The sequence below is a fragment of the Aplidium turbinatum genome, chromosome 1 (assembly GCF_918807975.1).
Source record: "Aplidium turbinatum chromosome 1, kaAplTurb1.1, whole genome shotgun sequence".
Taxonomy (NCBI): domain Eukaryota; kingdom Metazoa; phylum Chordata; class Ascidiacea; order Aplousobranchia; family Polyclinidae; genus Aplidium; species Aplidium turbinatum.
Window position 1 is genome coordinate 42663407 of NC_137472.1, and position 72089 is coordinate 42735495.

The window sequence follows — 72089 nt, forward strand, 5'->3', positions numbered from 1 at the left end:
CGGAATGGCAAGACCAGGCGGACAAAATGTCGGTTTTTATAAGTTAATTGCGGCCATGGCCGTGATGGCCGCCTTCAGTTTCAAGGCCTGCATTAATTTATTGAGGGTGCAAGCTAATTCGTACCATAAACAATTTGTACCATCAGTTTGTACTTTGAAACGATCGAGAGAAAAAATGAAAAAAGCCGAAGTCACTGACCGCAGTTTCAGCAAGGTTAGGGTTTCGGAGTATCGGTTAGGCATCGGTAGTTAGGGTATCATATTGTTTAGGTATCGGTATCCGCAAACAAACAGAAAAGATCGAGAGAGTAAAATACAACATCGCTGATTGCAGTTTTCGTTTTTCCGCAGTTTCCGCAAATATTTTAAAATTTCTGGTAATGATCCTAAAAGTTTGCTGAAGTTGCTGTTTGCAGTTTCCGCAAACATTTGAAAAGGGTTAGGGTTAGTGTTGATCGGAGTTTCCGCAAACATTTAAAAAGGGTTAGGGTGTTTCCGCAAACAAACAAACTGAAAAGATCAAGAGAAAAAAATAAAACAAAGCCGAAGTCACTGATCGCAGTTTCCGTTTTTCCATAGTTTTCGCAAACATTTTAAAATTTCCAGTAATGATCCTAAGAGTTTGCCGAAGTGGCTGATCGCACATCGCAATTTTCACAAACATTTTAAAAGGGTTAGGGTTGATCGAAGTTTCCGCAAACATTTTAAAATTTCTGGTAATGATCCTAAGAGTTTTTGTTTCTTTGTGGAAAATTTTAAAATGTTTTTGGAAACTGCGATCAGCGACTTCGGCTTTTTTATTTTTTTTCTCTCGATCTTTTCAAGGTAAGAACTGACGGTACGAATTGTTCATCGTATGAACTAGGTTGCATTCATTTATTGATGACCAAGCAGCTGATGTCTGACGATAAGCAGGATGCAAGTGACATCACAATACACTTTGCGATGCAATAAATCATTATTGATGCGTGTCGAAGTTCCGATGGCGGCCATGTGCTTGTGAATTCAGTCGGACATGTTTGGCCGCCGGAAAAAACTGTTTCGAGGTCTGCTACCATTTTTAAAAGTCTCTGATTTTATTCGATTACATTTTAAAAATAAAAATTAATTTCTAGGCTAATTGTTTTTTATTTTCAGATATTTGCTAAAAAAGAAAAAGGTGGCAAAAATTTTGTTTCGACTTGAAAAAGTTCATTTCAAACAACCCTAATTTTTACCTACATTTAACTAGACAAAAAAATTAAACATCTGGCAACACTGCTTTCAAGGGACAGCATCGGCCTGGGACAACATCGGGGGGGACGTGTTCAGGTGACGACATCGATGGCATCCCCGGTTTACAGACAGTAGAGAGAGAAACTTTTTTTATTTGTCTGTTGCAAGAATAGTATACAAAACAATTATACACAACACAAATAAAATAGGCTAGCACCATAACAATCTAGATTCCCCAACTGACAGGAAGCAGCGAAAGACTATCAGTCATCGAATCAGCTGCTTCTTGTGTGTTTAATGTGACCAATGGTTCACCAAACTGTCGAATTTTTCGACGTAACAGGGTTCGATCGTAGCGCTGGTCCTCTGGCCAATGTCTAGTGCGAGTTCCCCGCGGACCAGTACGAATCGTTTCGCACTGGTCCGACTGTCCAGTGCGAAAATATTGTATTATGTTGTTTGATCGTTTAGAGTGCGTGGTTCTCGTTTGCGCTTCTATTCAAACAAGAAAACACGTGATCCGTGCGTGTTAAACCGTAAGAAAAAGGCAGCAACATCACGAGTTAAATCATAAGAAAAAAGCAATCGTAACATCACGTGACGATGTTGAATCGAAAGAAAAAGGGGAATCGCAACAACGCATGAGCTCTGGTAGCCTAGTAGGCTACAGTAGCCTACTCTCAAGAGATTTGATGCATAAAAATGTTAAGATTGTGCTAGAGTTTAGAGAGCATGTGAGTGATGAGGCATCAAATGAACTTAATAAATAGGTTAAATTAATAATGATTGTTGACTGTTATTATTGAATTAGGTACTGTTTTTGTTTTGTTTGTTTTATTATCTTTATCCTGCATTGCGGGAAAGCAGACTTGAGCGCTATGCGTCCGTGTGCGCCGACGTACACCTGACCCACGCTGCAGCTGACTGCAATGTCTGTTTCCGGTTGTCTATTCTACTTATGACTTGACTGTCTATTCTATGTCTATTCTACTCTACTATTCTATTCTGCTATTCTATACTACTCTATGTCTATTCTACTACTTATGACTGTCTATTCTACTACTATATGACTACTTATGACATTTTGTTGATGTATGTTTTATGTATGAAGTGTTGTAATCTTTGCAATGATGCCAGTTTTCGCTGGTGTGGTTTGCATTTTTGTCAACTTTTAAAACACTAACAACAAAATATGATGGCTGTACTGTTGTTGACAAGTAGTTGTTGTGTTGACAATCTAAGATAAAGTCTTGGCTATGTTTATTGTGTTGTTTTCGTCATGAACATCTTTTGTAATTGTGCGTTATTGATGCAAATAAAACAGTTAAACAAAAACTGCTGCTTGCGTAGACAACTTTTAAACATATTCAACCCAAAAGTGACAAAACATAATTGTTTCAAAATAATTGCTGAAAAGCATTTTTGCATAAAACAGAAAAGAAAGTTAAGTAAATATTGGCTTCTGGTGTTTTAGTTGAAATGTTAATTTTTTTCTTTAAATAAATTAAAACAAACATGATTTTTAATGAAAACACCACAGTATCAACTTATCAGATATGTTTAAAAAAGCGTTCTCCAATCGATGACACTCTACCCTGACTGGAACATTTACCTTTTAACTTGACACTGTCTGCTTTGCAAAGAGCTGAGGAGCAACGCATTCTGCGATAGATACAGCACTATATAAAAGCAAGCATTATTATTAAAAGGGTGACAAGAATCATTACATTGTAAGCACATGTTCCGTATGCCTGTATTTCAGAACGGTACATTTCTAGAGTCAGTACGGGCATTATGTTTGTGCAATGTGTTCTTTTTTTGTGAGCCACCACTGCCACAAATTTGACTTGAAAATGTCCTTAGCTAGGGTCTGCTACTATTCGGTGAGTCCGATTCGGTGAGTTCCTAACCTCTAAACCCTAACTCCTAACCCTAAAACGGCAATGATAATTAGGCTACGGTACCCGATAATTTAAAAAAAAATATTGAAAAAATTACCGAATAGGAATCGGACTCACCGAATCAGACTCACCAAATCGGACTCACCGAAACGAGCCATTCCGCCTTAGCTATGTAGTTTGGTTGGACTTATGGGTAATTCGAGGTAACTAATGCTGATTCATGGCACCGTGTAATTTGCACATTCTTCAATGATGAACTGATGCAGACTTGAGAATTGTCATTCAAATAGTGTAGAACCAAAACTTGTTTTTTGACATTGAGCCATTGACTTCAAATAACTGATCACTAGTGGTTAAGTATACTTTTGGTACAACAAAGCTTAATTTTATTTTTAAAACTAGCTAAAAGTACATGATCTATGATGTTTTCATTTCAGTTTTTTTATTTTACAGATTATATAATAGTTACAACTTCAATATGAATACTATACCAGGCTTGTGGAAGATTAGAGAAGTTGCTGATAAAGTGTACGTTGAATGTTTTAAATTATGAAATATATATAATTATGTTCGTTTATTACTGGTATCATAATTACCATATGTATTCAAAAATAAGTCTCATTTTTAACTCATGCATGTTGCATTGGTACAAGACTTTGCAAATAAACTTTCAATACAAAATTTTGCATCTTATATATTTTATGATATTTTACATGTTTTCTTCATTTTAGTCTATAGCCTACTGTATTACTATAGTACGTAGGCCTACCTCTTTCAAGGTCTTTTCAGGAATACTAAAATTTTTAAGCTTTTCTTTTAAATTTCCATCTTAAAAGAAAACTTTTCTACAAAATGACATAAAACTATATCTAATCCAAAAATAATAAAACAATGTGCTTCTAGTCTAAAGAAATAATTTTAAATTTATTCGTATGAAAATTTTTATGCAAAATATTTTGGGGGAGAATTGCCTATACAGTATAATGACATTACGTTGAAGTACTTGGTATGATAATGTTGAATTCTTGGTTATTTTTCTATGATGACTGCGGTTATTTCAAATTTATAAGTACCTGTAAGTACCTCCACAACAATGAAAAAACTTATCGCTTTCTGAAATCACACCATGAGAAACATAACCAACAAAATGCTGCTTAACCACATGAAAATTGGTTAAGAAAATAGAAGACCTATTGACTATGATGAAGCTACACCCAATTGCAGCAACAATTAATATAAAATTAGCCCAACGGGAATTCAGGAACTTTCCTGGTGGGCCAGTTGAACTTTTTAATGCCATAAGCATAAATTGTAACTTGTCATGGCTAAAAAAATTGCTTCAATGATACAAGTGGGCCGCTGTTGTTTCTATATTCCCGGGCTGGCTCAGTTTGCAAAACTACCTCTGAGTGGTGCCCAATCCTCCCCTATCAAATATCGGAATGGCCCGTTTCGGCGAGTCCGATTCGGCGAGTCCGATTCGACTAGTCCGATTCGACTAGTCCGATTCGGCGAGTTCCCTATTCGGCGAGAGCCTTTTTCGGCGAGTGCCCTATTCGGCGAGTTTTTGAAATTTTTAAAAAGAAATTATCGGGTACCGTAGCCTAATTACAATTGCCGTTTTTACATCGTTTTAACGTCGCTAAACGTTGAAATCGTGCAGAAAGGAATAAAAAGAAAATGTTTGAACTATTAAATTAAAATTCGTCATGTCAGTTCAGTTATTTTTATTGACCATCATATCAAAAACAATACACGTCAACATAGCAAAGGTAGAAGCGACAAAACGCAAACGTTAAAACGTGCTTGAATTCGTCATGTCAGTTCAGTTATTTTTATTTTTGACCATCATATCAAAAACAATACACGTCAACATAGCAAAGGTAGAAGCGACAAAACGCGAACGTTAAAACGTGCTTGAATTCGTCATGTCAGTTCAGTTGTTTTTATTTCTGATCATGATATCAAAAACAATTCACGTCAACATAGCAAAGGTGTAGAAAAAGGTAGAAGCGACAAAACGCGAACGTTAAAACGTGCTTGTGACCGAAGTAAGTTATTGAGTTGAAAGAAATTTGGCAACGTTGCATCACCTTCAGAAAAATTTAAGATATGAAGGAAAAATAAAACAAAGAAAATGTTAGAAAAAAAATAATGTTTATGTCTATAAGTTAGTACTTTTAAATAGGTAAAATCATAGGCGCCTAACTATTTTTTTGGCCGTGGGGGCGAAAGCGTGTTTCATCAGCAGCAACGTAAATTCAGCGAAATGTCACGCAGATGGATGACGTAATTATGTCGCCACACTAGGATTGCTTTTATTGCCACACTCGGAGTTATCGCTACGTTCGACCTGCCGTTAATTATTATAAACAAAGCTCGACCAAAACACATGCTATGCGTCTGCGTTGGCTAGCGGTTGATGGACTGCGACTCTTTAAGCTAAGCACAACATAAAGTTTAGCAACGAACTAGATTTATTAGCAGAAACAAGAGACGAAAAGGTTTACTAAAAGGTATACTGTAAATGGAATGAAAATACTAACTTGATCATATGCTTGAAAATATACCTGTTGAAAGCGAAATCATTCATGTTTACATCAACTCAACAGCACGTCACCTTTAATAAATTTAAAAGTTACTGACATCCGTAAACAGCCCTTGAAAAATAGTTACAGAGAGACGTTTGATTAAGTTTTCGACTTGACATTGCTCCCTTTTCATTACAATATCGCAACTTATGGCTGACCAGCTTTCAAGTTCCAATTCGCTGTAATAAATACGCCCGTTTTCGTGTTGCAGATGAAACAAAAGATGCGCATATTCCCCGCCTTTGATCGGGTTTCCATGGCAACAGACGTGTGTGCGCCATGCAGTTTGCGCGAGTCCGTTACTGCGTTGATTATGCCGCTTGTGCTACTGTGCGCAATGCGGTTTGTACCAGCCCTTGTTACGTTGGTTAGTGGTAACCTCGGGCCGAGACTTCAAGTTCATTTTCACAGCAACCGATTCACTGCGGCGACAATTCTCTGCAGAGGTTTCGACTTTTCAAAGCGACAGCGAGGCTGTTTGCAAGCGCATTAAGTTAAACGCACGCTGCGTCAACGTAGCAAATTATGTTGTTTTTGGGTGCATTCAACATCTGATGACATTGAATTGACGCAAAATGGTAGATTTTTGCTATGTCACAGGCAGCAAAATCAGTCATTTTTACATTGATTCAACGTCTGCAGACGTTAAATCAACGTAAAAATGACAGATTTTTTTTGTCTGGGGTGGGATTGTAGCATCGCTACTCGTTCTAGTGATTATTTACTGCAAAGCTGTTGCGGTTTGCATTTAAAAATGTTTTCCTGCTGCCGATCGCTAGTTCATCTATTGTTTTATGTATCAATGCCGCATAAAAAGTTGCTCCCACGCGGAAATATGCGTGGGGGCCTGGTCCCCACGGCTTAGGCGCCTATGGTTAAAATGATTAGTTTGGATCAACAAATGTGTGACCTACACTCCTACAGCTTAGATTGAAAGGAAATTATCGGGTAGGCTACCGTAGCCTAGTTATCCCGATCAGCAAAAATTTGTTCCAAGAACCCAGTTAGCCTAACAGTTAATTTTTACATTGTAGTAACAGAATGAAAAGGCTAACCAAGTGTGTGGCCTATCGTTTTAACGTCGCTAAACGTTGAAATCGTGTAGAAAAGGGTGTTTTGCTGACTAGGATACGTTGAAACTGAGAAACATTCACAGAAGCCCTACGATACGTTGCATTTTTAAGATAATGTATTCAGACGTTGAATCAATGTACAAATGAAATGTTATGCTAAATGGGTTCTTGGAACAAAGCGTAGGGCTTCTGTGAATGTTTCTCAGTTTCAAAGTATCCTAGTCAGCAAAAGCTCCCTTTTCTACACGATTTCAACGTTTAGCGACGTTAACACGATAGGCCACACATTTGTTTAGCCTTTTCATTCTGTTACTACAATGTAAAAATGAACTGTGTTCTTGGAACAAATTTTTGCTGGTCGGGATAACTAGGCTACGGTACCCGATAATTTCCTTTCAATCCAAGCTGTAGGCCACACATTTGTTGGTCCAAACTAATCATTTTAACTATTCAAAAGTACTAACTTATAGACATAAACATGATCTATTTTTTTTTTTTTGTAACATTTTCTAACTCAATAACTTACTTCGGTCACAAGCACGTTTTAACGTTCGCGTTTTGTCGCTTCTACCTTTTTCTACACCTTTGCTATGTTGACGTGTATTGTTTTTGATATCATGATCAGAAATAAAAACAACTGAACTGACATGACGAATTCAAGCACGTTTAAACGTTCGCGTTTTGTCGCTTCTACCTTTGCTATGTTGACGTGTATTGTTTTTGATATGATGGTCAGAAATAAAAACAACTGAACTGACATGAAGAATTTTAATTTAATAGTTCAAACATTTTCTTTTTATTCCTTTCTGCACGATTTCAACGTTTAGCGACGTTAAAACGATGTAAAAACGGCAATTATAATTAGGCTAAGGTACCCGATAATTTCCTTTCAAAAATTTCAAAAACTCGCCGAATAGGGCACTCGCCGAATAGTAGCAGACCCGGACAGCAGACCCGGACCCATCAAATATAGCTTAGAGCCTTAGAAGAACACCAACTTCATGGTGCATCTGTGTCCCATACTATCTGGTTAACTTGTAACCTAATAATTAATAGTCTTTGCTAAACTTATTTGACCTAACACATAACATGTATATTGTATCGGTTATCAATTTTTAAATGTTTTTTATTGATTGTAGGACAAATGTGGTGATGAATTATTCTGAAGTAGAGGCTCGGGTTCGTGAAGCAACTAACGATGAATCTTGGGGGCCATCTGGAACAATCATGCAGGAATTAGCTCGTGACACATTTATGTATGAATGCTTTCCAGAAGTGATGGGAATGCTGTGGAAGCGAATGCTTCACGAAGGCAGAAAAAACTGGCGAAGAATATATAAAGTATTTTTGTAGTTTTTTTCATGTTTGTTTGTTATGCTGAATGATTGATTCTTCAAGTAATTTAACAATAATTTTTTTCCATGTGATACCGGTAGTAGTTTACAATGATGGTTTCAATTTTAAATTTCAGAATTAATATAATTGATTACGATTTTTTAAAGTTTGTTTCTAACTTTTATAGTCACTTCTTCTGCTTGCTTATTTGGTGAGGAATGGGTCAGAGAGGGTTGTAACAAGCGCTCGTGAACATCTCTACGATCTTAAGTCTCTACAGGACTTTACTTTTCACGGTATTTTCTCATTAACAATGATACACAAAATTTGTTGATAAAACTAGACTTACATACCATGCAAATTTTCAACTCAATAATTTTAAATTCTTTATCCTTTGAAATTTGATAATTTTTAACGAGAAGACCTTGCTACAACTGGAAACAGCAGATTTAAAGGCATACTGACAACAGAATGAACAGTGAACAATTCTGGTCAATAATTGTACTTTGTTAACAACTGAAGCCATTTTGCGCTTCTAATTCATGGAGCTACAATAAGAAAAGTTTATTTTTTATTCTTAGATGAACAAGGCAAAGATCAAGGAGTCAATATTAGAAATAAAGTAAAAGATATTATTAGCTTGATTCAAGACAATGAACGTTTGCGGGAAGAACGAAAGCGAGCAAAGAAAAATCGTGACAAATATGTTGGATTGTCAAGTGACGATGCAAAATTTCAGTATGGGCGCTCAAGTAAGCTTCACTTGGATTCTATCCTCATATTATATTTGCAACAATGAATTTAAAGCAAATAGTTTGCAGCTAGAGCATTTGTGGTTGTTTATAATTATATCACTAGATTTAATGATCTGCGTATGTCAACCTCTGTGTGTATGGGCCTCATATTGCAATAGTTTTGAGCAGGCCATAAAAGTTTACAATTCATTCATCAAACATCTCATCAAAACTCTGCTTGTTTATTCAAATATGTTTAGCTTGTTTGGGCACTGATCAGTCTTGTTTCCTTACAATTAGCTTAGTTATAGCTTCTTTCTGTGTTGGAAAATATGAACCTTTAGAGGTGTAATCAACAAACACTGGGTCATGGCAGGGTATACATTGATGATCCACCTGCAAATGATTAGTTCAGAGATTTTGGAATGCCCTGTGACAAGTTGTAATGTTGAGAAAAAAGTAATTTACAAAGAAATGAAGCCCAAATTTTCTTAATTCAGCATCATGGACAGTTTTAGTCAATTTGCATGTAATTACAACAATATTTTTGTAGTAGCCTATATTTTTCAGTATTTTATATATATATATACTATGCAGTACGCAATGCATACAGTAACTTACTATGTATACAATACATTTTTTGAGATACATGTTTGAAATCAAAGTTTCAAATCAGTTTGTTTCAAACTATCAATCAAACATATGACTGAAATAAAGATGTTGAATTGTCAGCAGATTTTGCCCTGTTCTGTAATGTGAGCAACTGAGCATATCAAAAACCTTTTCGGATATCTTTGATTCAAGTTGATGTGCTCTAGTTTTTTAGTTAAGTTGGATATTGTCATGCTTTTGTTTTCAAAAGTTTTACTCAAATTGCAGCATTCTCAAATATAGATTGTAGAATGTTGTAGGCTAAAACCTAACGTACCATGCCCCAGTTTCCAGTTGAGTAACTTAACCACTATACATACAAATGACTTTTTTTTTATTAGAAAGCACTGCACAAAAATCCATGTCAGATTCATTGCAAGCTTTTTGCTTGCCTTGAAAGAAAGAAATTTAAATAAAAATAAAGGCAGCCCTGATCATATAACACACTTTTGAGCTTGTGTCAAGTTTTCACTGTGTATTCTTATAGCTGTAGCAATCGACTGAAAAAGATGATTGTGTTTTAGTGTGTACACGTACAGACAGTTTTTTCTTCAAATTTCCCTTCTAAGAACACCCTCATAAGGCTCATATTTTGTGCATGTTTTTTTGACAATAATTAGTTTTTTTAAGATATGCATTGATGCATAACAATTACAGATCCATACTGTGATTATCCAAGCTCAGATTTTAGGAGATTTTAGGACTTCTACCAATTTAAATCATTTTGAATCATCAATGTGAATATTGTCGCAGGGTTTAGCCCTCCTCCATCACCAGGTGATGTTGGACGTTCTCGAAAAGGTAAGGACAGGCATGCTAGCGTTCCTGCTCCTTTGTTTTTTGAAATATAGTAATTGTCAGACTGTTAATTTAGTTTGTTTGAATTTTGTAATTAGCTGCTTCTGTGGCAGACTTTTGCGTTGCTCGCATCATCATCATAATCCATCGTCGGTTTGTTCCCCACTAGTGGGGGTAGCCGATGTCTTCGTTTTCACTAAATCTTTTTGTACTGAATTCACGAATGCCTTTGAAAATAACCTCAATCAAAAGATGCAAATGCTGCTGATAAAAGACAGTAGTCAGATCAGTACAAGCATTGAGTTACTTAGACGGTTAGTAGATGTGACAATGTTAATCTCAAGACATCGTACAAACAAATTCAGTATGTAGTTGATATGATTTCAGGAGAAGCAATTAAGTTCAACTTCGCTGGTAATATTCAAACGTTTTATTTTAGAGAAGGTAGATGCTCAAGTTATGCTATATGTCTATATTGAGGAAAATTTTTTCAGGGCGTCTAGTTTGATGGAATTGAATAATAAATGTGTTTTTGCAAAGCTTTGTATCCATCGCAAATATGCGTTTCTCTAGATGCCTTACAAATCAGGTGGTGTCAGTGCAGCTTTGTACGTTAATATTCTGAATCCTTTAGTGCCAAGCAGAAATTACATTCAGTATCACGTTTAAAAACGTTCATGGTGATATCCTTGAGAAGGTGTATCAAACCTACGTTTACCACTGAGCTAATTAAATGAAATAGAATTGCTATTGGGGTCAGTACTTATTTCATAATTACCACTTACCAGTAATCAGTATAGAAGAGGCAGTTGTGAAGTTTTTTTTAGGATAACAACCACTTTTTCCCATTTGTTTAATTTTAAGAAAATTTTATTGCTTAATTCTTCTTCGTTGAGGTTGAGGTTCTACTCTTTTGGCTATTGATTGGTGATGTTTCTAAGACTACGTTCATCCAAAAGCAATCTGAGAGCAGCTAAACTTTAGTCTTATCATCCAAACATGTTAACTTTCCAATCCATTAGGAAGACGGAATATGGTGCAGTCGTTGGCGATATGATTTGCAGTGTGTTCCTCACACTCACAGCAAAAGATGCTATTCCACTAATGCTAGATGCCATGCTGGGAATAGCTAGTTTATGTTTTATGTAGAAATTACCACAGTCTTAATACTTCTATTTACTTCATAACTGACCTTTGTATATCAACTGTTTGTTGGGCAGTACCATTATTCCAGCTTTGTTGGATTCGTCAATTTTTGTTTTAATTTATAAATGAAAGATATTTAATTGATTGCGTGATCACCTTTGGTTTTTAACTTCAATACTTTTAAGATTTTTCGGTTTGTAGTTGCTCCTTGTTTTGAATAATTTTAATTTGAAAACACAGAATCTATTTTTCAGGTGAGAGTTATTATCAATCACTTTAATAATTTCCTTTGACTAATTATGATTCTTGAACAGCATGTTGAACTTTATTTTCTGTTAGTTGTGATGATAATTTATCAACCTTGGTCTTTGTCATTACTTACTGTAGCGCTTTTAGCTGTGTAGATACCACCACGGTAATAATCTAATTATTTTGATCATTTTTCTTTTTCATCAAGGCTAGAGTATGCCTACACAGTTGAGATATCAGCTTTAAAGCGGGTGTACTAAAAGAGCAAGGGGTCTTTTACAAAGAGATTGTAAAAGTTAATCAGTGTTATTATAGGCGCCGACTTTTATTTTTGCACGGGGTGGCGGATAGCACAATATAGAAACCTAAAAACTTTCAAACTGCATGTTTTTGTTTGATTTTTACTAAGCGTGTTTCGTAGATGCAATTGTCTTTTCACATCTGATTTGTAGCCCGATAATTTACAAAGCAACTTTAAAACAATGCACAGGAGGTATGTCGTGAATTTTATTGTTACGTTGCTGCTCTGACACTTAACATTTGGCAAAAGTATTTTTGCGCACAGCAGCTCTGTCAATCCAACTGTTAATCAACTGGTCAAGTTGTAACCGTGAAGCTTCAGCTTGATAAACATTTAAAATTAGGACGTGGTTCAATCGCTGTTGTGTCATGGTAGATCGCAAGTAGGTTTTTATGCGCCTGATTGCACTAAACGATCGCTCCGCCTCGCAGATGGTGGAAGGCAACGATACGTATATTTTCACAATGCAGACCACGTTTGGAAGCATTAATGAAATCAGGGGTCGATCTTAACTTTTTTTTTCACTAGCCCACCGGACTAGTTGCTCCCCGTTTTCACTAGCCCGCACGATTTTTCACTAGTCCGACCAGTTTACTGACTTTTCACTTGTCTGAGCGTTAGACACTTTGTAGTAACATTGAATCAGCATTTGATCACAATATATCAACAAAAAACATTAATTTCGCTAACTGCTGCTTCCTGGGATGCCGGCTTTTCCGTGCTGGCGTGCTCACTACTACCACGTGTCGTGTCTAGTGAGGTTGCGAGAAAAAAGTAGTCACGTGCTCAGTTGACCGACTTTGCACTTTCTTCGTGCAATCTCGCCTCTGTCAAGCAAAATTTTTGCAGTATTTCAGAGTGACGTCACCAATCGCCATTTTGTAAACCAAAACTTTTCACAGTGAACGGTGACACCGGCGAATATTTTCACTAGACAAATCGGACTAGTACTGCAACATTTCTACTAATCCGCGCAAATTTTTACTAGCCATTGGCTAGCGGACTACCGCTAAGATCGAACCCTGGAAATTGTTTCATTGCTTGCAAATAGATCAAGCAGTTGCGACAATCATATGGACTCTATGCTGCAGATTAAAATTTTTCAAAAATGATTTTTGAGGGAGGTAATGTAAAGATCATATTTTATTGATTAATAAATTCCATTGTAAACCTAACAAGTGTAACAATGACTTATGACAAATAACAAATAAAACGATCGCAACAACAACAAGGAAAAAAACTCGTAGCCACGTGTTGCGTAATCTTCACGTAGCTTGCTTGATGTTACGCGAGTATCATGCTTGTGACAAAAACAATCATTTTCTTCGCAATACTGTATTGGTTCACCTCTTGCTTTACGTTAACTTGAAGCGAAAACCAATGATCACAAAAAGATTTAAACGTCCGTTCAAATTACATTTATTTGCAGTAAGTAATGCAACCTAAACGGGGTGGCTGCCACCCCGCCACAGCGGTTACGTGGTGGCGTGGCCACCCCGTGACCCCGTAAGTCGGCGCCAGTGGACTACAGTGTTATGTAAAAACCTTATTAATTGTATATTGTATAATATATACCGGTACACAACAGTAAGTTATTTTCACTTTTTTTATAACACAACTTTGACTCAAGGAAGATGGGGGCTATTACCTAAACGGAGCATTATCTTTTTTTGGATCGTTATCACAGACAGGGCTGTAGATTTGTTGGATCTTGTGTTGTCTAGAGCTGGAGTCTGTAATAAAAAGCATGACTTCTACCTTAGTTTGGTAGGCCTATCAATTATAAAAACGAAAAACTAAGACACTTTGCTGTCTTCACTTTTTGGTCAGACTAAACTTTAATTGCTTTTCAAAATTGATACCTGTTTGTTTTTAGACGCTGTTTTTCTGTTTTTTTGCTACTGTCACCGAGAAAACGGAAAAACGATGTAAAATAAAGTCATTTTCTCATCTTTATGTCGTATCCAGACTTATGGCCCGTGGTTGAACATTTAGAAATATTAGATTAAGTTGACGGGAAGGCAAGGAAGCCACCTTCGGGCATGTCTTCAAGTGTCCTTCCAAAGACATAGCCACATGTTCTTGAGCTGTGTCGAACAGGCGCCTTTTCGATTGTCGTACCAGGGATCTCACCACTCGGCTGTGAAGCCGATTTTGTCGTTGAAAAGAAAGTAAATTCTACAACTAACGTAGCGGAAACATTGAAGATGTTTTGTAAGGGCATCCCAATTTACGCATGTTATCTTTAAAATGTATTTTGAGAATCACACAATAAAAGACGCCATTATATCGTGATTCGTGATGTAAAGTATTTGTTCACTTAATTGACTTTTTTAGCTTTACATTGGACAAAGTAGCATTTTTGGCTGTAATTTAAATGTAAATATGTTATTAATTTAACGTTGTTGTTAAGTTTAAAGGCTGGTTGTATGTTTGTGGTTTCACAACATACAACGATTTCACCGACACCATCACAAAGCAAGACAAACACGAGAAATTTCTCACATTTTAGCATGTCGTTGCTGTTGGCGCTGTAGATTGTTGCGTTTCTATTGCCCCTCTAATGTTTCAATTGAAAAGTTCTTTTTTTTTAGAAAGTGGCAAATAATTCAAAGAGGCATATAGGGCGTTACCGTCTTTTGAAAATTTATAAGCCATTGTTCTATTTCTAATCCAAACATCCTATATTGCCAACCATATTCTTTTGAAATTTAAAAAATTTTAAGTTACTTATTATTCTCCCGATTTTGAAATATGTTCTTACTATAAATCTTTAGCCTACTAAATATAAGTTGTTCATGTTTATTGAGCCATTTTTATTGTAAATTGTTTTGTAGTTCTTATAATATTTTCTTGCAGATTTCTTTATACTTTTAGTCTGGCTAGGATTTTTTGTAAATAAAGTGAAATATTGCACGCCCAGTAATCTTTTGTGGCAAACTGAACCTGAAGCACACGAGCTTTCAGAGATGTTTAACATTCACTGTTCTTCGGTTTTGTTTGTTTTCAACAGTCATTCAGATATGCTTCCTCGATTACATATGACTATTTTATTTGCTTCACTTCACCAATCCCTGTAGGTGTCTGACCATTTTTATTTGTTGAAATCTGTAGTTTATTTGCTCAAAAAATATGTGAAATCGTCATTGTTTAACAACGGGTTTATTTTTTTAATCGAGAAAGATACGCTTGCATGATCATTGATCTGCGAGTGTAGACTGTAGAGCCTAAAAAAAAACTACAACAATATAAATTATTTGGAATATATAACCAACTGAGGAATCATAATAAATTTGTTAATAAACGATGAATGCTAACTGATTTTATGATGTATATAAACATGGTTATTCCGTATGCTTACACAGGTCAATAATTGTTGCGGTAGGCTATAAACTTTGAAAACTGATATAGAGTAATTTTGGGGTGCTGCATCCGAATCTGCCTTCATACTTATTTATGGGTCCACATCTTTTAGGCGCAGACAGTTAGGCGCCGCCGCTGGGGTTCTTTTTCGGTCATTGACCGATTTTTTAGCAAAATGTCCGAAAAAAATATAGTCAATTCGGTCAAAATGTCCGAAAAATATATAGTCGAATCGGGTGTTGCAAGGTTGAGTTTCGCTGATGAACGTTGAAGAAAGTTTTCTCCGATAAAACACGACAACGTTTCTCAGCGAAACTTAATGTTGTAGCTCATAGGCGCCTAACTATTTTTTTGGCCGTGGGGGCGAAAGCGTGTTTCATCAGCAGCAACGTAAATTTAGAAAAATGTCACGCAGATGGATGACATAATTATGTCGTCACACTAGGATTGCTTTTATTGCCACACTCGGAGTTATCGCTACTTGCGACCTACCGTTAATTATTATAAACAAAACTCGACCACTTCGGTTAACCAAACACATGCGTCTGCGTAGGCTAGCGGTTGATGGACTGCGACTCTTTAAGCTAAGCACAACATAAAGTTTGGCAACAGATTAGATTTATTACCATGAAACAAGAGACGAAAAGGTTTACTAAAAAGTAAAAGGTATACTGTAAATGGAATGACAATGTCTTGAAAATGGAGTGCAAATACTAACTTGATTATACGCTTGAAAATGTAGGCTACCTGTTGAAAGTAAAATCATTCACGTTTACATCAATTCAACAGCACGTCACCTTGAATAAATTTAAAAGTTGCTGACATCCGTAAATAGCCCTTGAAAAATAGTTACGGAGAGACGTTTGATTAAGTTTTCGACTTGACATAGCTCCCTTTTCACTACAATATCGCAACTTATGACTGACCTGCTTTCAACTTTATGACTGACCTGTTTTCGTGTTGCAGATGAAACAAAAGATGCGCATATTCCCGCCTTTGATCAGGTTTCCATGGCAACGGTCGTGTGTGCGCCATGCAGTTTGCGCGAGTCCGTTGTTGCGTTGATTATGCCGCGTGTGCGCAATGCGGTTTGTACCAGCCCTTGTTGCGTTGGTTGGTGGTTACGTCGTGCCGAGACTTCAAGTTCATTTTCACAGCGAGCGATTCACTGCCGCAACAATTCTCTGCAGAGGTTTCGACTTTCGAAAGCAACATCGAGTCTGTTTGCAAGCGCATAAAGCTAAACGCACGCTCCGTCTACGTAGCAAATTATGTTGTTTTTGGGTGCATTCAACATCTGATGACATTGAATCGACACAAAATGGTAGATTTTTGCTATGTCGCAGGCAGCAAAATCAGTCATTTTTACATTGATTCAACATCTGCAGACGTTAAATCAATGTAAAAATGACAGATTTTGTCTGGTGTGGAATTGTAGCATCCTACTCGTTCTAGTGATTATATCGCGAAGCTGTTGCGGTTTGCATTCAAAAAATGTTGTCCTGCTGCCGATCGCTAGTTCATCTATTGTTTTATGTATCAATACAGCATAAAAAGTTGGCGCCTATGTTGTAGCAGCGTAGCTAGTCAGGAAGTGCAAATTTTGGTTTGTATCAGCTACTTGAAAGGAAATATTTTCATCAGAAAAAATGACCGAAATAAATAAAAAATGACCGAAATTTTTCAAGTCATTTCGGACAAATGACCGAAAAGTGTCAGCGAAAAAAAAAACCCACGCCGGTCAAATAGGTGCGCACACTGTGGCGTCTGGATATTTAGATGCTGAGCACTATGGCGCTCGTTCATTTAGGTGCTTTTCCTAGTAAAGGCTGCAGATTGTATCAGCTTGGCAATGCTTTAGGTAGGGCAATGCTTTTCACACAAAATGTTATATTGAACAGAAAAATATGTTGTTTTGTTAATGCGCGTGTGGAGATGAGGTGCGAGACAACGCTCTACTACTCTATACGTTTCTATATGGCATATGAACCCTGGCTACAAGTTGCAAGCATAATGGTGCGACTTTGCTCGTTATTAAACCTAGTCGGGGTTTTAACGGAAAACTAAGTTACTACTCTTCAGTCTTCACTCAAGTCTACCACCCGCTTGAATATAGGCTACGGTATATTTTTTACTGATGTTTAGTGTAGATATTATTTGACTCATTCACTAAAAGAAAACTCAGTCTTGTTTGGAAACTTGAATAATAATTTATTGATAACGCTATCGCCGACGCAAACCTGGACTAACAACAAATAAATGCCGAACACGCGCATTAAAATACAATATACTTTTCTGTTCAATATACCATTTTGTGTGAAAAGCATTGCCGGTTTAAGCAGCTTCACACACGGAAGCCATGACATATTTTTTTGTTCAATGCAACATTTTGTGTGAAAAGCATTGCCCTACCTGCCAAGCTGATACAATCTGCAGACTTTACTAGGACTAGCACCTAAATGAACGGGCGCCACAGTGCTCCGCACCTAAATATCTAGACGCCACAGTGTGCGCACCTATTTGACCGGCGCCTAACTGTCTGAGCCTAAAAGACTTGCTCCCTTATTTATCATGGCAGGTTTTTGACACATGATAACAACTAAATTTGTTACTTTTGCCAAAAGTGGAAAATTTGACGTTGCGTTTGTCAGACATAAACACTGTCTGTGCTATATCCAGTAATCCGTGCCTTGGGGTACACAAGTAGATGAAATATGTCCACAAACTACAATTTTGATACCAAATTGTGTTTGACGCAAAATTATCAACTAAAAAGTAATGACAAGCTAAAAGTATAAGTTAGCATCTACTGTCAATGTTTTGCGTCGAATCACAAAGATTGTAACAAGCTTATGGCAATGCTTGTCCAGTAACTTTATTTAAGCTATATTGGCCTGTCTAACACTAACCTTTCCCTATGACACTGCATATTATATTGGTGGTGAACGCAACGTAAAATCATCCACTTTTGGCAATAATAAAGTCTTTTTGTTATATCTAAAAATGGGATGTGATAGAAGAAATTTGAGTTCAGATTTGGATTCAGCACCCCAAAATTACCCTATATCAATTCTTAGTCCATACCGCAGAAAACTTTTTTTGTGGACCAGTAACCATCGCGTTGTAGCGTAGAAAGCTTCCTGAAGCCTAAGCAAAACTTTATTCCCACAGAGCAAAAACCTTGTCGAAGCGTGAGCAACTCTCTGTTTAATATTAAGCTAGCGATAACGTTGTTGATCTGAAGAATTGTAAATTTCATACCAACACAATTTCAATTGCTTATTCAGAATCTAGCATTTCTATCAAGGATCACTCACTAACTTTATGCTTAATCTTTTTATTTTACTATTTACTTATCTCCACTACTTTCTTACCTACTCATTACTCAACACTTTTGCCTCAATAACTCGTAGGTTTCACATTCCCGAAGCAAAAGACACTAAGAAGTGGTTTATTTTGTGTTTTGTAAATACAAGTGTCCCTACCGGGTACGAATACTTTCACGAAAATCTTGATTTTTTTTCCGTAGGCAGAGGTAGGGAACGACGTGACTCCCTCGATGATTATCGTGACACTGACAACCAATACGACTTTGCCAAGTCAGCGCGAGCCTCCCACAACCGAAGTCCTTCTAATGGTTCTGCTGCTGCTTACAGGTGAAGCACGATAGAAAAAGATTATTTAAAAAATTGTGCTGTGCTTGTAAATCTAATTAAAGTACACAACTAACTCGATAACTTTCATTTATCACATCCATTGATTATTTTTCTTCTAGCGATGAGTCAGCACCATCGGACAGCGATCAACCGAAGTTTAATTCGTCAAAATATAGTGACAAGAAAGAAACAGTCACCAAAACTACAACAAAAACAACTCGAGTCACTAAAAAGGTGAGCAAAAAGCTGTTTGTAGAAGAATTTTTGGATTGCTAATTATAAAAACATTAAAGTGGTTTAACTTGGGCCCAAAACGGCACACTCACGCGATACTAAAATAATACTTAACTTGTGAAACAGAAGGTGGACCTTGGAGCAGCAACGAATTACAGAGGTGACACTAAAGTTCCAGCCATACCCCAACCGACATCTTCTGCCAACGCCAGCTCGAACGATTTGTTTGGAGCCAGTGCTGCCCCACCGCAGCCTGCTAGTAATCTCGATCTACTTGGTGAGGAATATTTTAAGTTTTCTATTTTTTTGGCTTTTTGAAGCAAGTAACTTTATCAGCTTGACATTGATTCAATATTTTTATGTCCTTGTGTTCACACAATGTGTGTCATGAGAATGAGAATATGTCATATTCTCGCACCTAGTTGAATCCAGTTAACTTTGACTCTGGGTGATGCAATGTGATGATATACACATATTAAATATGAGATTGTGGAATTAAAAACAGAGAGAGACTGTTCACCAGGCATTTTATAATAAAAGTAAGTAAGTAAGTCAAGAACGCAAATTACTTTTATTAGATTGTGGAATGTTAATATTTTCTTTAGAGTGGTGTTTGCTCACATTGTAAAGTTATTTGTTTTGTATGCGATCTTTAGATATTTGATGGTCTTTGCCTAAACGTTTTACTTTACGATTACTTTGTGAATTTATGTAAACCAAGTTGTACTATCGCAGGAGGTTTGGGGACCACTGAGCCTGTGAGCAGCCCAACTAACAATGGTGGCTTTGCTGACTTCACAAGTTTCCAAACGGCGACCTCTACCCAGTTTGCTCAATCTGGTTCGTGCCAAACAAGTAATTGTATCAGTAGCAGTACACTCAACAAAAAACTCTTCAGTCAAAGTCGTGGTATTAAATATATGCCTCGCTGGCTATTGCCGTTGGAATAATTGTTACTATTGAGAGTGAGGGGTTTATCCAAAAAAAATTGCAACAGTTGAAGCTCTGTAGCCTCGGAGCAGCCGAAATCCCCACTGGATTAAAGGCTAAACAACATAGAAACCAGAAAGATAAAGTAGCGTTGGTGGGCGTTGTTCAGAACTGGGGTGTGTGGACACCCAATAATTATTATTACGTGATAAGTGTTGCTGGTTGATTGGTTTGAAGCAGTTTCAAAAATGTTAGAGGACATTCGACGGCGTAAAGTATTTTAAAATATGAAGCTTTCACGTAAACCGCAATCGTGGTCCTCATGACAGTTTATGTTGTACTACTGTGATTGTATTGTAATAGTCATACTAACTTTTCAAAGGTTCCACGACGCAAGAAACATTTGGAAACTTCCAGTCAAACCAAGCCGCGGCTCCTGCGCAAGGCTCCACTAGTTTTGATCCCTTCGCGGCACTCTCTCAGCCTTCAGCGTCTGTAGAAGCCGTTGCGTCTCCTATTGGACCCAGTCTCGGAAATGCGCTCCCTTCCGCTGCACCAACTGCTTTCAGTGGCAACGTCTTGTCGCCACAGATGGCTGCTTCGTCAGTTAACCCTGCGCAGGCTTCGATGTTATCACCGCAAAACGCTATGATGTCACCACAAAATCCAATGTTGCCTCAACAAAAAACAATGATGCCAGCATTAAATACGATGATGCCAGCACAACATACGATAATATCACCGCAAGGTACAATGATGTCACCACAAAATACAATGATGTCACCACAAGGTACAATGATGTCACCACAAAATACAATGATGTCACCACAAGGTACAATGATGCCATCGCAAAATACAATGATGTCTCCGCAAAGTGCAATGATGTCACCACAAAACCCAGTGATGACCTCACAAAACATGATGATGCCATCACAAACTGGAGGAGGATCAATGGCGTCATTTCCGGTGGGAGGATCAAATGCGTCATCATCAGGAGGACTCATGGGACAATCAGCAACATCTTTTCCAGCACAGCAGCAAAAAGGTAACGTGCCTCGACTTCTCGATGTTTCGATCAACTACACGCTAACACATTACGTTTGTGGGGCGTTCATTAACGTCACTGGCCGATAAATATGAAAGGTTTGGTTTTGTTCGGCAGTAATATTGTGTTGATATTAATACGTTGTGATGACGAGTTTCTGAAGTAGTGAAGTGGAAAGCAAGGACTCGCTCGCTAAGCGGGTTTGTTTACGCTTTTCATTCAAAGACTGTGCATGGGATTGGTGGTACCACTTTTACTTTATTCCATGAGTTCACTAATTACTTTATTGTTGCCCACACAGCAACGGATTTTGCTGTCTGATTGAAGATCTTGAAGAATTTTTAGTTTATTTGTATCTGATCAAACTAAGAGAAACTTTTGTGCTAAGCACAAAATTTAAAATATCCATGGTTGAATAAGTATTCAGAAATACTAATTGATTCGCTTTGAGATTAGTATTCGTAAAATGTTTGCATTCTTTCTAAGTGGCTATGACTTGGACATGGCTTTCCAGGCAGGGAAATCGGTCATTTTTACATTAATTCGACGTCTGCAGATGTTGAATCAATGTAAAATGTCGGACATCGGTGTTTGGGTTGTAGGGCATAGAAGCCGAGGAAGAACGTCAACATTTCAATAACATCTTGACTTCTAGAGTTGAACTTTTTAATCGAATTATGTCACAGCATTTATGTAGGTGACTTCAACTTATCAATTTTATTCTTTGTGATCTTTAATTTTAACTTCATATCTAGTTTGTATTGAAATGCTTTTGATATTGCAGTGCAAAATATGATTTTTAGACGAATTCAACATAACAAAGAATATGTTGAATTAACGTTAATTAACATAAGAAGATGTTGAATTAACGTGCGCATTAGCAGCTTGCTAGCATGTAGTGATGTGTTGTCCGTACTTGTAGCTTCACAAGCACCAGTCGCTCCCAACAAGAGCAATATGTGGTCTGACGTGAAAGGCATCGATATCAGCCTCGACCTTCTCGGAAAAAAACCTGCCAAGACCATCGCTCCTTCCATGAACCAGCTGCAAGGTTCTGCACGGATCGTTCAGTGTTTTTGTTTTGTTTTTTGTTGCTTCGCTTGAATTCATTTTAGTAAATTTACAGTAGTTTATGAGAGATTTTTGCATTTACATTGTTAGAACTTTAGCAAGATTCAGTTTAGATTTAGTGTTGTTTTGGTTTCATGTTAATCACAGTATAGCATTCCTAAAGGAGGAAAAATATTCCTTGCTTAACCCAAATGATAAGATTTCGGTTATGCGGTAGAATTCGCTGATTAATACCAACTTGGTTTCAAACGGACTTTATCCCATTCTATATTTTCCGTTATTAAATGCAAAATTGCTATAGATATAAACGCATAAGATTCTTATAATCAAACACTATTGTATCTATCTTCTTTATGCATGAAATGTTTAGTCTTTAATTTTGTTTAATTAATGTTATTTTAGGCTTAGATTCCGGCGCATCTTAAACTTTCAATGGTGTAGAGTAGACTGAACTGCGCCAGCCACAGTCGTGCTTAGAGTTCTCTCGTTGATACTCTTCATAAAAGTTTGTTTTTTCTTGAAAGTCATAAAAGAACGCGCCACTGAATATTTATTTTGAATGTTTGTTATTCTATTTCATAATGAATGATTTAGCTGGTGTTTGAAGGCGAGAATTGAATAAATTTGACCGAGATTGTGGAGCTGGGCTGTCGTTTTTTGTCAATCATTTTATTTTTTCCACCAGGAGGCAATCAGATGGACAACATGAACAAGCAAATGGGAGCCATGACTATGGCGTCACAAAGCAACCCGACCATGATGAATCAGCAACAACAGCAGAACATGATGATGCAGCAAAAAATGATGATGTCAGGTGAGTTGCGTTACTTAACACCTGGTTAAGGCCAATGTTCAGTTTATTTGTTTTGTTGGCGAAAAAACAATATAATACAAAGCACAACAAACAATTTGCACAATAGGGATGCACATTGCACAACTACTGCATATGTGACACAACAACACCACCTTTACTCTTATTGCTTCTGTCTAGCTGCCATTGCTACGTTTTTCATCTCACTCTGAGTAATTATTGCTCACAATATTTTCCGCTTTAAACCGGGTCTTACTCGCTGCATAGCGTTTGCGTTACTTCCGAGTCTCCGTAATCGTTTGTAATTATCGTGACAAGCTTGCTCATCAATAACATCAGTAATTCCTTCTTTCATCGTTTAAAGTTACTCGGTTAACTGTCCAAGGTGTGAATGCGTGTAGTGAAACATGAGTGAAAATGTTTTTATCAATTCGCAGCATAACTTCAACTGAACGTTTTTATTTCTGACCATGAAAGCGCAAAAAAGAACACAAAACGATAATTTTAAAGCTGTTTAACTTTTGAGCGGTTCGATAATTCTCCGCATTTGTTTCCCGACCAAGTTGGCTTTCTATATATAGGCAGCAGTTGCTTACGGCAACGCATTAAATGCGGGCCGAGTGTATCATTGTGTATCACTTAGTACGTGTTTGAATACAGCCAAGTGAGCCAACTTCTTTTGACGAAAGTTTTAGGAGATTGTACCGGTACAAGGTAAAATCTCTAACGACTTCAAATTTTCTTGATATTTCTCGCTATGTCCGCTCCAATATTCATTCGAGATGAATCATCAGCACCAAGTTTTAATTCGCCTGTGAATATGACGACGTTCTAAATCTTTTCCAGGTCCTCAAGGAGCTGCGTATGGCATGCAAATGGGTTATTCCAATATGGGAAGCCATCCCGGGATGGCTTCGAGTATGGGAAATCCCCAGATGAACAGCTTTTCTATAACGCCAAACGCCAATCAACCCCAGCAACAGCCAAATCAATTTCGCGGCTTCATGTAATGTCAACACTGCACTTGCGTTGACATCAATGTTCATGACCACTGACGTCATGTTGCTGACGACGTCATTCATATTTGTGCTGATAAAAGCTTGGTCCAAAAATGTTTCGTATCCGACCAACTTGTGTAAATACGTTTAGTGCCAACTACCATACCATCGTGTTAAGGCGATACTGTCTGTGGGTGACGTCCTTTTTTATCTCTTTATTCGGTGAATTGTCGTGCGTTTGCGTACGTTGATTGAATAACGAATAAACACGACTGCTTGTGCTCTTTTTTTGCAACATTCCCATGCGACGAACTAAATTAGAAACAAATTGTTGAACATACCGCTAGTTTCTTAAACCATTGCTGGAGGCTGGCAACCAGGATCAGTGGAGTCCTGCCAACCCCAACAAAATACATGACTGATTCCAGAAAAGCCATGATTTTTTCTACTCCTCAGCCTTGCTTGTAATAGGCTATGTTTATTGTGTAATGTTTATGGTGTTTTGAGAACACGGATCCTTTGGACACGTCCTGTCTTGAGAGGGTATCATCAGCCCATGCGTACTCTTGCTTGAACTTTTATGCATTGACGTAAAGATGACTTATCGGCTGAATTTAAATCGTGCTTTTGTCGCCGAAAACCCGTTGGGTTGACGACCACAACGCTCGCTTGAATGTGTTGGGTGCAGATATCAGTTTAGTTGATTACATTTGTATTGTATGGAACTTAGAAACGCTGGTGAAGTTGAAACTGGGAGCTGCTGGCTTGAAATCATAGAGTGTGCATATTATTGTTTTTTTTAAACTTATCCTCAATTTTAACCTTTTCTGCATTTGTAACGAATGAAGATTAAATATCAAATTTGCAAAAGCTTTTTCTGCCCATGCAAATTTGCGGTTTGTCCACTAATGTATGAATGTGTCGAACTTTATCAGAAGAAAGTCTGAAATGGCGACCGTCCACGCAAACACATTTTTATGTTGATTCCACTTTACGTTTAATCAACGCAGAACTTGCATTTTAAATAATTCAAGTGCACTTTTCACCATGTCATAATTCAGTAGCAAATTGTATTATTACGCGTTGTATTATACCTATTAGCGAACAATAATATTGACCCAGATAGAAAATGACTCGTTATTGTGAAGATAGTTTACACTTAAGAATCTCAATTCAGTGCGTGGAAAACCAAGACAGGCTTGCAACAAACTCGTATCACATTGATCACAGAAGATTTGTGGTCTTATAAAAATATTTTGGTTTGTCAATTTTAGAAGATGGTCTATACTTTTTTCGCAAATCACCTACAGACTGTTAAATTCTTTCCGACAACCCAATCACGGCCTAGTGAAGCCGATCTTTGAAACAGAACAAAAGCATCACTTCCGTTTCTTAAACGAGTTGCACAACAATTCTTTCTCAAATTCCTTTGGAAAAGTATCAGGATGAAATTGAACGCGCACAAATGGCAACGGCATGTCATGCGGACACAGCGGGTGGGTTCATCATTGTTCAGGCAGAATTGTTAATCGTTGTGGCAATGTGGTCATGAAGCCAACGTATTGAAGGTAATTGAGTTAAAAATACAGCCTGATGCTGCACTTTTTTAGGCATTAGATGTAAAAAGCTGTTGTTGACCCAAAGCTTACAACTACGTACAAATGACGACTCGTATGGCAAGTCAATGTCAAGTTGATTCAACAAATCAGAAAGGGCTTGATTTCTTGTGGCAACGCAGGAGATTTGAGACTACTGCATCTGTAAACAGCCAGCTACGTAGATTTATTGTGAAGTAAAACGTGGGCCCTTGATTTTAATAACCACTTATCGACTCCTTTACCAACGAAGCAGAACACGCTGTTACATGAATTGCATGATCCTCTGTGGCGGTAAAAGCCCCTTCCCACCGCGATATTTTGCCAACTCGTCAACGTGATCATCGGTATGCATTGAAAAACTTCCGCTGTGCTTAGTTCTACTGGGTGATCCTGATGTCGCACTTTCATCAAGAACGGTTTTGCCATACTATACTGCTTGACTAGAACCTTTTATTCACTTAGTTGCCAGATTGAAAGCTTGATCCACTTTACATTGATTTAATGTATGCACACTTTGTATGATTGTAAAAAGGATCAATTTGTTTTAGCTGGTTATATCTCTTGAAGAAGCATTTCAACGTTGAAGATTGATTTGCGTCGGTGATCCTTCTTTTTATTGTGTGCATTAGGCAGTACACTGCAGAAACATCCCAGTGAAAGGGCATTCTAATATCGGAGGAAATCTCCCGTCTAACAAACACGAACAGATGGTAGCCACTTTAACAAGTCAAAATTCTGCCACTAAACTTGACTAGAATGAAACCGCCAACCAATCATAAGCTACGGTTTAAGTGACGTAAAAAAATGACGAAAAGAAGATGATAGAAAGCAAATTATGTGATGGATTTTTTGTCAGCTGGTTGGCTTAGCGGTTAGAGTTAGGGCTAGAAAGTAGTCATTTCATTGACGCGGGTTCGATTCCCACCACTGCTGTTGCTCTTTTTCTTCTGTAATTACCAAATAAAGTTCAAAACAAGCATTAACTCTCTGGATGAGTGCTAGAAGGGTCACAATTAGACGGTAGCCTCTTATAACATGTTCTGATTGGTTGACGGTTGCATTGTAGTCATTCGCAGTGGCAGAATTTCGACTTGTTAAAGTGGCTACCCGAACAGATCGCTGGTGGCATACCTGCTGAAGCCTGAACAATGCTCATGATGACACAACAACACACAATGTGATGAATACTGATGTAATTACAAATAAACAAAATCCCGTCATTAACAAGACAGCTACACAAACGCTGGTCCGTGCAACGGCTAAGAACTTTAAGAATGTGCGAGATGGGGTCGCCGCCGCCGATTCCAGCATCGCAAATGGATCAGGCAGTTTTAATTAACGCAGAAATTGCCACATAGTGGCGCAAAACACACACAATAACAGAAAATTAAATTTCGAAAAAAAGGAAAGGAAAAGGAAGCCGTCTCATTGGTGCGTCGATGTGACGTCAAGCGACGAGGTTGACGCAAAAACAAGGTGGCAACCTGGCAGAAGACAATTCAGAAATTACAAGTAACTCTTTACACAACAAACCATGAACAGTCGCAGAACAACAACTAAGCAGAGGTAGACTTACCCGGTGACAAATTATGCTGACAACGTCGCTTCGTGACTCAACGACGCAAAACAAAGCTTAATTTGTAAGCGAGTGTATGGTAGGTATGATATGGCCGATATGAATAAGACAATAATTTTACGATTCGCCTCAAAACAATAGCTACGCGAGAAGGATTTGGAACTTAGTGTTTCTACTTGCATGAACATAAAACAACGATTGAAATCACTCTGCTGATCGGTGAAATTTACAACGCGACTTGTTTTCAGCGTGATCTAATGCAAAAGATTCGCATACGCTGAAACACAAATGACTTTGCAAACGAAAGAAACCGTCACATTTGCTGACGTTCTTAGCCAGCAAAATTTACTTTTTTACATCGTTAAAACTACGTCAAAATGGCAGCTTCTGCTGCAATAGCTTGAACTAAACATGGATATTTTTGACTGTTTTTTGATGCAAGCAACAACGCCACCCGTTTGCGAAATTAAGTAAAACATTGAAACCCGGGCAAAAAACAAACAACTTCCGGGTTAAAAACATGTCACGTGATATGGAGCGTCACTCTTTGTCGACAAAAACTAGCAAAACATATGATGAACACGTCGTGTCGTCCTCTTCTCACGACGTAACAACGCCTCGAAAGGGGTAGCCAACGAAAAGCGATATGAGTTGGATTTGAGTCTATGCGCAGACAGAAGGTAGCCGCACCACAAGCATGGGGCTTCTCACACAGTGACAGTTTCCGCGGGCTCGTGCGTCACTTCCGACTTGCGATCTTCAGCGTAGTTCATCTCGTCGATCTGCATCTGCATGGAAGCGCATTGTTAGCAGAGGAAATAAAAACCTTACATTAAAGCTGGGAAGTAAAGTGAAAGGATACTAAATAAGCAGCCTGCAGACGTTGAATCAATGTGGGGACTGATTTGTTGATAGGGGAACACGACGAAGGATATGACGATTAAGTTTAACATTTAAAACCATTACCCAAAATAACATCATCTTCCAACGCAAGTAAATATTCAAACCGAATTTGCTCATCATTTCAACTTACATCCAAGCCAGCGGCGGGATCATCAGCGTTGTCGTTAATATCGTTCGGTTGCGTGATGTTGTCCATGTTGACGACACGCTTGCTATAGGGTCCGCATGCTTCACGACGATCCCTTCGTCGAACGCGACGCTGAAGCATCTTCTCCTGAAGCTTTTCTACCTTCTGACGCGTCGTGGAGTTTTCCATCTGAAGCTGTTGCAGTCGGGACACTGAACAAAACAAAGCATGGTTCAGAAAAATGATAAAGGACATCTCTTCACTGAAAAAAAGTGTGATAACTATGTTGCGTAAAGTGGTAAAATTAAAAGACTTCCAAACGTTATAATACTGCCTGTGATTTCCTCAGTTTAACACATTCGATTGAAGAAAAAACACCAGGAAGTCTTTCAAAAGCATAAGTCGCTCACCGTTGATGTCTGGTGTCGGGCGTCTCGACTTTCTTCCACCACACCAGCAACTCCAGGACGATGGTCCGCCATTGTGTGGGCATTTACCCGACACTCTCTGTCCGCCCGATTCGGAGGGTACCAGCAATCCGTTAGATGAACGGCGGTTGCGCTGGTCGCTGAATTGGTGGAGCGGAGAGTAAACCGAGTGCGGTGAGACATGGTTCCCGACGCTATGCGAAAAACCTCCAGCAGGGAAGGTTCGATTAGTGTGAGTGTGGGGAGCTTGTCGGCTGTGACGTCGCTCCGTGCGTGCTGGTTCAGACGAACTACTTTGCTTGCTCTGAAATAAAAAATAAAATCTCGGCAACTAAATCTAAAAAACCTTGGAGATTTAGAAACAGAATCTCTGCTAATTGTGTAAGAAACTCTTGAAAGCGATTCCAAAAAGCAATAAATCGCATTCCGGCAGACCAACAAAGCTACATTTAGTGTTTGTCTACGTCACATGAGAAAAAAAAGTTCTGAGGGACTACTGCCATTACATACCTTATCGTTTGATGCTGCAGCTGATGTTTGCTTGTTCAAGTGCTCCTTGAACAACTGTGGGACCATTCCAATGTTGCCAGTCTGACCCTGGAAATTGCTTCGTTTTAACTTCGTGTAATAAACAAAAGTTTAAGAAAGCGAACGCAATGAAATCCTTTCGATCAACGTCGAAATGAGGAAATGAGCAACTTACGAAACCAACTGCAACTTTCAAGTTCATGTTCGCTTCATATCTCTCATCATCACATTGATGCAACACAAAACAAACAAAATAGTTGTTTTAAGAGTCATGCGCGCCAGCAAAAGTCGCCACTTTTACATCGTTTCAACGTCAAGCGACGTTGAGGCAAAGTAAAAAGGTAACTTTTGCTGGCTGGGACGATGGTAACGCGACGATGAGTTGTTGCCCCCAGCTATCTACTTTCCTAACATCCTCTTATTACGCCCGACCACGTCACAAAGTCGTTATACGTTTACAATCGTAAAAGTGATACCAACGAGCGGTTAGTGACCCACTTGAAAAGAGCTTCACCAAGCCGTGCAGTTGATTGATGGTTTAACAAAACATGTTAATTAGCAAGAATACCACGCAGGCCCACTTTCTCGAAAACTCAACACGCGAAATTAGGTTGAACCAAAAGCAAGACAACTGTTGCGTAAATTCATTATTAGAAATGTTTAGTGCCTGGATAGAACACCGCAACTGCTAGCACCTTATGCCCAAGGGGAATATTCATCTGAGGGAACGTATACTGCAAATGTATGCCAAATCCAAGTTGGAAACCGTATTGTCTACTTTTCACATCCAAAATACACCAGGACAAAATAAACCGTGATAGGTGATAGAACAAGTTGAAGTATCGCAAGTACCTCGTAGTGATTCGTAGCGCTGAGCAGGTCGGTTAAAATTTGCAGAATGGTTTGTGGGTCTCGTTTTGGCCTTCCCTCCCCGTCTTGGATGTTTGGGTGCAGGGAACCTGTTGGAAAGGAGAAGACAGTTAGGCCGCATGCTTACAAGATCAGCAATAATGTCACGAAAGCTCGTTTTATCGACCAGGTTCTGTCGACATTGGTTTAATGTGACATTAAATGAAATGTGGCAACATTAATTAGACGGAAATAAAAGAGCAAAACTGGGTCGCGCTGAAGTAACAAATCCGTGACGTTTCGCAAGCAGATTTAATCTATTCATTTCAAGAATCCTGTTACGTAAAACGTTAAACTCTTACAAGAGGGTTGAGTAATTAACTGTCGCAGCTGTTTTCAACTCTCTTTTTCAATGTTTATGAAATCATGACTTCATGCTTTAATTAAATGGAATCGAAATGCTTAGTCATCGTGTCGTAGTCCGCACCGCACGTATGTAAAAAAAAACCTGACAAGTAAAACGAAATTACCAGAAAAAGTCCCAGAAAAGATGCCAGGCCCGTGAGTGGTGACGCTATCTATGCTTGCTCCAGCAACAGGCGGGGCTTGGCTGGGATTGCTCATATGAGAGGAGGAGCTGTTTGATGGTCGTGCACGTTCACGAAGTGAACTCTGAAATTTGAAAAGTAAAAATTGAACGTCTGCTTTGCCAGCTTCGACTTGTTCTATACAATTTAAGCAATCATGCAAAACTGTTAACCCAGGCAACAAATTAGCCGTTTTTTACATTCAATTTACATTAAATCAATGTAAAAAACGCTTGATCTACTGTCTTGGAAACACCACGACAAGATGTTTACCTTCCCGCTGCGACGATGATGACAAGAGTTTCCACTGCCCGATTCAGATGACGAGTGCTTGGCAGCATGAACAATAGACGAGATCTCTGATGCCAGCTCCAGGCTGCTGTAAGCAACACATTGCTGATGTGCCCCACACAACCGTCTCAACCGCTGCATTTGCCTCACCATGCGAGAACCTATTGAACAAATAGCTTAGTGAGAACACTATTACAACATCATAAAAACGTTTGCAACACGCCATGACAGATAACCCAGACAGCAAAGCTGTTTTTTGTCTGGGGAAAAAGATAGGTCTTCGGTAAATTTTCAAACCCTATGATCAAAACTACTGTCACATTGTCACAAGCCCTGACCTGCTCCACAGGCGGCGTGTTGAGAGAGAGATCCGACTCCGGAAGTGATCTTTCCGCAAGTGGTCGAAGCTCTTCTGTACTGATAGTTTTCCCCTTTGTTTTGTGTGTTTTGTGGCTTGTCATTGCGCTGCTTCAACGAAACAGATGGTTTTCCAAGGGTGGAACATGCAGTTGCAAGTCTATCTAGATGACTTGTCTTGACAGAAGAACTTTGAGAAAGAACGGATGTTTGAGATAATTTCCTCTCGCTTCCGCTTGAAATCTTGGAGGATTCATTATTAGAACTCGATGGCGTTGCAGGAATGTCAGCAATAGATGATGATGTGACAAAGTTTGTTGGGTTCTTCCCAGAAGAATGATGGGATCTGTAAAAACGAAAAATCTTAAAAAGGCAACAAGAATGGAAGTTTCAGTGCATAAATTTGTAAATGTAAATTAATGCAAAAAAAACGGTCACAGTGAGTAACATGACATTCATAATATGCTACGATACTATTTTGTCAACTTCACTTCTAGTCTAAACACTAAATGGTCTTCGTTATCTCAATTCTCAAGGTATAAAGAGGTGGCCACTTACAAAGAATGTGACGTTCTTGCACTTGTAGAATTAGAAGGAAATCTTGACAAGTGATCGTAGAAAGGTCGTCGTCGGTGGCTGGTTCGATGGCTACTCGCATCTGATGAAAAAACACATCGTTTCAACGTCGATTTGCATTCTTTTTAAATTCATACAGAGTTGCTTTCCAGATTCACACTCACAGTGTTACAACAGCATTATCTTGTACATGTCAAATCAACATAGATGAATCGAATGCACGAAAAACGTTAAACAAAGGCCTTCTTCTGTAGCCTGCTCGACGAGTTCCGTGGCGATATCGATCTGAAGAGTGACAGAAGTTATCGATTTCTGTGGCTTTTCTAAAACCTTGCGCATGAAAGTACTGAGAGTGTTGTTTTCGTCATTTAATCAATGGCAAGGCAGCCATAATTACAGCGCACTTGTACAAGAAAAAAGTGCTCAACGCAAGTACACAAACTCCAGTAATGGCAATGTGCTTGTAATAGGAAAGTGTTGTCGTAGACAGGACAAAAGGCAAACTACGCCCAGCTAGCAAATGTTACTTTTTCTTCAAATTGTTGTCTTGCTGCTACCGATGTAAAAACGACAACTGCTACGGACTGACCCCTAATAAAAGGGCATACTGGACGCGTTGACTAAACCTTACCTGTGTTTGCAGAGGCCTGACTGCCAACTGTATTGGCCACTGACTGTTCCAATTGCAGTTGCACAAACATCATGTGATCACCAACACGGAGAGCGAGCGTGAGAGGAGAGCGGCCCGAAAGGAAGTCGTCAATCTGTGAAAATGCACATCATCGTTTCAGTCACTCATAAATATTTCAGTTACTGGAACAGAGGAGAGCTTCCCAGCCAGCAACTAGGCTTTTGTTACATTGATTCAACGTCCGCCGACGTTAAATCCATGCAAAAAAGAATGGTTTGCTGGCTGGGTTACGAAAAAACTATTGATTGAGAAATAGGACGTTGACTTCGCTTTTCAGACACACAGAAGTGCGATGAGTATTTATCGTCAAAATCAACATCTACTCATCTAGCATTGAGTTTGATTGAGAAATCCAGGCACATGAGAATCGCCGTGGGCGCTCCAATGTGGTAATTGCCCATCACAAAAGCCTCAAAACATTAAAATTAAATTGAGCTGTGTGGCGAGATTAGAAGTCAGCAGCGAATCGATGAATGGTTCACATCGCAATTACAGGCGACTTTTGGGCGAGATAACGAGCATGGGACTTTCAAGGCAATCCAACAGAAGTGGAGAGCTAAACTGACTGAATTTACGTTACTTCGACATTAGAAGATATCAGACAAAGAAAAATTCAGCGAGGCGATCTGAGCACAAGAGGCTCGTAGGAAGTCGTCTGATGCGTCAGCATGAGACTGTTTGTTAGCTCGTTGAAACTATTCGGTCGATTGACGAAACGCTATAGGAGATGGTCGAGCGAAGGCTGTCACTTTGCTCCTTCACAACAACAAAGACGCGGACCGCTCGTTAGTTTCTTTATTTGCTCCACCTACCAACGTAAGAGCAATAAAGCGCCATATGAGCAGAGTTGCGCATTCAACGGCTTCCAACAACCGAGGCATTGATACGTTTGGTGATGCTTGCCCTGGCGTGGGAAACAATTTTATTGCATTTGTGAATTACAGTAGAACAAAACTTGGAAACGGTCACTGACTGTTTCTTGAAGTTGAAACTTCAGCCATTCAACAATCTGTAGTTTGTCATGCTGGTCAAAAGGGCTAAACCACGAACAAACTATACACACATTCAAAAGGCAGTTTCTACCTAGGTGTACTCTGTACAGTGTAGCCTTCTGTTTTACTGTGGGAATGCGCGCTTGTTCACAACATTAAGATATTGCAAAAATCGGCTAACATGTAGACCTACGATTTTGTAATGATAGTGAAACAATCGGCCACCCCCACTAGTGGGGAACAAACCGACGATGGATTATGATGATGAGTGAGATGTACATTTTACACATAAATTGGTCCGATCTTCAATACGATATCATTATTTGCTTCATTTGAACTACAAACTGTTTTAGCGGAAGCATAGATAAGATGTAAAGCTATAGTTTCACTTAGTATGCATTCCTTCTGTGTACTGGAATCATTGACATTCACGATTAAAGTACCGTATATTATCAAGTGGCAACAAATCTTGACCTTACTGAGGCGCACTGTTAATCAGGACCAAAACCATCAAGTTGAAAAAACGTTGACAAAAGAATTTCTGCGGTTCAATGGCGTTGGGTTTGCTTGCAGAAACCGCTTTGAATCGTCTTGCGTTTGATCAACATCAGTTCGAAGAAACATGAGTGGAATTTGTTAAAGAATCCGTGAAGAGCAGAACAAGCTTGTCGCGGATCAAGTGGTTGAGAGAAACTCCCTCAAGTGCGACGCGAACCAGCGAGCGATATCGCGCTCCTGTTATTCTCTTAGTGACAGAACAGAAATATAAATCAGCGATGAAATAAAGATAGAGAGAGGAGCATACCATAGCTGGAACACTGGCGTGGCTTGCCAAAGCCAAGCTGGTCGTTACCTCGAGATCGCTTTGTTTATCCCAAACGACGCCATACCTTGCTGTGACGCCGCATCTACAAGCTTGAGAGAACGCCATCAAATCGAAAAAAAAAGAAATTCTGCGTTTTCAACGCAACGTTTTAAGACGTTTAAGCAACTGTCAACGAATGAAAGTGACATCAATTGTCTCTATTCCGCAACAAAAGCAATAGTTTGAAAGCTTGGCTCTTGAAAATCAGAGCTTGAAAATAACTGCTTCATGATTTCTCAACACAACACTCTGAGAAATAATGAGTAAGTCTGTTCACGAACATAGACTGTGACAGGCTCAATCACCTAATTACAGTTAATTTTAGAAGTTCTATACATAACAGTTTTGTTGATCTGTCGTTATATTGGGTGTTATCCCAGTCAGTGACAGCTGAATTTTTACATCGTTTCAGGATGGCTAAAATGTTCAAACGATATAAAAATGGAAACTTTGCCTGTTAAAATAAAATTAAGCGGAAAATGAGAAGAAAAAGGGTTTCAAATCGAAAGTCCAAGTATTCCAATACAATTGGAATTGGACGAGCATTGTCATTGAAAATACGTTAGTATCTGCAACCACGGTTTCGCTGATTACTGACATTGAAAAAAGCATTTTGAAATTGACAACAAACCGCAAGATGATCTTTTGTGTTGGTGGGAAACGAGCGTTCAACAAGCCGTGTTACTGTGTACTTTCATCGCTGACGCATGGTTCGATTAACAGTCTCGTGAGTCATTGTTAAACTAACGGCAAAATTCCGATCGCAATCCCACCAGTGTTCACTACACAAACAGCCTGAGCACCTCGGACGAACAATCCGCGCTTCGACATTAAACAAACAGCGCCGCTGTTGATGACTAACTCTGTGGCCAAGCTAACAAAACCCAACCCTTTCACGTTCAAACCTTTGGAGCCATGAGTTAATATGCGAATGAAGTCCGTTCGTGAATACGCTTTGGTTCGTGTACCATCTAGTTTTATTTTGAATCGTAATCAACTATTTGAACTTAATAACTTGTCACTAATGGTGTTAACAATGCTTTGACAGAGGAATATGCATTAACATCATCGCACCCAAGCAGCAAAACTTACTAATCGGTTCATCAATTAAAATGGCACCAACGACAGCATTTACATATTCATGATGAAACCAATACGTACCTTTTAGTACTAAAAATGTTTTTCAGTTAAAACATCTTTAACATATAAAATTAAGCCCTTGAACGAAACGAATGAATTATCAGCATTTTCTCTCATTTAGCCAAGAAATTTCGAAAAACTTTCAACGCCAAGGTAAACTAAGAAGATGATGTTCAATTGTTCATGTTCTTTAAAGTTCAGGGCCTTGCTGTACAAATCGTACTAAGCTAATTTTTGTTTTGTCATCTTTGAAAACTGCAATATGATCTTCAAGAACAAAAGATTAGAACAGGTGTGGCTTTTGTACCACTGAAGCCTGGATTCAAACTCCAACAAACAAAAGCTAAGGTGTTGGCCCATTAAACGGCACAAGACTTTTCTAAGTTTTGTGATAATTTCAGACACTGATAGGCTACCCCACAGATAGTGACCTCTCCGAGGTCCAAGCATGTGTTTTGCAGGCAATAATTTTATGCCTCAACAGCGTGCATGAGGACATGTAATTGATTTTTGGTGAAATGGCTGGTGATTAGTTTGAATACAAAGATGAAAAAGGTCTTTGTGAAACAAACACGCAAATCGTTTACCAGTATCTGACATAAACATGACAAATATCGCCACGACGTATTGTGACGAACCCCTTAGTTTAGAACCCCTGAATTGAAGCAATTCTGAGTAATTGAGTATTTGCAAGCAGTATCGTTCTATTTTTTGCAAACTCGAACACTGAAAGATCAAACCAACACAAAGATAGCGATTAGCAAAGCGGGACGTCACGAACGAGCAGTTGGCTCATGTTGGTGTTCTCATGCGTTGGTTTGCCATTCGGAGACATCGCATCTATGTAACAAAATACGTCGAGGATATCGTGACAAAAAGGATGCCACGACAATCAGCTTACACAAGGCATGAATGGAGGAAGTAAGAGAAATGGAGCCAAGACTGAATAACAAGGCAGCCTTCACCAACAACCCACGATCGATTGATCAACACAGTGGCGTCCGTCCAGCATATTCGTCACTGAGCCGTGTGTTAGCCCGAGGCCAGAGCAAAGAGGAACAAACACACGAAGCAATCAACGACCTTTTTGGTCTGAGCTTTCCTAGAGAACGAGACAATTATGCAAAGCACTTAACTTGAATCGCATTACAAGCCAAGCTGCTAAAACGAAGTGGAACAGTTCACCTTTACCCAAAACTTGCACGCTGCTTCGAATTTTGCACGAAATCGTTCAGATTTAGGATGATCAGTGCACTTGAAATAAAAACTTTGCGAAATGAAATTAAAGTTTCAAGAATCCAACGCCTGTCATACAAGTGTTTGGTTTAAGCCAGAAAGAGCGGGTGAACGTCATCAGCTGGTTTCCGCATGTCTGCAGCAGCTTTCTATGAAGCACTCAAACTGCTCAGTCAATACCCGTTAAACGCGCGCTGGACAGTCGGTGATTTGCATTCATTTGATCTTTGTTCACGTCGAAACAACCTTCCTGTTAATGCCATCACGTTTGATGTCGTTTTAACGTGTTGGTAAGTTAGGTAGAAAACTGAAACGGAAAAAGCGCAGGAACGTAACATCATGCTGAACGGATTGAAATAAATATTGTTCTGAATGTTCAAATTCATCAGTACCACATACACAACGGATACACCACCGCACACACCAAAGAATATTGGGGAAATGAGTGAAGTGCAGCGCTTCGGCCACGCAGTGATGTGAAATGTTAATCAGAAACTGTTTCCTCAAATGCACAAAATTGTCCTCATGGCATATACTTTACTTAGAAACCTCTAATGCTGATGGCAGAGATCAGTCAATTGCTCGTTTTATGAGGTTTATCCATCTGTGGAAGTCCTTTTTGTGACAAACTAGATAACCACCAACGCAAGATGACAAAACGAAAGCACGCATATTAGCTTCCCCAGTTTGTCGAACAGCCCCTTTTAAGTTGAAGCAACGTTTGAATGGGTGAAAAGATTTTGATGAAACACCACGACTTTTAATGGTTAATACTTAGAGGTACAGCATGAAACTTTTTGGTGCTTGCATTGGAATTTAAACCTCCGTCAGCAAGTTTAAGAGCATGAGAAATAGCAGTTGCTGCTTTCCCAACACAGAACCTTCAGCACAGCCTGTTGCTGAAACATCTGCTGGTGGAAACCATTCAGCGGTTTTGAAACATAACCGAGAAACAACGTGGTCAAGTCCCAGAGCACATGAGACAAAAATAACTCTGTCAGAAAAATTACAGCTGTTTTATTGTCTTGACATCCTTAATCTGATAGTCACGTGTCGTTGCTTATTAAAAAACAATAAGTTTTAACTGGGATAAGATTCGCACTACATCCTTGCCATCAGCTAAGCAGCGCGAGCTGATTGAGCGGTTGAGCGTTCCTGACACGCCATGACAAAAACCACACTGATGACCAGTCGCGCTTTTGTGACGTCACAAACAGCTTTATTAAAGGCCTCAATGACGCACAGGAGGTATACGTCAGTACAAAATAATAAGCAAAGCGTGATTATACGCCTGTTACGAAGCTCAACGAAGGGAAAAGGCTGACTGGTCACACCGGGAAGTTCCAGTACATACGAGTATTTCATGTTTGTTTAATGTGTTTTTTTCTTGGGCCTACGTAAAAATTCGAGCATATTCATCCAAGAAATCAGTTGTGTCAAACGTTTTGAGGTTTGTCCCACTAAATGACTGTTAAACAGTGGTTTCGGAATAATGTGATTTGCTACATCAACGAAACAGCCTTGCCGAACTTAGCTTCACTAAGAACGTTGTTCAATTTTTTTTAAAAGTGTTACAACATAGTGGTAAGAGCTGATTCATACACACAGAACAGCAAGTAAAATTAGAAACACGACCGATAAAATGAAGGGTGGATTGTAGAAACTGGGAAAAATAAACCAACTGAGTGTAACAATTGTTTCAAAAGTTTTTTGAAAGTACAAGCAAGTACCTGAAGATCGGATAAGCTTTCAATGGCTTGAATGATAGATTGTTGGGTTCCTTGCACCGTCGACTGAAAAGCAAACATTCTGGTTAGATGAAAAGAAAAACTTGGTTGAGTACCGTTGCAGTCATTCATGTGGAAGTGCAACCGACCGTTCAAACAATGGACGATTTAACATGAGAAACCGCATGACTTGGGACATTCAACAGCACTTTGAAGCCTCAAAACCCTATGTGCACCAACCATACACAATTTAACCTTTTGGCTCATTGTACTGTTCTCCAAACTCGTCAGCAATTCAGTCCTATAAAATAGGAAATACATTGTTGGGTTGGAACTTTTTTCCATGTGTTGCTGTTATACGGAAAGAACCTCACTGCTCATATCTAACAGATTACACCAAGTGCCTCAAGTGTCAGTTGCTTGTAATCACAACCTAGACAACAATTCGGTCCTTTCTTACATTGATTCAACGTCTGCAGACGTTGGATCAATGTAAAAAAAACGACAATTGCCGCCTGGGAAGTTGAGTAAGCACATATGATGTTTTTGTTGCATAGTGGTAACGCATTTGAACGTTGATTTTATGTTTGAATAGTGTGTAATGTGTACATAGTTGTGCAACAGTGATAGCAGTGTTTCGCGCATATGTGGTGTCAAATGAAAACTTAACATATGTCAGACAAAATGTATCTCCGACAACATATCGCTCGGTGTCCAGTACTGGATTCCCACCCCTGCTTAACAACCAGTTTCATGAAGATATAATCACACTTGCACATAATAAATACAGTAACAAAATGAGAATTAACTTCTTCAAGTCACTATAAAAATAATAACTTCACAGTCTTTAATAAAATAACAACATGAAGATTTAATGACATTGCTAGTTGAAAAACTGCAGCAAGGCGTTTGCTATCTGATTAGATCATGTTTCTGTGTCGCCGTTTGACAGTATGACTGGTACTGAAGTTAATATGTGGCATAATTTTGAGGAGGATTACTTCACGTTAGTACAGAATCGCAAAGCTGCCAGCTGCGATACAAACTATGAAATGGAGAAACTATTCGACCTGTATCATGTGAAGTAAACCACCTAAACAAATCAACCATTTTTTTACATTGGTTCAACGTCTGCAGATGTTGAATCAGTTGATTGAAAGCAGTTGATTCGTTGTTTGGGTAAACGTTTAACCGTTTTTAACATGAACAATGAGAACTGGCTGTGGGTGTTATAGCGCACACAGCATGTGAATGAAAAACAAACCGGATTGAACAAGAATTTGAAGGAAGGATGTTGACTGAATTGCCTTACACAAAAGTTTGGGACCAATAAAACTAAATTCCATATAACGGTTATCATTATGCTAAAACGCTAACGTCATTTGTACATCGAATAGACGTTATAGACCGTGAAATCGTTGATAACATTTGCTTGCGCAATCCAAAGAGCTTTAGTGAAACTGCTGATTCTTTTCTGAGCTGATTCAAGGCAATGTATAATGTATTATTGCACGATGGGAAGGTTTGACAAGCGCTTGCGCAACGACGAAAAGCAATAACCGGTTCACAAAGCATCACGCGATCTGTAATATCTGCTTTAAGCGTTTAGTAAGCACTACAAGAATAGTTGTAAATTTATCAGCAAAAAACATGCCGTGACGCATCCATTGCGTAAGAATGATGTCACGTTAGATAGCTTATGAGTTGTCACTGATAAATTGATATGGTTCTACTGCGCTTGTAAATTGTTGAAGTGAATAACATTTCAGCCAGAAAAAAGAACGTTTGTAGTAATTGAATCAAGTAAATGATTTTTCTGGCTAAAATGTTATCCACAATTACTACAAATGTTGATTTTTTTACTGGGATCTGCCACTTTCATGTTTGTTTTTAAAATCTATTTCTACCAAAAGTGTTAGGATAATAGTTTCATCTAACAGAGAAATAGTAACTTCAGAAAAAAAACAACGCCCAGTACAACCCTTACATGCAACGCAGCCAACAAACGTTTTTCCAGATGTAGCACAAAAAGTAGAATGTTTAAATTGAAACAACCAATTCTTTTTCATTTATTCAACGCAAAAATATCGTTTCGACAGAGCACCGGATGGAGGCCAGTCAGGGCTTTTATGTTAACCTTTTACTTTCTTCCCTTTCAACAAAAGGAACCGCTCATGAGTAATAGCTTGAAGACCCTTCACGAGGCTTTGATGCGCACGATCGAACTTTTTCAGAATAGCGACAGGAATCGCTAGCGGTAATAATTTACTTTGAAAGAGATTGTACAGAAAACCAAAAGAATTACGTTACCCACACTCAAGAAAACCTGTCACCAGTTAAAACTGCCTTGAGTTAACCCCAATACACATTTAAACAATGTAAACATACAGTAGAATGAGCCATATGCAATGTTTGGCAGACCTGTTTCTCGTTTTAATTATATGCATTTAGATTTACTATACATCAGTTCAGCATCACATATTTCGTGATTTTCAAGTCAACCCTTCTTTCACTGCGAAACGTACCAAATCGTGATGTCATACTTCGTGAGAGCCAATCTTGTCACCTAATTCTAATCTTACATTAGGAGACAAGCTAATTACCGAGTTAGTACGAAATACCATCAGCACTGACCCAAATTATAATCAGTTAACAAGCATTATACCCATAATCTAAAGAACGAACCCTAAAATTGTTTACAATACACCATCTTTCCATAAATAGGCAAAAAAAGTATTTGGCTGCAGGCCGTTGATACAAGACAAATGGGATGACGTCTGACAGTTAAACTATTAACTAAAATAGGCCAATTTCCTCAGTATGCGCATGAGGTCTTCTACTTCAATTCAAATTTATCCAACCGCAGCTTTACTTTGCCATTTGAGATACCTACCACTCAAGACATGAATTGACAAATAAATAATAAAAATAGTGGCCACAAGCTTGTAGAAGCAGAGAGTAGACAACTCACCGAGAAACCACTTTCAACAGCTGGCAATAATGTGACTTTACTTCCTTCTTGAATTCGATGTTCAGATACTTGTCCAGTGGACAAAACCCTGAAATGGGAAAAATATTAATAATAATATATTATGTTTATGTGCAAACAATTGGTGCAGAGATAAAGTATTACTCAGTCTTTTTTTTTTTCTTCAGACCAGTCATAAATAGAGTTGTGAATTGCTGAAATATGTATAAAAGTGGATCATATGATAAAAAGATCCTGACATATTATTCAAAAAAGTCAAACAATGTAAACGTATAGCACCAATATAGTCTTGCCCAACCAGAAGATCAGTTCCAACTTAAAATAATAAGAAACAAGGCTTTGTGGAAAAAAATCAACAAAATAAAACACTTTTTGGAAAGGGTTTCTTCTGACTGGCATTGGTCAAAAATCTAATGTGTTTCGTTGTATCGAACTGAAACAAAAACTCATATACTCTGAGACTCAATAAAGAATTTCAATTGGACATGGCTACGACGCTACGTTAATATTTACATATCATGACAACTAGGTTTAGTGCATGTGTCCACACTCCACAGTCAACATAATGTGGTTTCAAAGATTATTTAATGTACGGCATGCAATAAGTCGGTGCATTTCATAAAACAGCAATTTGTCAACATAAAAACAATATATATATAGAATAGATGCAGGTGGATGCAGTGATCTATACATTTCAAAATAATAAATCTATTAGTATTTTAAACAAGGATTGTAAATCTACAACTGCCAGTATTGGAATGCAAGATCAAAGGCTAAATGCAGATAATAATTGCACAATTCAGAGAAAAGCACAATAAGCTTGGCAAGTCCACTTATGTAGATAATGACAATTCATCAACAATTGCACCATTCTCCAATCTCCATGCAGCAAATGGAGTGGAAGGTTTGTGTGTGTTAAATGATGAAACAAAAAGTATATACGGTGTTTCAAGATATACTCAACCCAAATGGTCAAACAAGACAAGACAACCAGACACTTTTGTTGCCTCAAAAAATGCAACTGTAACCTTTACAAGACATGATGACAAACACTGCTGTGACATGAGGTCTTATATACATTTGGGCTACGGCAAAAACATGATAAAATACACTACTGCCTAAATGTAGCAACAAACAACACATACGAACAAAATCACTCACTTTTCTTTAAATAAAACTTTTAAGCGTTCATGTGGTGTTTGTAAGTGTCGAGCAATCTTTTTTCGAAGATTTTCAATGCTGTCATTTGGTGAAACTTTGATATCAAATTGTCCACCAGTGGTGGGACAAACAGTCACATTGATTAAACCTTCAAACTGAGAGTTTGGAGTGGAGGTAGTAGGTCCAGTTTGAACTTCCTCATTTATATCCATGTTTATAACAAATTAAAATTGATATCTAAATTGACACTTGTTTCAAATACTAAAACTTCATCTTGATTCTAATATTATTTAAATTTATTAAACCTGTAAATAATAATCATATTAGATTTAAACATGAAGATACTTTCCATTGTACAAATATATAATTGTTGTTTTTTTTTTACGGTACGGTACCGTAGTCCATAAAGTTCACATTAAACTATAAGCTTGATATGAAACTTGTATTCACATTATTTCAATTGGATTATTGGGAGAAACACTTCACAGTGTGATGTTTGACTAAGAATAAGCAAATTGAGAATGCTGAATATTTTTATCAAACTCAAAAGTACGCAATTTCTAGGAATATTTGGATTATATATAAGCAAAAATACTCTACTCAACGATATCAACCTTGAAGTACTGGTACCGTACTTTTTGTTTAAATGTAGTATTTTTTAGCCTAAGTTATGTGTTGATACTCTATAATAATTTTGTAATGCATCTTAATGAGCAACAACAAAAAAGTATCAATTGCTCTGTATCTCACAAGCGCTGTTAGTAATGGAATGCATTGGGGAATTAGAACAAAAAACTATAGACTCAAATTGTTTGTTGAACAAACTATTTTCTGAAGGATGCATTGTCTCTCTCAACATTGATTAACTCAGTTGGAATAGATAAATTATAGTAGTAACAAGAAATCAACCAATGACAAAACTGCAATACAATTGTTTGAAAATATATTTTTAAAGCTCTCTTTCAGTCTACAAACAGCCATCAGCACCTCAGAGTGTTATTTTATCCAGTGCAGTTTTGGCAACAAATTAACAATGAAAGTTTGTCAAGATTGATTTGAAAACATGCTGAATGTTTTCAATCATGACTAAATGTGTTCCATCAAAATTTACCTGTGCATCGCAATTCAATTTGTACAAATCACGGCTTTTTTTGTTATTTTGTTTGCCATTACTTATGGCATCAAAGTCTGTACTCATCAAAGTCTGTACTTTCACAATCTTTTTAAACACCAATCAAGTAAAATGAATTAAGTTATTTTCCTGACAAGGGCAAAAATGTTTTGCCGAAAACATTTGAATTTATGCACTTATCTTTTATCTTACGTATTGTTTTTGAATAACGCATTCAATCCTATCAAGTTGCTATCAATTATCTGTCCATGATATTCAAGAATTATCTCTCTACCAAAGCTATACTAATCATTAATCAAGTACAGCTAGCTTTGGATAAATAGCCCAATACAATTACAAAAAGTCGGGTGGTCATTAAGGTAGGCCTAACCTTTTTTCAATACCGGCAAGTCAAACTTTGTTAGTAGCCTGCGGTTAATTTAATTATGTTTCATATTCATATGTAAATATGTTAAAACATCAAATGTTATTCTTATTCAGATACTGTTTTTAAAGGCAAATTTTAAGCCATATTTAAAATAAACTATCAGGGTTGGTTGATTTAAATCAAATGATTTAAATCATTGATTTAAATCTTTCCAAAAGAAACCAACACAAAAGTTTGCATTGAAACATATGAAAACATGTATATATATTTTGAACAGCCTTATAATAATAATAATAATAATGCTTGTTTTTACATAGAACTGTATCCACCGCAGAATGTGTTGTTCCTCAGCGCTTTACAAAGCAGACAGTGTCAATGGCTCCATATGGAGGCGCAGCTGAGTACATTATTACTGTACCCGAATCCATTCCATTGCTCAATGCCAAGCAGGAATTAAATTCAGTAGTATTTTTAAAAAGTCTTTGGTATGACCCGACAGGGGTATCAAACCCATGCCTACCGATTCAGAGGTGGGCGCACTAACCATTAAGCCACCGAGCCAGTGATCTCCAACAAAGAAGCTAAAAAACTAAAAGAAGTTCAAAGGAGATGGTAATTCTTGCAGCAAAATCTACATGAAATATCATAATTTTGTACCCGTACCATTATTATACTTTCAAAACATCACATGTTTTGCTGGATCTTGAAGCTAGAAAAAGCTTTACTGACCAAAGACAATCTCACATAGATTGAATAGTTTGTTGCTTGTTTCTCTAATTTGACATAAAGCAAACATGACGAGAAATCATAATAAAGACAGTTTAACAGGCCTCGAAATTCACAGCATGTGATGTCCGCGGGAAGTACCATCTAGATCGGTCATATTTGTCTGCCGAGAAATAACACAGGAACTGGCGATGCAAATTGTCATTACATAGTACTAACAATTGTTGCGAGAATTTAATTTCCTGCACACTCTAGCACGCATCTAGAAAATGTGAATACTGTATCTCTCACCCAGACAACAAAATCTATCATTTTTATATTAATTCAATGTAGACTAGACACAGACGTTGAATCAATGTAAAAATGATAAATTTTGTTGCCTGGATAGCTTCCATTCAAGCAGGAAAATGTTTGATTTTTACGTTGCTTCAACAATTGATAACATTGAATCAGGGTAACAAAGGTGAATTCTTCGCTGAGAATTGATGGGAGTAGGGGTACTTCCACACTAATCAGCGCAACTTTGTTCAAGTGTTACATCACAATGTCTGGCTTTGATCTGCGAGTAATATTGATAAGGCAAGGTTGGTTACAAAACTAGATTATACGAGTTTAGTAGGCTATTACAGCAAGATGCAGTAAAATTTGTTAAGTTTTGGTATTACTGTAAGAAAAGGCCCAAGGAAAATTCACTTTCGCTCACATGACATGCAAAAATAAACTTAAAGAAAAAAGCTTAGTGAAACTTTGCACAGCAGAAAATAGCAGCGTTAGTGTAGAAGTTTTTTCTGACTTGTGCCCAAAGCATTGTGACGCAAGAAGCCACACGACCTCGTTCGGTAGAAGCTAATTAGTTATGCGGCGTTTTGAGCAGCAACACGGCGCTTTGACTCTTCAAGCGCACGTCTTTTAGAGTGACATCGCTGAAATTTTAAAATGCATTCTAAACTGTAGCTATAGTTCTCAAACGGCAAAGAATTTCCAAGATAAAGTGATTAAGCATGACGATCGAAGCAAAAACTGGTGTGTCTGCCGTGAGACTTAAGTTGTCCGCCGAGATAGCTGCTCAGACCGGACACGTTTGTCCGCCATCAACAAAAACGAATTTCGAGGCCTGGTTTAAACTACTAGATTATTATCAATACTTCTATGCTGTAAATCTATAAAAATTTCACTTTATTGATTGTGAAAGAACATACAGTACGTAACAATGTTTTCTATTTAGAAGATGGCTTAAAACTTGCACAACCTTTGTGTGCTTCAACTAAGACAAATTTTCACTTTAGTCAGCAGTCATGAAGGCAACTAGGCAAACAGTCCAAAAATTAAAAATTAGCTACATAAGAAATAAGCCAAGCAAAAAGACTGTCAAAAGTTGCTCTCTGAACCAACCTAGACTAGTAAAGCTTAAAATTTGCAGCTTGAATCAATTGAAAACCACTCCTATGTAACCAGATTTCTTGTTCTTTCTTAGAAAATTGTTTCATCTGAGCCAGAACCGGCAGGCAACAAAGAAAATTTAAATTTGCAAGGTAAACCAAACTCACCTCTAACAGAAAATTGTAATAATTAAATTTCTAACATGATTTTTAGCCAAACAAAAAAAACAAGTGACCAACTTGTACCAGTAGAAAAATGCTCAACACTCGCCAAAAGAATAGATTAACCAAACTCCAGTCTAAAATCAGAATTGAACGATTGTTGCTCAACAGACAACTCAAAAAGGAGGCTTGGGTTGACTTGAAATGTTGATAAGTTTTCAGGAAAACAGTCAACTCTTGTGCGCTCTCCTTCGGTTGTACAATACATCAGCAAAAGGAGAAAGGAGTTAATGTAAAGATCATTACGAAACAAATATGCAACAATGTAGGCCTAACAAATACCTAACAAATATGTAACAATTAGATGTGTTGTGTCGCATTAACTATTTGCGCGACTCATCCGAATTACCCGCTTTCGCGTTGGTTGGAATGGCTAGGCCTACCTGGAATACAAGCGGAAGAAGTTCGCCATATGGTGATCATTCATATTGTGAGCAGTATCGAGAACGAGGGATAAGAAAGAGAAAAATCAATGAATGTCATCGCGGAGGTTGAAGATACTTTATTTCAAGAGCTCTATGCCCCTGAAAAAAGCAATGTTGGTGCAGTGGACCTCGTTAAAAGCTTTATATAATTATGCTAAGCCATCACAGCACGCTTGGAACAGTGATCTCTTTCCGAGTAAACGTTTTCAAGGTTTGTTTTTAAAATACAACACCCCGGTACCATTCAGCGCTGCTGTAGAACTCATGTTTTCATTTGGAAAGAACATTGTGATAAATTTTATATAGGCCTATTTTATTTAAGGTCTTATGTTTGTTTACTATTTGAATTTTAATGTTAAGGCTGTCTGACTACCTCATGGAAATTCTATCCATTTAAATTTAGCTATCTGACTCCATGAACTAATTTCCACACAATTGTTATTCGAATTATAATTTTAAGTTATCAGAAGGTGTTCATATAATATTGTAAGTTTATAATAAAAAGGAATTTTAACATTGTAGAATAACGAAACAAAGATTACGAATTTTCACATTTCAACAGTCGTTCAAATTGCTTTTAAGAGCTGACGCAGTAGCCTACTTTACCGCAAAGCTTTTAGGGCTTTAGGTAATTCGCGCTGAAGCCGTCAATTTATTTTTTGACGCGTACAACACTGTCTCATTATGGGTCGCACAATAAAACTTGCATTAAAAGTAGGTCGCACTGCTTTAAAGGATTAATAAAAATTTTGCGACAATAGGCTACAGTTCAGAAAAACCATGCCAGTGAGAATCGTTAACAGTGTTGCCAACCTTGCGGTTTTCCCTCAACTTTGGGCTTGTTTTTTTTCGAGTTTGCGTATTTTTTTTGAGTTTTCCGGTTGCTTGTTTTTGGGCTTGTTTTTTGGCCAGTCAAACTTTTTAAACTTGTTTTTAACACTGAAATTGCTAGGTTTTTATTGTAGCCAACATTTTATCCCTACTTTTCAAGATAATGATTGCTTGGAATGGCGTAAAGAAATGTCATTCTTGAAATAAACGTGATGATGTATGGACTGCAAAGGTTGTATTGAAAATTTTGAAGTGCTAAACTGCGTGCTTCATGCTAACTTGTATTTGTTGCAATTATTGGGCTTATTTTTGTGTTGATTTGCCTATTTTGGGCTTGTTTTTTAGATTTACTTTCTTGTTTTCAAAAAAACAACCAGGCATCACTGGTCGTTAAATGCGCAAATACAATAAAATACAATATTTTTAGTAATTGCTATTCATTGCTTTTTTTAAGTATCCACAGCGGAAAGTCATTGCTTTTTTGAGCACCGGTTGGTTGGTTGGTTTTGAATCTTTATTCTCGGACTGACAAAGCCTTGATAGGTTAGGCTATTCCTGAATGATAGTTTCGCATACTTGTAGAGGCTCTTGACGCAGAGCCGGTTACCGAGTTTGGCAGAGTGAAATTTTCGATTGTCCTGAAGGCATTTGATTTTAAACCAGCAAGTAATTAAGCCAGGTTACGCAAACCAGCGCACTTCATCCTTTTTTTGATTTCTGTTTTCCATGCTTCTTGCTTGAAGAAATAACAAACAAGGTCCTCCTGTTAGCTCGGTGGTTAAGAGCCCGACTCAAGATCATGCGGCGCTGGTTCGGCTTTCAGGCTGGAGTTACGCTTGAGCAACGTATTTCAGGACTGTTCTCCAATCAGCGACACCTTCTTTTTCTTTGTGTGTGTACCATGCCTGTTCCAGGCATAGGCTTTCATTCATGCATACAGTAGCCTAGTCATTCCTTTCAGTTATCCCGGTAGGCTACGGTATTTAACTGTAAAAATTGTTGCCTTTGGTAGACTACGTGAAAATGAACTTGATGAAGTTGAGAAAAGTGAGACGCTGTTTTCCACGAGCTCGTTTTCCTTTGATCTTTTCACAAAAAACAGTGTGTTCTAATTTTTCCTTCTTCATGACATGGCCAAAAAACTTGTTTGTCACTTGAATCAGGTTTGATGATGTTTTTCAAGAGGGTTCTGGTTTGATTAGGCTAATACGCTCAAGATAGTAGGCCTACGTTTTTTTTGTTGTTGTTGTTGTTGTTGGTGTATGATATTTGTTGCATTTTTCGAAAGAACCGCTTTTCAGCGGCGTTTAGGCCTAGCCTAAATACTTCTGTGTTTTTTTGCTTAGCGTCCAGCAGGTTTCACCAGGGGCGTTGACAGGGGGGGTCTAGGTGGTGTTAATGCCATTTTCTCTGTTTTTATTCCCCGCATATTTGTTTAAATTAAATTAAAATTTTGTTTGGAAACTCTGATTTTGCCTCGTTTTGTACGCTGTTGTGACGCCATTGAATAATTACGAAGAAATGTTCTATGTCAAAATATTTCACTGCGTTTCGAAACCGACTGCCGAAATCAAATGTAAGTCTACAAATCTTCATGATTGTATTTATTGTATGTAGCCTAACACTCTGAATTGTATTGATTAAGTATTGGAAACCTGTTTGAATAATTATTGTCTAAGTGGTAGGCCTACTTACTAATTGCTGGATGTTCTGTTTATTCATATTTTATGTTTATTGCAGCAAACGATATTTCGAAATTGAAAACAAGAATAAATTCTAACTTCGGAAATCTGTTGATTATAAAGGCAGACTCTCGGGTTTCGCGACCAGATTGATTCAGATTGTTGTTCGCATGATCTGAACTAATATCAGTTTGATTTGATTCTGTAAGAAGAGAGTCTCTCTGAAGAAATATCAATCGACTTACATCAAATGCAAATTCAGCTTTATTCACTCCTGTGAGAAGATAATGTCAACGACAAATCTCATGGAAGGAAACGCATCAACTTCCACCGATGTCTCAAATAATGTCGCTTCATCTGCTATTCAAAGCAATGCTACTTCAGCCGGAAAAGGTTCACAACAAGTTCTGGTCACTCATCAAGAAGTTGTCTCTGAAGAAGAGTTGGCAACCTCAATAATGACCAGAGCCAAATCAAAAGAACTCAAGCTGAAGAAGGCTCAAGGCAAGCAATCAACAAGCAGTCATCGGAGCCTAAGAAGTGGGTACTCATCAATAAGTGGCTACTCCAAAATGAGTGCAAAAACTAGAAAAGCTGTTATCGAAGCCAGATTGCAATCACAAAATACATTTACTGAACTGAAAAAACAACATGCTAAGGATAGACATGACTTTGAGCAAGCCCAACTGGTGCAGCAAAAGCATGCTGCTGAAGAAGAATTACAGCTACAAAGAGCCCAACTGGTGCAGCAAAAGCATGCTGCTGAAGAAGAATTCCAGCTACAAAGGGCAAGAGAAGAACGCTTAATCCAACACGAATGCGAACTGGAGCAAGCACGACTACAGGCCGAACTCAGTGAAACCATCGCAGAGATAAGTGCTGAAGAAAATATTTCTAGTGTAAATGATGTTGTAGAAAAATCTGTATCTTGCTTAAACAATGTTGCCACTGATCATTCCATTGTTAACACTAAAGCTAATGTTAAAAATGTTACGCTTAATACTACATTAAATGAAACTACGTTTAATGGTAAAAATGTGTTAGAACCTGTATGTGCTATGCGTGCCTCACCCTCAGTTAATGTTCAAGCAGTGCTGGACACCAGTAATGTTTCTGTCCAGCCTAGAATCATATGCGACTCAAGTGGTAAACCTTCTACAGCACATCTTTCTACATCTCCATTTTTACCTACTCACTCTACTAACCATTCAGCTCTTTCACCACACTCTTGTAAAAGTGTTAGCGAACTTCCAAAAACTGTGGAACATGTTTCCTGTAGCAACACCAGTTCACCAAACATAACTATCAACCAGACACCTAACCTAGACATTAAACCTCCCATATTTGATGGCAACCCTTCAAACTACTGCAGCTTCATTGATGCCTTTGACACTATCATTGACTCACTCGTAGGCGACCCCAAGCGTAAGTTGTTTTTTCTTCTGAATTACACCCAAGGCACAGCCCACACTTTGGTTCGTGGATGCCAGTACATGCCTCCAGAAGAAGGCTACAATGCTGCCAGGAAATTGCTGCGTGACAATTTTGGTCAAAAAATGCAGGTTGCTGCTGCTTGTATTGCAAACCTCATAGATGGACCTACTTTGTGCAAAAAGGATAAAAATTCTCTTCTTAAATTCTCCGCAGATTTAACATCTTGTATGTACACACTTTCTGGGATGGACTATCTCCACCAAATTGATAATTTGGACACGATTAGAAAACTTGTGCGCCGCTTTCCTCCCCAATGGTTGTCCAGTTGGGAACACACCGTTGACCAAATACTGCATGTAAAACAAGCTGAAATATGTATCACAAATGTGTGCGAGTTTGTATCTTCAAAGACTAGGGAATGTACCAACTTTGTGGCGCAACCTGCAAATCCATCAGGCAGCTCAACGCAAGCCAGCACCAGCCATCCAAAACCAAGGGTTAAATCCTTCTCTACACATTCCAACCCGGTGTTTCCAACAAAAAAATGTAATCTGTGTGGGAGCACACATTATCTTAACCAGTGTTGGAAATTTCGGAATGAAACATATGACTCACGTCGTGCTTTTGTCATCAAGGAGAAACTGTGCTTTTGTTGTCTTAAAAAAGGTCACATGGCCGACAAATGTGACAGACAAGAGCCCTGCAAAAAACCTGGATGTAATAAGAAACACACAACACTTTTACATCCCCCCGACATACCACATTCCAACCCTACACGCGATGTCATTGAGCCAAGTTCTAATCTCGAAACCAAAAGTGGATTCATTGGCACCAGCTCTTTGTCCAGTGGTGTTCTGCCAGTTGTGCCAGTTAAAGTGCACGTGAAAGGTTCCACAACTGTCATAACCACCAAAGCCTTCCTGGATAATGGCAGTACCAATTCATTTATCACTGAAGGTCTGGTCAATAAACTAAAACTCGTTAGATGCCCTGAAGTAAAAGTCAGCACCATCACACTCAATAACAATTCCACAACTAAGAGAAAATCTAAGGTCGTGCAAAGCTTGGAAATCAGTGATCTTTACGAAACAGAGTGCATTGCTCTTAATGCCCTGCTTTCTATTGATCACTTGCCCGTCACAACAAATGATATTTCAACCCAAAATGATGCAATGAGCATTCCTGAATTCAAAGACGTTCATCTTCCCAATGTTGATTGTGATGTTGGCCTCCTAATAGGTAATGATAATTTGAAAGTTATGCAGCCTCAAAAGGTCATAACTACAGAGTCTGGTAGTTACGCAATCAAAACTGCTGTGGGCTGGGTTGCTTATTGTCCCAAACAAGGGAGCACCTCATCAACCATTCAAAGTTTCTTTACAAAAGCCGCTTCCAAACAAATGTGCAGCATGTGTTTTGATGCAATTGACTCCATTGAAAACGCCAAAGCTGAACTCTCTGTAGAGCAGAAAGAGTTTATGAAATCCGTGACTGGTTCTATCAAACACCTTGAAAATAAACATTACGAAATATCATTGCCTCTTAGAAACCCAAACCTAAAAATGGCCTGCAACAAGAAACAAGCTGAACAAAGAGCGGAATATCTTAAGCATAGATTGGCAAAAAATCCCAAATTTCATAACGATTATCGCACCTTTGTTCAAGATATGATCGATAAAGGCTACGCCGAAACTGTGACGGACTCAAAGGAAGCCAGTGGAAATGTATGGTACATTCCCCATCACGGCGTGTACCACCCAGCAAAACCTGACAAAATTAGGGTAGTTTTTGACGCCTCATGCAAGTACCATGGCTTTTGTTTAAACGATAACTTACTACCCGGTCCGGATATCACCAACACACTGATTGGCGTGCTTTTGCGTTTCAGACGAGAGTCTATTGCCATCCAAGGTGATATCCAAGGAATGTTTCACCAAGTGCAGGTACCTGAAAACAATCGTGATTTGTTCAGGTTCCTGTGGTGGAAAGATGGTGACATTAGTAAACCACTACAGGAATATCGGATGACGGTGTACCTGTTTGGCACGGTATGCTCACCGAGCTGTGCCAACTTCGCGCTAAAACGTGCAGCATCTGACCACAAATCGGAATTTACTTCTACTGCTGTCAACGTTGTTGACAAATGTTTCTATGTGGACGACTGCCTCGCCTCGGTTCCAACTACCACACATGCCACATCTCTGGTACAAGAGTTACGCAACCTTTTAGCTCAAGGCGGCTTTAAGATTACAAAATGGATCAGCAACAGTCGCGAAGTTATGAAATCCATACCCAAAGAAGAATGGTCAAAGGAAGCACTAAACCTTGATATCTCATTGGACGACCTCCCAACCGAAAGAGCGCTTGGTGTCTCTTGGAATGTCGAACATGACACTCTTTGCTTCAAGACAAATGTCAAAGCAAAGCCTGCTACTAGACGCGGAATTCTGTCCGTTGTCAGTTCAATCTACGACCCACTTGGATTTGGTGCCGCTGTGATACAGCCTATGAAGGTGCTTCTCCAAAATCTTTGCAAGTTGAAATCTGCATGGGATGAACCAATACCTAAGCACGAAGAATCTCGGTGGCGTACATGGCTTAACGACTTGCCTAAACTCTCAACTTTTCAGGTACCAAGATGCTACAAACCAGTTCTCTTTGGAAAAATTGTTGAGGCACAGCTGCATCACTTCTCAGATGCTTCTGAGGAAGCGTATTGCGCTATTTCTTACATCCGTTTAGTGAATGATCTCGGAAACGTTCACTGTGCTCTCGTATATGCAAAAGGAAAATTGGTCCCAATAAAACGACTAACAGTTCCACGACTAGAACTTTCAGCCGCAACAATCTCAATACGCTCCGATACCATCCTAAAGCAAGAACTTCAAATTCCTGAGCTCTCTCAAACATCTATGTTTTGGACTGACAGCACCACCGTTTTAAGGTATCTCAATAACAAAGACAAATGCTTTCACACCTTTGTAGCAAACAGGGTTCAAACAATCAAGGATAAGTCATCTACCTCACATTGGAAATATGTCCCCACAAAACTAAATCCCGCAGACGACGGCTCCAGAGGTCTGTCTGTTGAATCGTTCCTGCAGTGCAGCAGATGGAAAATTGGACCAGACTTCTTATGGAAGCTTCCATCGCACTGGCCAACACAACCAACCTTTCTCCACGAAATTAACGTGGACGATCCTGAAGTAAAAAAGACCAAAATGTTTGCTACAACCTGCGAACCACCTCACTTCTTGGATGACCTTTCCCAACGATACTCGACATGGCAAAAATTAAAAAGAGTTTGTTGCTGGATCCTGCGCTACAAAAACAAATTCAAAGACCTCGTACTTCACGATGCAAACTCAAGCAGAAACTCTTTCCTTGGCACGGCCCCTCTAAGAGTAGAGGAAACCGAAGCTGCCGAAAAATTCATCTTTCAATACGTAGCCTACAAAGAAAACATTTCAGCACAGAAATCGATCGTCTTCTGAAAAACAAACCGGTGAAGAAATTGAGCAACATCAGAAAACTTGACCCAATGTTTGACGACGGACTGCTGCGCGTTGGCGGCCGTATCAGTGCAGCATCCTTATCTGATGAAGCAAAACACCAGATAATTTTGCCTAAAGACGATCCTGTCACCACCCTTGTCATATATCATATGCACCAACTTTCAGGCCATGTTGGCAGACAGCATGTCATTTCTCTGCTACGCGAAAAGATCTGGATCATCAACGCGAACTCCGCTGTACGGAAGGTATTGTCCAACTGTATCTCCTGCCGTCGAAGACACGGAAGTACATGCTCGCAAAAAATGGCCGATCTCCCTCCGGATAGGCTCACATCAGACAAACCTCCCTTTACATTTGTGGGTCTAGATTATTTTGGACCTTTCATCGTACGACATGGCCGCTGTGACTTGAAGCGATACGGCGTTATATTCACATGCTTAACATTACGAGCTGTTCACATTGAGATTGCTCACAGCCTGGATACTACGTCCTTCATCCAAGCACTGCGTCGTTTCATCGCCCGTAGAGGCCAAGTTAAAGAAATGAGATCCGACAACGGATCCAACTTTGTAGGAGGAGAAAAGGAGTTGAAAAAAGGCATCAAAGAATGGAATCAAAACCAAATCCACTCCTTTCTTTTACAAAAACAAATCAAATGGACCTTCAATATTGCCACTGCTTCACATCACGGAGGTGTTTGGGAAAGACAAATTCGATCAGTGAGAAGAATACTTGCGTCCATCTGCAATGAACAGAAGCTGACCGATGAAAGCCTTCTAACATTCATGTGTGAGGTCGAGAGCATACTTAATAGCAGACCACTTACTACTACTTCCGATGACCCTGACGATCTTAATCCGCTCACTCCAAACCATTTATTGTCATTAAAACAGGAATGCTTACTGCCTCCAGGAGTCTTTCAAAAGACAGATGCGTACAGTCGAAGACGTTGGAAACAGGTCCAGCATCTCGCAAATGTTTTTTGGAGCAGATGGACAAAAGAATATCTTCCACTCCTTCAAAAGAGACAACAATGGCATGAAGCAAAAGAGAACCTCAAAACTGGAGACGTCGTTCTCTTAGCAGATAATGTACCACGAAATTGCTGGTTGTTAGGGCGTGTTATAAAGACGTTCCCAGACAAACATGGTTTAGTTCGAAGTGCAAGAATTCAAACTCAGCATTCTGTGCTCGAAAGACCTGTAACAAAACTATGTCCAATTCTTTCTTGCGAATGACTGTCTCATGAAGGGATCTCGTTTAAATCTCTACTTTAGATTATGGGTCCAAACACACAAATTTCTTTCTTTCTTTCTTACTGTTAAGCATCACAGCTCGTGGAAAACTTACTTATGCTTAAGGTAGCGGGTGTTAATGCCATTTTCTCTGTTTTTATTCCCCGCATATTTGTTTAAATTAAATTAAAATTTTGTTTGGAAACTCTGATTTTGCCTCGTTTTGTACGCTGTTGTGACGCCATTGAATAATTACGAAGAAATGTTCTATGTCAAAATATTTCACTGCGTTTCGAAACCGACTGCCGAAATCAAATGTAAGTCTACAAATCTTCATGATTGTATTTATTGTATGTAGCCTAACACTCTGAATTGTATTGATTAAGTATTGGAAACCTGTTTGAATAATTATTGTCTAAGTGGTAGGCCTACTTACTAATTGCTGGATGTTCTGTTTATTCATATTTTATGTTTATTGCAGCAAACGATATTTCGAAATTGAAAACAAGAATAAATTCTAACTTCGGAAATCTGTTGATTATAAAGGCAGACTCTCGGGTTTCGCGACCAGATTGATTCAGATTGTTGTTCGCATGATCTGAACTAATAGGTGGTACTTTTGGACCCGGGCCCGGAATATTTAAGGGGCCCTGTCATATTCTGTCTGTTTACTGGTGTATTACATACAGAAATAACATGCACTTCCACTTTGATTAATTACTGACAACAGAATGTACTTCCGGGATACTTGCCAGGGTTGCCAAAAGATAATCTGGTAACCGGTCATAAGCATAACATAATAATCACATTTCAATACACTACATCCCTTCCTTCTCGGATTAAAACGTAGTTTTCAAAGGCATTAGGCCTACTTCTTTCGATAAAAACCTATTTTACATTAAATGATCATAACAGGTGATGAAAACCATGAGCACTTGAACCAAACGACGCATCATCATTAGATTTCGTTTACGTAAGCGTCATTCATGCAATCTATGGTATACACAGATTAACTTTAAGTACCAACATTTACTGTATAAAGCAATATAGCCATACTCCAAAGATCATGATTAGCCTAATACGTTTGCTTCTACTTTTCACACTTTGATCTTCAAATTGTAGTGGCGAACAATTAAATAGATTACCACTCAATTGGCATGACGTTTAAACAAATAGACATGCGTTCCAGAGCTAGTCTTTATAACGAAAGAACAAAAGGAATCATAGGCATACAAGTCTGCATTCTAGTCACTTCAAGTTACATAATTGTTAAAGCGAGCAGGTTTACTGACATTACGTGTCGGACGAGTACGTACAGGTATTGAGGACTCATTCAAATCAGCGTTCACGGTCATGTCAGCAGGAGGTGAGTTTACATTTTCATCACTGGTGTTCAATTTCTTAAAAAACGACGAATTTCGTGTCAATTGAACCCCTTCATTGTTTTGTACTGTCACTTCTCCCCTTTCCTTCCTAACTACCTGTTGGGTAGCGCTATCAAAATTTGCAGAAAGTTTATTTGATTTTTGACTTTTAACCAAAACTTCATCTCCAACCCGAATATCTGAGTCGACAGCACGTCGCTTAAAGTCAGTATATAGTTTACCGTCTATTTTACCCTTCCAGTCTCTGTCTCGAATTCCTTCATCAAAGATCTGAGGTTCTCGGCACAGTTCAGGTAATTTAGATTTCATTTCTCTGCGAAACATCATATAATAAGGAGTAGAACCTGTAGAAACTTGCGGAGTTGAACGATATGCCATTAGAAATTTGTTGATCTCATACCGCCAATCTTTCTTTTCAACTTGAGCAACTTTGATTGCCTTTAACAATGTTCGATTTTGTCGTTCCACCTCACCGTTTGCTTGAGGCCATAATGGTGTTGTTTTGCGGTGTATTACTCCATATTCTTCTAGAAAATTCTCAAAATCATTCGATACAAATTGTGGACCATTATCAGTTCGTAATGAGTAAGGTACTCCAAACCTTGAAAACATGGGCAGAATCGCTTGAATCAATTTTTCGCTTGTGATTGATTTTAAGATTGCAATTTCGTAAAAACGACTAAAGTAATCTACCACTACTAAAATGTTCTCACCACTTGGTAATGGACCAAGAATATCTGCCGCACAATCTTGCCAAGGCCCACTTGGTGGCAATACCCGAGCAATTGGTTCTGGTCTGCAAAAGTCGCTGGTGACTTGACATCCGTGACAAAGTTTACACATCTTTTCTGCATCAACATCGATCTTTGGCCACCACACCTTTGTGCGTAATCGATTCTTTGTCTTGACAATGCCTTGGTGACCCTCGTGTGCCAAATTGAGCACTTTTTCACGCAATGTAGCAGGTATAACGAGTCTTGTCCCTCTGAGCAACAAGTTTCCATATGTACACAGTTCATTTTTTACATGCAAAAAGCTTGTGTCTGTACACTTGGACCAATTTCCTGAATGAATATAGTCCCTAATTTCTGACAATTGTGGATCAGCAGCTGATTCTTGTTCAAGTTCTTCTGTAGATAAAGCGACTGGCATACTTTGAAGAACAATAGATCTCACATAATCATAAGGTTCTTTTAAATCTCTGCTTTCTTCATAGGGCTCTTTATTTAGCCTTGACAATGCATCAGCAATGTTAGTTTTCCCAGGACGATAGATAACACTAAAATCAAACGATTGTAAACGCAATACCCAGCGTTCTATTCTTGCTGATGGTCTTGATTTCTTCGTGTAAATGTATTGCAGGGGCTTATGATCTGTTTCAAGTTCAAAATGTCTTCCAAATACATACAAATTGAATCTTTCACAAGACCAAACCAACCCTAGAGCTTCTTTTTCCGTTTGGCTGTACTTCTTTTCCACATCTGACAAACTTCGAGATGCATAAGAAATGACTCTCCACACTCCATCTTGTAACTGAGTCAACACAGCACCTAGACCAACTGGAGATGCATCTGTCACAATTCTTGTCTTGCAGTCATTCCGATAATATGCTAATGTATCAGCCTTTGTGATCACTGTTTTTAGTTTCAAAAATGCATCTTGGTGTGCTTTATGCCATTGAAACTTTGCAGTCTTTTTGGTCAAGTCTAGTATAGGCCTTGCAATGGTTGCTAAATTTGGGATAAACTTAGCTGAAAACTGAACAAGACCCATGAATGATCTGACTTCACTAGCTGAAGTTGGAGGTTGTGCTTTTTGAATAGCTGCAATTTTCTCTGCACTGGGACTTACCCCTTGTTGGTGCAAGTCATGTCCAAAAAATGTAAGCTTTGACATTCTAAACTGACATTTTGTTTTATTCAAAGTCAATCCAGATTTTAACAACTTTTCCAGTACCACATGTAATCGACTGTCATGTTCTGTCCTGTCTTTTCCATAAATGACAATGTCATCTGCAATGTTAGCAACACCATCGCAGTTCTTCAATAAATCCCAAATAATTTTCTGATATTTTTCAGGAGCAGAACTCAGTCCAAACATTAGCCTTTTATATCTGTATAGACCTCGATGTGTAACAAATGTTGTAATATGGCGGCTCGTTTCATCCAACATTATCTGATGAAAACCCCATATTAAATCCAACTTACTGAAAACAGTACTACCATTGAGTTGATACAACAGTTCTTCAACAGTGGGAATTGGATGTCTCTCTCTAACAATAGCCTGATTGGCTTGTCGCATATCAACACAAATGCGAATGTCACCATCACTCTTAGGTATGACTACCAATGGAGAGATCCAACTTGATGGTCCTTCTGGGACTTCTTCTATAATATCAGCATCAAGCAATTCATTTAACTTCACATCTACCTTTTCTCTCAGCGGAAATGGTATTCTTCGAACAGGTTGAGCTACTGGCTTAAGAGAATCATCAATATGCAATTTTAACTCATAATCTTTTAACAAGCCAACACCAGTAAATAAACCATCATACTTAGACACAATGTCAATATCAACTTGAGGTTCAACATTATTAGCACCAGATTTAACACCATTTACATGTATTGGACCAACATGCAACAAACCTAAAGTCTCTGCAGTGTCTTTGCCCAATAGTCTGTGTCCATCGGTATCTGCTACCACAAAGTCAGCAACACATACTTTTTGTGTAACTTTTGATTCAACTTTTGCCATAAATGTTCCTAATGTTGGAATTGGCTTCTTACTTCCATACGCGTACAATGTTTTAGCAGATTTCCTTGTTGTTGCATTAATATTACATGTCTTCAGCCATTCCCAAGTTTGCTTGTTCACAATGTTGCATGATGCACCGGAATCAACTAACATGTCTCCCACCGACACACCACCAATGTTTAAACTTACACTGCACAGCCCATGTGTTGAACTTTTCATTGAAAAGACATTAGTTGATGCTCCAAATTCATTTTCACCCAATCCTGAATTATCTATTTGATTGGCATTAGATTTTAAAAAGGTTTTAGATTTTGCATTTCTTTGTTGATAAAACTGTGTTGTATTCCTTACTTTTGATCTGCATTTCTTTTGAAAATGTCCCAGATTTCCACATTTGTTGCACTTCTTCCCTCTTGCAGGGCACTGCCTGTCAAATTTGAAATGACCAAATAATCCACATGCAAAACACTCTTGTGTGTCTTTTCCCTGTTTTGACTTAATGTTACTCTTTCTTTGTATAGGAACTGAATTTACTTCATGCTGCATGCTTGGTTCTAATGATTTTCTTTCCATCATCTTAACCTGTGAATTAACTGCTTCATGTGCTCTAGCAATAGCTAATATATCATTTAACTGCACATCTCCTTTTTCCAAAAACTTTCGTCGTAATTGATTGGAATGACATTTATCAATTACTTGATCACGAAGTTGGGTATCCAATGAATCACCAAATTCACACATAGCTGCCTGTTGTCGCAGTCTGCAAACAAATTTATTCACCGGCTCATCATGTTTTTGCATTAATTGCCTAAAAACATGGCGTTCAAAAGGTACATTAGCCTTAGGAAGAAAATGATCATCCAACAATGTTAAAGTCTCTTGAAGAGTTTTACCTTCATTGTCTGGAACCAAAGAAAAATAAATTTCTTGCACATCCACACCAGCAGTGTGCAGCAGCAGAGCCTGTTTCTGCTCATCACTGGTGACACCTTTTCCAGTGATATACAATGAAAACGCCCGTTTCCATCGCTTCCAACGTTGTCCCTGGCTTTGTGCATCACCACTGACATCAAAGGGTAATACAGCTGACACCTCGCAGGTAACTGCAGCTCCATTCATGATGCTCACTAGTAGTTTGGACAACACGATAAGAACAATTCACTGTCTGCTTGGACCTCTTGAACTAATAGGCTACAGATTTAAATATTTTCCTCGTCGCCAAATGTCATATTCTGTCTGTTTACTGGTGTATTACATACAGAAATAACATGCACTTCCACTTTGATTAATTACTGACAACAGAATGTACTTCCGGGATACTTGCCAGGGTTGCCAAAAGATAATCTGGTAACCGGTCATAAGCATAACATAATAATCACATTTCAATACACTACAGGCCCGGATTTAAAAGATTGCCCGCGACTTCAAACATTATCAAGATCTTATTATATTCAGATCTAAAGAAATTGCCATCAGAGGTTAAAACAGCCACTTCAGCCGTGAGATGGTAAAGTAGCATACAGGGCCCCCTTCTGGGTACCGGGCCCACTTCAGCTCTTTGGTGGTAAAATTGCCACTTCAGCCACGAAACAGTAAAATAAGAATTTAATCTAGTAGCCTATAGTGATTTCAGTTCACTAACCACGAATATTTAGTGAAATAACCCAAAACACGCTTTTCAAAATAAACAGGCTAATATTTGTTTTAACTCAAAAACTGAAATGGTATAGGTAAGAAGATTGCTATCCCTATTTCTGCACTAAAAATTACACCAAAACCCCTTTTCAGGTTGCAGCAATCAGCAATGTTTGACCTAGGCCCAAAACCCTTTCCCAACTCAAATTGAAAACTTTCTGACCGTCTGCACAAACTTCATTGTAAATTCTCTTCTGGTAAGCTTAGAATGACCAGTGAAACATCAATGGCATTGGGAAGTAATATTCTAGCACCATGTGACAAATAAAAGTACAAAAAAGTAACCGCTAGTTAGAGATAGTCAGTTTTGCGGTTTGGAAAATTTTAAGATTGCGCAAGATTTGTTTAACGACCATGCTTAAACGACATCAATACAAAACGACAACAATAAAAGTTTGTACACAACCTTTAGCCTATATTCATAACATTGTCGATGAAGGGGGCCCGACAATAAATTGGTACCGGGCCAGAGAAATCCTATCAACGGCTCTGGGTTTCACATCCATACAGAAAAATAAGATAGATTAGATATACCACGTAAATAAGCCTACACGCTTCCTTGTTGTGAATTGTAAATTTTTGTTTAGAAGAATGTAGGCCTATAGTGTTTCCGAAAGCCGGTTTAGCTTGAACATTTCTCGTTTTAATCTCTTTTTTGCATTTACCATCATTGGTAGTGAACGATCCAAAGTATTTAAAAGAGTTGACTTGTTCTAATTGGTTTGTTTGAAATCAATATATTGCAAGTTAGAGCACAATTGTTTTCTTGGTAGCGATCATGCTTTCAGTCTTTTTGGTCATGCCAAAATTTTCTCTTTCAACGACACCTAATGGGTGAAATAATTTCCCGGCAACAACATCCGCCCCGATAGCTCAATTGGTCAGCGCGTCACTTCTGGAACGAAGAAGCTTCAAGATCAAGCGGCGCTGGTTCGACTCTCGGGGTGTGCGCTTGAGCAACGCACATTAAGGACTGCTCTTCATTCAGCGGCATCTAATGGATGAAATAGTTTCCAGGCAACAAGACTTCAACAATCGGAAACTTCACTCTGTCAATCTCGGGGACCGGGCCTGCGTCAGTGATTCAAAGCCTCTACAAGTATGCGAAACTGCCAGGATTAGGCTCTGCAAGAAGCTTTCCCAGTCCGAGGATAAAGATTCAATCAACCATTTCAACAATTGGAAACTTCACTCTGTCAATCTCGGCAACCGGCCTTGCGTCAAAACCCCCTATAAGTAGGCTATGCGAAACCAGGGATATCTAAAGAAGGGGATATGAAGGCTTTTATTACGTATGACAATAGAAGGGCTATTGTTTATCGTAAACAATCTCTGTTTATCGTAAAATAACAATTGGCATCGATAGTAGTTTAATAAATCTTGTTATGTTAACCTGCATTGCGCTGTCAGCATCAGGCCTGGATACTCACTGCATGCTTATGGTTACTTGTTAATTCAACTACCCGTATACTTGCTGTACATTTAGTCTACCGCAAAGGCTTTGTTAAGAAAAACAGCTTTCTGGTAACTTTTCAACTTTCTTTCCAAAGAAGTATTCTTCAAATATGCTCTATGTTACATTTACTAATTGTCTTCTGTAGCTCACTGTACCAGTTGCACTACAAAACTTTCTGCAATTTTGAAAAGAACCGCATGTTTCACGCGCTGCAAACTACCGCCCTGGTAGTGTCATCAGAATAAGGCAATCCCTGTGCGAAACTACTAGAAATTGGCCTAACCTACCAAACTTCAAAGGCTTTGTCAGTCCAAAGATAAAAATTCAAAACCAAACCATGTCATTGTCTTTGCCATCGACATTCACAAAGCAATATCAAATAAAACGAATTGTTTTGTGAAATGCTTGGATACAGCAACGGAGGGCTTCGAAGTGACTGGTCTTGGGAGGTCTTCGAGTTAAGTAGCCACCCCCTCAGCTGTGTTGATAAAAGATACATTTCACCTAAAAGAAGAAGCATGGTTAAGAGATAGCCTATTCTTGTGCTCATTGCGCGAGCAGGCAAATAGAACGCAAACAAATTTTATGTGACACACAGTTGATAAAAATGAAACATAATTTTACAGTAGGCTATAGATGCATGAATGAAAACAATACTAGTCAACTAAATGGGTCCACTTGAAACGTTGACAAAATATGTTGAACAGTAACTATCAGACATGACACTCTTGTATAGCCATAGTCTGTCTTTTTGGATGCTTCAAATGCCTTTGACAAAGTTAACCACCATTTGTTGTTTAAAACACTTATCTCACGTAGCCTACCGTAATGAGAAGTGGTGATGTCAACTGTCCCAATCATATATCTGCGCATATAGGCTACTGTGTCTAACGGAGTCAGACAAGATGGACTGTTAAGCTCCATTTTTTTTCTTTAATAACAGTATTGATCAGCTATCTTATGAGCTCAATAAAACAACAGTTGGCTGTTTCATTGGCAACTGGATTTCTTTGTGGGGTTTTCTTTGCCCGCCTTGCTCTTTTTTTGCTATGAGCTAAACGCATCAGGATGTGTTCCCCTCACGACCATCAGCACTCTTGAAAACGCACCATGGCCGATCTTCATAGCAAATGTTTATTTATACAATTCTTGAAAATATCAGCTAAAGCTATAAAATTATTGTTTTTATTTTTTTGTAACATTTTCTTTTACTTCCCTTTCTATCTTAAATTTTTCTGAAGGTGTTGCGACCGTGCCAAATTTCTTTCAACTTAATATCTTACTTCAGTCACGAGCACATTTTAACGTTCGCGTTTTGTCGCTTCTACCTTTTTCTCGGCCTTTCCTATGCTGACGTGTATTGTTTTTTGCTGTGATGTTCAGAAATAAAAACAACTGCACTGAACTGAACTCTTGCTTATAACTTATCATATGATGTTTGCTGATGATGCATCTCGCTCAGTTTGCATGGATTGCAAGATTTGGTATAGATAGTGCAGGCCCTTAGGGGCAAAAATGAGCATCTTTAGGCTAAACGTGTTACACGTTGGTTTTTTGCATTTTTTTGTAGTTGATGAATCTAACTTCAATTTTAGTGGGTGCCGCAACTTTTTGGGCCACATGATCACCCCCAAATCGGGGATTCCCCCCAAATTAATTTTGAGTTTTTTTCACGGCATTTCTATGCAATTAGATACGTTATTTTTTTACATTTGGACTGACTGCAACTACAAATTACAGGAGATAAAAATCACTCAAAATTATGTTATTAATGACGTCATTGTGACGTCATAACATTAATTTTATTCTTTTTTATTATTATTGTAGTCGCTTGTTTGTTGTTGGTGTTACTTTTTTGGTTACAATAAGTTACCAATGCTAAAATAATTCCCTCTTCAAATATGACGTCAGCATTGCATCATGAATGACGTCATAATTTTGTTTTGTGATTTTTTTTTTCAGATGTTTTTCGTACAGGTTAGTATAGTGGTTAGGCAATAACCAGTATTTTATACAGGTTGATTAGTGATAGGCCTATCATGAATGTAACTACCAAAAAACTACTCATTATCGGAGTATGAGCAGATCTTTCCAGGCTAGATTGGAGGGCAGGAAATCATCAGCCACTCAACAGTCTCGTCGTCCAGGACCCTCAGACCATGCGCACCGTGTGGAGGCCGGTGGGTTAGGCAGTGGTGGATGACATGGTCTGCGGTCTGTTCAGTGGCACCACACTCGCATTCTGGTGAAGGAGCCAGGCCCCACTTGTGCATGTCCGAACAAAAACGGCCGACGCCAGTTCGCAGGCGGTTAAGCTTGACCCACGCAAGCCTTGCGAAGGACATCCCTGGTGGACGGGGATCGGCGTCGGGTATAAAGTCAAAAGGGCCTCAATGAGCAGAGCACCCGGCAGCCCGTTGCAACCGGTTCCCCTGAATCTGTACGTTCCGATCTTATTGGACCGCAGTGGACATGGAGCTGGCCAAGAGTGTGTGCGTAGCCCTCGCGTAGTCACGACCACCTTGAACAACCACACAAGCGAATGGTCTTTGTCTTAATTTGGACCAGGACCGAACAAAGCCCAATGGCGACGACGTTCCGCATGTGGTTCGTCCAGTGTTCCGCACTTAAACCAAGGTCTTTTGTGTTCTTAAGTAGTTGTTGTGTGGCAGGCACAAAGGGGCGTTGTAGTGTATTGAAATGTGATTATTATGTTATGCTTATGACCGCATACCAGATTATCTTTTGGCAACCCTGGCAAGTAACCCGGAGGTACATTCTGTTGTCAGTAATTAATCACAGTGGAAGTGCATGTTATTTCTGTATGTAATACACCAGTAAACAGACAGAATATGACATTTGGCGACGAGGAAAATATTTAAATCTGTAGCCTATTAGTTCAAGAGATCCAAGCAGCCAGTGAATTGTTCTTATCGTGTTGTCCAAACTACTAGTGAGCATCATGAATGGAGCTGCAGTTACCTGCGAGATGTCAGCTGTATTACCCTTTGATGTCAATGGTGATGCACAAAGCCAGGGACAACGTTGGCAGCGATGGAAACGGGCATTTTCATTGTATATCACTGGAAAAGGTGTCACCAGTGATGAGCAGAAACAGGCTCTGCTTCTGCATACTGCTGGTTTGGATGTGCAAGAAATTTATTTTTTTTTGGTTCCAGACAATGAAGGTAAAACTCTTCAAGAGACTTTAACATTGTTGGATGATCATTTTCTTCCTAAGGCTAATGTACCTTTTGAACGCCATGTTTTTAGGCAATTGATGCAAAAACATGATGAGCCGGTGAATAAATTTTTTTGCAGACTACGTCAACAGGCAGCTATGTGTGAATTTGGTGATTCATTGGATACCCAACTTCGTGATCAAGTAATTGATAAATGTCATTCCAATCATTTACGACAAAAGTTTGGAAAAAGGAGATGTGCAGTTAAATGATATATTAGCTATTGCTAGAGCACATGAAGCAGTTAATTAACAGGTTAAGATGATCGAAAGAAAATCATTAGAACCTAGCACGCAGCATGAAGTAAATTCAGCTCCTATGCAAAGAAAAAGTCACATTAAGTCAAAACAGGGCAAAGACACACAAGAGTGTTTTGCATGTGGATTATTTGGTCATTTCAAACTTGACAGGCAGTGCCCTGCAAGAGGGAAGAAGTGCCACAAATGTGGAAATCTGGGACATTTTCAAAAGAAATGCAGATCAAAAGTAAGGAATACAACACAGTTTCATAAACAAAGAAATGCAAAATCTAAAACCTTTTTAAAATCTAATGCCAATCAAATAGATAATTCAGGATTGGGTGAAAATGAATTTGGTGCGTCAAGTAATGTATTTTCCATGAAAAGTTCAGCACATGGGCTGTGCAGTGTAAATTTAAACATTTGGTCACAGCGGTAAACCATAATCTCTTCGTGGGAAAATTGTAACATAAAGTTCCCGGATCCGTTCGTCTGTATGTAATGACCGAAAAAGAAACACTCCTTCGAAACGTCTATTCAAAATTGTATTTCTGTAAAAATAGCCTCAAAGCTGTCGAAATTGGATGCAACGCCGTACACCACTAAAACTTGTCACTACAGAACAGATTACTTAGATAAAAGACGGAAAATTTGTCCAGCTAGTAAGCACCAAGCAAACAGTTAAATATGCGACTGACTTCCAACAAACAATTTTAAGAATGACTAGAATAATTTGCGATATCTCAAATGCACGTAGACAGTAACTGTGACGCAATAATGAAAGACATTGTCACGCAATTCAAACCGGTGTTCAAAGGTAGTGATGCAATATTTCATCAGGTCTTACGACCGATGGTGCAATATTTGGACATTTTCTAGCAATTTCCATGACGTAAGATGCCAGCTAGGTTAAGTAGACCATAACGGTTTTTATATGACGTTTGATTTGGTGAAAATTGTCGGGAACAACATTGGTGGTGTGTCTGTGGGAGACATGTTAGTTGATTCCGGTGCATCATGCAACATTGTGAACAAGCGAACTTGGGAATGGTTGAAGACATGTAATATTAATGCAACTACAAGGAAATCTGCTAAAACATTGTACGCGTATGGAAGTAAGAAGCCAATTCCAACATTAGGAACATTTACGGCAAAAGTTGAATCAAAAGTTACACAAAAAGTATGTGTTGCTGACTTTGTGGTAGCAGATACTGATGGACACAGACTATTGGGCAAAGACACTGCAGAGACTTTAGGTTTGTTGCATGTTGGTCCAATACATGTAAATGGTGTTAAATCTGGTGCTAATAATTTTGAGCCTCAAGTTGATAATGACATTGTGTCTAAATATGATGGTTTATTTACTGGTGTTGGCTTGTTAAAAGATTATCAGTTAAAATTGCATATTGATGATTCTCTTAAGCCAGTAGCTCAACCTGTTCGAAGAGTACCATTTCCGCTAAGAGAAAAGGTAGATCATCATCATCATAATCCATCGTCGGTTTGTTCCCCACTAGTGGGGGTGGCCGATTGTTTCCGCGCAGCAATTGTCTTAATCCCTTTTCTCCATTTCACCCTGTCCCTTGCATCTTCCTCCTTCAGTCCGACTTTTTTAAACTCATCCTTCACTTGTTGTTTCCACGTTCTTCTTGGACGACCGCGTTTCCTCTTCCCATCCACTTTTAGATCTAGTGCCTTAAATGAATTGCATAGATGCAATTCATTTAAGGCACTAGGCACTTAAATGAATTGCATAGATTGCATAGATGCATAGATGTAAAGTTAAATGAATTGCTTGATGCTGATATTATAGAAGAAGTCCCAGAAGGACCATCAAGTTGGATCTCTCCATTGGTAGTCACACCTAAGAGTGATGGTGACATTCGCATTTGTGTTGATATGCGACAAGCCAATCAGGCTATTGTTGGAGAGAGACATCCAATTCCCACTGTTGAAGAACTGTTGTATCAACTCAATAGTAGTACTGTTTTCAGTAAGTTAGATTTAAAATGGGGTTTTCATCAGATAATGTTGGATGAAACAAGCCGCCATATTACAACATTTGTTACACATCGAGGTCTATACAGATATTAAAGGCTAATGTTTAGACTGAGTTCTGTTCCTGAAAAATATCAGAAAATTATTTGGGATTTATTAAAGAACTGCGATGGTGTTGCTAACATTGCAGATGACATTGTCATTTATGGAAAAGATAGGACAAAACATGACAGTCGATTACATGTGGTACTGGAAAAGTTGTTAAAATCTGGATTGACTTTGAATAAAACAAAATGTCAGTTTAGAATGTCAAAGCTTACATTTTTTGGACATGGCTTGCACCAACAAGGGGTAAGCCCCAGTGCAGAGAAAATTGCAGCTATTCAAAAAGCACAACCTCCAACTTCAGCTAGTGAAGTCAGATCATTCATGGGTCTTGTTCAGTTTTCAGCTAAGTTTATTCCAAATTTGGCAACCATTGCAAGGCCTTGACCAAAAAGATTGCAAAGTTTGAATGGCATAAAGCACACCAAGATGCATTTTTGAAATTAAAATCAGTGATCACAAAGGCTGATACATTGGCATATTATCGGAATGATTGTAAGACAAGAATTGTGACAGATGCATCTCCAGTTGATCTAGGTGCTGTGTTGACTCAGTTACAAGATGGAGTGTGGAGAGTCATTTCTTATGCATCTCGAAGTTTGTCTGATGAGGAAAAGAAGTACAGCCAAACGGAAAAAGAAGCTCTAGGGTTGGTTTGGTCTTGTGAAAGATTCAATTTGTATATATTTGGAAGACATTTTGAAGTTGAAACAGATCATAAGCCCCTGCAATACATTTACACGAATAAATCAAGACCATCAGCAAGAATAGAACGCTGGGTATTGCGTTTACAATTGTTTGATTTTAGTGTTATCTATCGTCCAGGAAAAACTAACATTGCTGATGCATTGTCAAGGCTAAATAAAGAGCCCTATGAAGAAAGCAAAGATTTGAAAGAACCTTATGATTATGTGAGATCTATTGTTCTTCAAAGTACGCCAGTCGCTTTATCTACAAAAGAACTTGAACAAGAATCAGCTGCTGATCCACAGTTGTCAGAAATTAGGGACTATATTCATTCAGGAAATTGGTCCAAGTGTACAGACACAAGCTTTTTGCATGTAAAAAATGAACTGTGTACATATGAAAACTTGTTGCTCAGAGGGACAAGACTCGTTATACCTGCTACTTTGCGTGAAAAGGTGCTCAATTTGGCACACGAGGGTCACCAAGGCATTGTCAAGACAAAGAATCGATTACGCACAAAGGTGTGGTGGCCAAAGATCGATGCTAATGCAGAAAAGATGTGTAAACTTTGTCACGGATGTCAAGTCACCAGCGACTTTTGCAGACCAGAACCAATTGCTCGGGTATTGCCACCAAGTGGGTCTTGGCAAGATTGTGCGACAAATATTCTTGGTCCGTTACCAAGTGGTGAGAACATTTTGGTAGTGGTAGATTACTTTAGTCGTTTTTGCGAAATTGCAATCTTGAAATCAATCACAAGCGAAAAATTGATTCAAGCGATTCTGCCCATGTTTTCAAGGTTTGGAGTACCTTACTCATTGCGAACTGATAATGGTCCACAATTTGTATCGAATGATTTTGAGAATTTTCTAGAAGAATATGGAGTATACACCGCAAAACAACACCATTATGGCCTCAAGCAAACGGTGAGGTGGAACGACAAAATCGAACATTGTTAAAGGCAATCAAAGTTGCTCAAGTTGAAAAGAAAGATTGGCGGTATGAGATCAACAAATTTCTAATGGCATATCGTTCAACTCCGCAAGTTTCTACAGGTTCTACTCCTTATTATATGATGTTTCGCAGAGAAATGAAATCTAAATTACCTGAACTGTGCCGAGAACCTCAGATTTTTGATGAAGGAATTCGAGACAGAGACTGGAAGGGTAAAATAGACGGTAAACTATATAGTGACTTTAAGCGACGTGCTATCGACTCAGATATTCGGGTCGGAGATGAAGTTTTGGTTAAAAGTCAACAATCAAATAAACTTTCTCCAAATTTTGATAGCGCTACCCAACAGGTAGTTAGGAAGGAAAGGGGGGAAGTGACAGTACAAAACAATGAAGGGGTTCAATTGACACGAAATTCGTCGTTTTTTAAAAAATTGAACACGAGTGATGAAAATGTAAACTCACCTCCTGCGGACATGACCGTGAACACTGATTTGAATGAGTCCTCAATACCTGTACGTACTCGTCCGACACGTAATGTCAGTAAACCTGCCCGCTTTAATGATTATGTAACCTGAAGTGACTATTAAGAATGCAGACTAGTATGCGTATGATTCATTTTGTTCTTTCGTTTTAAAGACTAGCTCTGAAACGCATGTCTATTTGTTTATACGTCATGTCAATTGAGTGGTAATCTATTTAATTGTTCGCCACGACAATTTCAAGTTCAAAGTGTAAAAAGTAGAAGCAAACGTGTTAATCATGATCTTTGGGGTATGGCTATATTGCTTTTGACAGTAAATGTTGGTACTGATAAATTAATCTGTGTATACCATAGATTGCATGAATGATGCTTACGTAATCGAAACCTAATGATGATGCGTCTTTTGGTTCAAGTGCTCATGATTTTCATCACCTGTTATGATCCTTTAATGTAAAATTGGTTTTTATCAAAAGAAGTAATGCCTTTAAAAACTACGTTTTATACCGAGAAGGAAGGGATGTAGTGTATTGAAATGTGATTATTGTGTTATGGTTATGACCGCATACCAGATTATCTTTTGGCAACCCTGGCAAGTAACCCGGAGGTACATTCTGTTGTCAGTAATTAATCACAGTGGAAGTGCATGTTATTTCTGTATATAATACACCAGTAAACAGACAGAATATGACAGGCGTCTTGGTTTTAGCCGCTGATTTGAAGATGGTGGTTGCTTGAATGTTGCATGGAGGGAATGGTCGGGGTCCAGAGCGCGGCGAGCGAGAGAAATCGTGGCTCCTTTACGACGTAGCTCAGCGGATTGCATGCCTGCTAGGATGGGTAGGTAGTCCGTCGGAGTGGGACGCAGTCATCTAGTCACAGTATGCAGTGCATCGTTGATGGCGGTATCAACGTGGTTGGTGTGAGAACTACGTCACCAGACTGGTGGACAGTACTCAGAGGTGGAATGAACAAGGGATAGGGTAGCAATAAAAAGAGTTTTGGCATCAGCTCCCCAGCCGGAACCCGCCAATCGCCTCAAAAGTGCGACGCGTGTAGACAGGGTTAGAAGTCGTTAGTCAAAAAGCAATGACTTTTCGATAGTGCCCAAAAAAGCAATGGCTTTTCGCTATCGATACTTAAAAAAAAGCAATGAATAGCAATTACTAAAAATAATTAAAAAAATAACAAGCAACCGCAAACTCAAATAAAAAATGCGTAAACTCGAAAAAAACAATCCTAAGCTTGCGCGAAAACAGCAAAGTTGGCAACATTGTGAAAGGCCCTCACTGGCATGGTTTTTCTGAACTGTGTTGTCACAAAATTTTCCTTAATCCTTTAAAGTTCGAAAACCGGAAGGGGACTAGGTTAGATAGTGATCCGAAAACTAAATCTCGTAATTTCATTTTGACGACGAAGTAAG

At 38.6% G+C, this 72089-nt stretch overlaps 4 protein-coding genes across 6 annotated transcripts; 3 read left to right on the plus strand and 1 right to left on the minus strand.

Annotated features, from left to right (window-relative positions):
- Nucleotides 1–3573: 3573 nt before the first annotated feature.
- Nucleotides 3574–25226, plus strand: LOC145771350 (clathrin interactor 1-like). Of its 3 annotated transcripts, XM_082583106.1 has the most exons (13): nucleotides 3574–3644; nucleotides 7920–8121; nucleotides 8303–8411; nucleotides 8697–8867; nucleotides 10254–10301; nucleotides 18887–19013; nucleotides 19133–19247; nucleotides 19374–19524; nucleotides 19983–20087; nucleotides 20560–21222; nucleotides 22145–22273; nucleotides 22979–23107; nucleotides 23951–25226. In XM_082583106.1, the coding sequence occupies exons 1-13, from the start codon at nucleotides 3595–3597 to the stop codon at nucleotides 24112–24114; spliced, it is 2163 nt and encodes a 720-aa protein (XP_082439232.1). In that variant the 5' UTR covers nucleotides 3574–3594; the 3' UTR covers nucleotides 24115–25226. The 3 variants fall into 3 exon arrangements, with proteins under 3 accessions (XP_082439232.1, XP_082439246.1, XP_082439239.1); XM_082583120.1 differs by lacking the exon at nucleotides 22145–22273; XM_082583113.1 differs by lacking the exon at nucleotides 10254–10301.
- A 1650-nt stretch (nucleotides 25227–26876) lies between these two features.
- On the minus strand, nucleotides 26877–43024 carry LOC145780163 (uncharacterized). Its single transcript, XM_082591876.1, has 13 exons — nucleotides 42724–43024; nucleotides 41545–41632; nucleotides 38577–38639; nucleotides 32554–32686; nucleotides 31905–32004; nucleotides 31328–31692; nucleotides 30972–31150; nucleotides 30642–30783; nucleotides 30115–30221; nucleotides 29245–29331; nucleotides 28717–29038; nucleotides 28310–28518; nucleotides 26877–28064 (listed from the first exon to the last, which is right to left on the minus strand). Exons 1-13 carry the CDS (start codon nucleotides 42933–42935, stop codon nucleotides 27984–27986), a joined length of 2088 nt encoding a protein of 695 aa, XP_082448002.1. The 5' UTR covers nucleotides 42936–43024; the 3' UTR covers nucleotides 26877–27983.
- Nucleotides 43025–49774: 6750 nt separating this feature from the next.
- On the plus strand, nucleotides 49775–54415 carry LOC145765987 (uncharacterized). The gene has a single exon (XM_082577641.1). The coding sequence runs from the start codon at nucleotides 49775–49777 to the stop codon at nucleotides 54413–54415; it is 4641 nt and encodes a 1546-aa protein (XP_082433767.1).
- Nucleotides 54416–54462: 47 nt separating this feature from the next.
- LOC145765996 (uncharacterized) lies at nucleotides 54463–55674 on the plus strand. Its single transcript, XM_082577652.1, has one exon. The coding sequence runs from the start codon at nucleotides 54463–54465 to the stop codon at nucleotides 55672–55674; it is 1212 nt and encodes a 403-aa protein (XP_082433778.1).
- Nucleotides 55675–72089: the final 16415 nt, after the last annotated feature.

Excerpts from the sequence above, each read along its gene's own strand:
- LOC145771350 (XM_082583106.1), top strand. The coding sequence starts at position 3,595 with ATGAATACTATACCAGGCTTGTGGAAGATTAGAGAAGTTGCTGATAAA. Across the intron at positions 8,412-8,696 it reads ACAGGACTTTACTTTTCACG|ATGAACAAGGCAAAGATCAA; the intron begins GTATTTTCTCAT and ends TTTTATTCTTAG. Across the intron at positions 10,302-18,886 it reads TGTTGGACGTTCTCGAAAAG|GCAGAGGTAGGGAACGACGT; the intron begins GTAAGGACAGGC and ends TTTTTTCCGTAG.
- LOC145780163 (XM_082591876.1), bottom strand. The coding sequence starts at position 42,935 with ATGGATATAAATGAGGAAGTTCAAACTGGACCTACTACCTCCACTCCA. Across the intron at positions 30,784-30,971 it reads ATCATCGTCGCAGCGGGAAG|AGTTCACTTCGTGAACGTGC; the intron begins GTAAACATCTTG and ends TTCAAATTTCAG. Across the intron at positions 28,519-28,716 it reads CCCGACACCAGACATCAACG|TGTCCCGACTGCAACAGCTT; the intron begins GTGAGCGACTTA and ends TGTTTTGTTCAG.
- LOC145765987 (XM_082577641.1), top strand. The coding sequence starts at position 49,775 with ATGTCAACGACAAATCTCATGGAAGGAAACGCATCAACTTCCACCGAT.
- LOC145765996 (XM_082577652.1), top strand. The coding sequence starts at position 54,463 with ATGTTTGACGACGGACTGCTGCGCGTTGGCGGCCGTATCAGTGCAGCA.